This window comes from Momordica charantia (genome assembly GCF_013281855.1).
Source record: "Momordica charantia cultivar OHB3-1 chromosome 2 unlocalized genomic scaffold, Mcharantia_2.0 BLBB01000002.1, whole genome shotgun sequence".
NCBI classification, from domain to species: Eukaryota; Viridiplantae; Streptophyta; class Magnoliopsida; order Cucurbitales; family Cucurbitaceae; genus Momordica; species Momordica charantia.
In genome coordinates this window covers 12407343-12458139 of record NW_028275160.1, presented here as the reverse complement: position 1 = coordinate 12458139, position 50797 = coordinate 12407343, and the positions used below count along the sequence as shown (strand labels likewise).

The following is a 50797-nucleotide window of genomic DNA, read 5'->3' as shown; positions in this document are numbered from 1 at the left end:
CCCAAGGCCTCAACTACTACTCAACGTATTGGTCCTTGGCCTCCAAGCAACTCCTAACCTATCACACTATGTTAGTCCTCAAAGTCTAACTCCTCGAATCGTATCGACCCTTGCCATTTATCCATGTGACACCCGAGAGGAGGGGTACATGAATGAACCGATACCACATCCGAATGAGAGGGATCCTGAGATTATTGAAGAATGGTCAATAAAGGGTTAAAAAGAATTGATAGTCACTACCTATACCAACAAGGTGCACCTTCCTTTTCGGTGGCTCAATCGTAAGAACTCCAAAGTTAAGCGTGCTTGGCTCTGCCAGAGTTTAAGAAGACCGCTGAATATGTCAACCTGTAGAATGCTGCCATGGAGTATGGTGTTTCATTGTCACTTCGATAGCTTTCTAATGAATATCCTGGGTGGATTATTCATTCCTGTAGGAGCGCTTCAGGGCTGAATGTGATGCTCCTGATGATATGAATGATGACAATAATGAGTAGAAGTGACGTCTGTTATGTCGATTCCATGTTCCCTTAGATCTAGTTACGTTTGATGCCTTGGATTTCATCTTTTTTCCTTATCACTGTTCCACTGTCGAGATTAACTTTCCAGTTTATTAACTTTATGTTGAAACCTTAAATTGAGTCTCCCTAGCACTACTATCTGGTTTCATCTACCGTTAGTTTTTATTGGCCTTGGGCTCTAACCTTAGCTAGGTTGGTTTGCTCGCCTTCAACACTCATAGGTTTATAACTCATTCCTCATCGAGGTTTTATACCCGTGAGTTTCGTTGCCTAGCTTGGCTTATTGGCCTTGCTTTATGTTTTATCCTTGCTGGGCTCATTTGCTGGCCATTCGATTTTCCTGATCTCACCGAGTGGCTCTCAGCTCGTTGGCCTGCTCATGGTTTGGCCCGGTTCGAGTTTCTTGCCCAGCTTCTATTTTGATTGTATCACCTAAGCCCCCTACTTGAGGAGTTTATATTTAGAATAAAAATAAGTGCTCAAGTAAAAAGGATAATCAACAAAAAGTACTATGACCTAATAGAAAAGGAAACAAAACAAATATTTCTCGGGAATGTAAAACCTACCCTATCCTAACGCAAATATGCAATCATCATAAGGTAAATAGTAAAAACAACCTATCATATCAAACATGCGATAACAAGATATAGGCCTATCTAAAGTAGAACACAAAACACAAAAATTTAATGTTGTCCTCAGGCGTGGGTTTTATCAGTTTCCCTAATTGCCTCTCAATGAAGTATAATAACATTCTTGTGATACTCGTTGCTCCCCCTTGACTTCATCTATTCCTCTTGGTGTCGGAAATTTTATAACTTGATGATATGTGGAGGGTATTGCCTTCTGAGAAATTTAGTGAGACTAGCTCTTTCCTCAGCCCCCAAATTTGTTCCAATATTGATTTGTCGCTCTTTGAACGTTAGAGGGATCGATTGTAATTCTTCGACAGGCTTTCCTCTCTATCTGAGGTGGGTGACTCCATGCGATGAAAAGGGCTCGGGTCGGCCTTTTCATTGTTATCAACTGAGTCGTTATTTGTCGGGAGCACAACACTAGTTGCATGATCTAATCTCACGGCATGAGACGTTATCATCGCTTTGGCGGTTAAGTGGTCGCCCATTAGAGATGTAGGCCTATTGGCGTGACTTCCCACTTCACAACCAAGGCCTTCTCGCTCACTCTCGATGATTTGATTAAGGCTCTGGGCATATTGTTCTTTTTGCCCTAAGACTTGCGGTTTCGTCTCATTTGGAATTTCTTCGGTAAGACCTGCTCTCGGTTCGTCCTTCTCTTCAGATGGGTGGGCTTTTCTCTTCTAGGATCTGTCCTAGAACTTGTTGCCTCGTTTGTTCTGAGTCCTGCCTAAAAACTTATTGATTCGCTTTACTTTAGAAAGTTGTGGTCTGCCTCCAGAAACCATGTCAATTTGTTTCTCTTGAGATCACCTCAGATTACAACAGTTCTCGATCAATTCGTTGTCAATCGTCTGGACTTCTAGATCTTAGTCGTCCCAACGAACAACGCCAATTGTTTATGCAGGAATTTAACCTCCTGGGATTCTGCCAAATTTGCACCAATCTTCTAGAATAAAGGGATCAACGAGACCTGCAAAACAGAATAAATAGATCAACTAAGACCAGTGTGGCTCTAGCCAGATGGACTCCGATGCTTAAGTTAAGATCGGAGTAGTTGAGTATAAAGTGTAGGGTATTGTGAGCATACCTCTAGGGTTTGGTCTCTTATCTTATTTATAGGGATTTATCTCGATATCTTTGTGGAGATCTTCTTTACTGGGCTTGCCCCACTCTTGGTCGATCAAGGTGTCGAATCTGTGGCCCATTTGGGTTGGGCTATGTAAAATGGCCGGAGAGAACTGATAGGAGTTCTCGGCCCATAGCCGAGAATTGCTTGGCACTGAGCAGGGGTCGGAGTCGAGCCCTGGTAGGCCGGCTTATCTAGGTCTCTCGTCCTCTGCTCGGTCGACTCGTGTAGTTGGGCCTTTTTATATTCGGTCCAAGTTCGTCTTCTTATCCTTTTGCCGAGTCTCATTTATTTAGCCCATAATAAAATCCTTTTCAAATGTTAAAATAATCTTCAATAATTATTTCAAAGTTGTTGAATCGAATATAAAAATAAAAATGAACTCAATTGTGAACTTGGTGCTCGTAATGAAAACATCATTTTATATGTTTGCATACAAAGCTCCCAGTACACAAAGAGTGCTATGGTAATAACCTCGACCTACATGTGAGCTCCATGAAGAAAGCTCACATAAGCCTAAAGGATGCGCTATCACAATAAAGCTTACCCCAACCTAATATAACACTACAAGAATTTATGGCTTTCTTAATTGTATTTTTGCTGATGCAGAACAATCGTTGGTCAAAGTAATGTACCCCAACGGACAAGAAATTTGGTAGAAATAAGACCATTCTTGATGGTTTCTAAACAAAGTTTGGTGATGTCTTATTTCTCCTAACATTGTGTAGAAAACGTCAACTGAAATCTTCCCGACGGTTTTTGAAAATCTCTGGCAATGTATTATTTAAAATGTGTTTATAATAAAACCTCTCTCGATGGTTTTTAAAAAAGGGTCGGGAGAGCTTACCTTAGCCCAACGATTGTCCAATAGAGTAAGGAGAATTGGACTTAGCTCGACCATTTTCGAAACTATCTGGAGAGAGTTCATGTACGCCTAAAGGACGAGGTATCATGAGAGATCTCACCTCAGGACGCTTAGAGTTACATATGACCTTGAGTCAAACCTGAAGGAAAGCCATCACACTAGAACTTCCGAGCCGACTTCGTTCCAACTCAACTCGGAAGTGGGGCCACTGTTAGGTGATAGAAAATGATGTGATATGTGGACTAATAAGAAGATTTAACCAGAAGTTGAGTTATGAAGCCTCAGATCCATTCTCCGAGAGCAATACCTTCACCTTAAAAGATAGGTCGTCGACAGAATACCTCGGCCTTAAAAGATAGCTAAGCCACGAAGTATCTCGACCTTAATTTATTGCTCAGCCAAACATGAGCTATATCACAAGATCACTCAACTGTCTTTCCAACAACGTGTCGTGATTTACGGTACCATCGTAACTGCTACTCAATCGCCGTTGGAAGCTCGACCTCTATAAATATATAGTCCCACCACATTTTCCAGGTACGCAAAACTATATTCTCACACTAAGTATGTATCAAACCTAGTCTAACTTGAGTGTCGAAGTTTTTTACTCTCCGAGTATAGGTTCCCTCTTCGTCAGCCTCATCCAAGATCGAGCTTCGTGGAGTAGGTCATTTTTTTGATCCAACATACCATTAGTTGTGGAAAACCACTAATACTCTAATAAATAAAAAAGGTGATATTGACTAAAGTAATGTTTTCATATAAAATATTAGTCCATTAGATAAATAAGTTGGTATCATATAGTGGTTATCACATTAGTCTCACACTAAAGCTTAATTCCGACACTAGTTGAAACGATGCCCAAAACTGAGGAGGCATTGAATGGTCAATTTCATATTTGAATGGAAAGCTAATTATAGTGGGCTGCCAATTTATTTAAAGGAAATGACCAATTAAGGTTATAGAGGCCACGACGATACGTGAAGAACCTGAGATTAGTGAAAGATGTACCTACAAGAGAACTAATTGTGGAATCGAACTACCTAAAAGTAATTCGAATCCTTAACAGACACATTTTAGCCATACAGAAGTATTGTTGTTTAAGGATAAATCCAGCTTTTGGCACGAGGAACTTGTGCTAGTGTGTCTCTTTCATTCACACTGCAAGAGGCAAAAAGGTGAAGTTGCTAATATCTTCTCGTTTTCATAAAATATTGAAGAAATTAGCTTTTTTTTTTTTCATTTTTCCTTTGTTGTAGTGTAACATGTGAGTTTGTGGATTCAAATATTTGATATTTTGATCGATAATATATACCTTAAGAAGTTGATTAATGTTCAAGTTGGTTAAAGACATAAATTAGAGGTAGAATAAGCTACACAGAAGAAAATAAAAATTAAATTAGAAATTGGAGTTCTTCTACGTAATCAACTATTTAGGGTAAGAAACAAAACATATAACCTAAACTTCACGTTGACTTGTTTTGTTCCCTTCGCCGCCATTTTCTTTGCAACCAAACAAAAGATAGAGGGATTAGAAAAATACAGACGTTCTTCTTCCATGTGATATCCTTACTTCTCTCGCTTTTGTTAACAACATAATTTTTTACTAATTACTATACGCTATAAACATTTATGGATGGTAAGTTCTGGAGAGGTCCATGTGTCCCTCAAAATGAGGTATCATTATGGAACAAATGCGCTTGCAATCACAAGATTCGACACCGATGTGTGTGCAACCAAAAAGACTCAAAGTAGGAGTGAACACCTTATAAATTTAGTGACATGTTTTTTACTTACTTGGCGGTGGTGGAGGTCCTCCACTTTTATAGGCATTCACCGTCGACCAGGAAGGACGGTGATCGAGGGCTTAGAGGCATCCTCTATCTATACGGGGTTCTGACAGGTAGGGGTAGACATCTCTGATGCGTGATGGTGGAATTGCGACCTGCCAGTCTGTCCCCCTTGACAGGCCGCAGCCTGCAGGCTACAGTGCGTGCCCGTACTGTTCTTGCAAGGCAACACCCATTGGAGTTCTTGCGTACATTTCCAACCACCTATGGTCACTCGTCCAACTGTCTCCCTCTCGCTCTCGACACATCACCTGCTAAGATTCTTCCCTTAACAGTTAACCATCTTTTGGATTTGGTTGGACTCAACCGAGTATATCGGATCTGAAAGCATTGGCACACGTGGGCGTGCAAGTACGTCGAGTTGGGGGCACATGCTTGGGCAATCTTATTTTTATCTCTAGTGGGACCCATGCATCAGGTTGGAAACATCATGGAGACCGTTCGGTCGTATCATCACATTGATTTGGGGATTCGTGCCCTCAATCATTTCACTGGCAATCACGGCTTTCTGACGTTAAATCGAGCGATGGCTAGTGGCGGTTATGATTTTTCGTAGCCGGTGGGATTTAGAGTGACTCTTGGGAGGGTTTAAATCTTAGCTCTAGGCTCATGGACTTCTGTTTTCCACCCTCCTTTGCTCTCTCTCGTTCCCTCTGAGTATTCCTTTATTTACTGTTGCGATTCCCACAACCGACGTGAATGCAAGCGCAAGTGTACACTATATTCGTCAATTGTAGTAAAAAAAGGTCGAAATTCACATGGACAATCTGTTAAACTTTAAGTATGTGCTTAAGAATACAAAAAATGCAAAAGAAAATAATATCAAGTGTTGTATCGCTAACTCCAAACAAAGTTAAAATATAATTGCAAAAACGACTTCAAGAGAGAGACAATGCATAAACAGATGTTGAAGCAAAAAAATGCTTTAGCACAACAAGCGAAAAAGGGGAAACAAATTTAGGGTTAAGATGGGGAAGATCCCTACATGCTTTCAATTACTAACTGACGATGCTCTAGCATAAAAATATTGCTGATGCTCAAATCGACATGGTTCCCTTCAGAGACACCTAGAAAAGAATATCTACAACTTCCGTTGCTAAATACTCATGCATGTAGAACAATTTCTAAGCATTGTTAGGGGACCTTATTCCTAACCATCCACAAATCTACTAGAAAATAGTAGTCTAACCACAAAGAGAGCAAAAAACGCTACCAATATATCCTTCCGAGTCATACAAGAGCAAGCAAATTGATAACTGTGGCCAGAAAATATCAGTAAGATGGAAATATAATCACAACTCTATTTATTAGCAAAGTAAATCACACTAGAGGTCCCTGTCGCAAACTACAACACATAATATCCCGCAAAAATTAGGTTTAGTTCATGAAGGAGTGGAGAAATACAATGGGTAGATAAAAAAGGGAACCAATTTTGTGAAAGAATATTGTTATGCCCAGAGAGACCGCCAGCCAAATGCGAAAACTGGCAGCTCCAGTGTCTATCGTCAACTCTCTCCGAAATAGGGGGTCCTGCTTGCTTGCCTTCAGCATCAGATAAGAAATAATTCCTTTCTTGGGATTTGTTCTATTGGTTAGGACAACCTTTACCTTTTATATCGAACCTCAATTTTAGGACAACAAATTATTTCTGTACGGGTGCAGTTAAAATTCCCTCATAGGGAAGTTACTGCCCTGCGACCACTCGATGTCGCATAATATTTCTCTAGCCTCGCATGCTCTGGCACAAGGACTCTCCTGCAATTTTCCTTTGATTCAGCTACACTTCAACCACTCCATTTCTTCAGCTCCATCTCCTGCATAGTTTAACCAAAACAGGGGAAATAAGCAGAACTTGTACAATTTCATCAAAAGAGAGAATACTCTACATCCCATGAACATGCACCAAACTAGGACACAGACAACCCTTATAGACTGCTTCTTCTAGGACTTTAAAAGAGAGTAGTTCAAATTTTGCTCTCATTCTAGGGAAGGCTATTTTGTTTTTGCTTCAGCTTTTCTCTACTTTCTTTTGCACAAACCCGCATCACCCAGGGACTCATTTGAAGCTCTCTTTCACTTGCCTAAAATCTCTAGCTCTTTTATTACTAGCTTGGGCTTCTTCAACTATAGGCTACTTGCCCTTCGTAATCCATGCATATTTTTTCTTTGTGTTTGCTTCTTTCTTTTTATTATTATTTTTTTAAGGCTGAATTATAGGATTAGAAAGATTGATAGTTATATAGTAGACAAACTGTAAGCCGACAAACTGAGGCAAGTCGACAAACTGTAAGCCCTATAGAATTCACAAAATACTATAGAAAAGTACTAATCACAAATGAGGCAAGTCGACAAACTATAAGCCCTACCGGGTCAATATAGAAGCTAGCATACAGAACAAAGCGGCCAACAATGTTCAATAGGATATATGAAAAATAAACAACTCCATTAAAAAACGAATATCGCAGCTAGAGGTTTAGTTTCATATCAGTTACAACATATGAATCTCCTCCGAAAGGGGATCTAGCTCATGGTTAAAGAAGAAAATACAATGGGTAAAAGAAGAAGACAACTCATCTTAAGGAAATAGCAGAAAAGCCAAAGAAAAAGAAGATGATAGCTTGATACAGCAGTGGAATATCCCTTCTGTCGTCAGCTTTCTGCCCCCGAAAATGGAGAGAATCCTCATCCTTGTTGTTTCAGCTCTAAAAAACGTGCTTCTATTGGGATCTATGTCTGGCGGCTAGGGTTAAATGTCCCTTTTATATTGGGTCTGTTATTAGGGCACCCAGCTGAAATTTGTACTGACACGGTAAATCCGGTGTCTGGGTTGTTACTGCGCAATGAATCTATGCTCCAACTCTACTTCGGTCCAACTTTTATCTATTCTGTCTTGAAAATGCCTTCCTCACTCTTCTTTGGATTAGCACTCTCTTTATGTTTAGTCTTCTTCCTCTAAACCTATTCATTTACACCAGAAATAAGAGCATTTAGTGCAATTTTTACCTTAAGCACTCAAAACTTAGGACTTTTAGCTCGGATTCCATTTTCTAACCTTTTCTAGGCTAATTACGAGCTAAAACTGACACACTTTGACATTTCTTTGCATAAAACCACCCAAATAAACACTAGAATAACTCTCTTATGCGAATAACAAATGCTAAAGTTCTCAATTCCTTAATTATCATAATAGACATGAGGTACTAACGAGACAAACCCGAATGGTTAACTAATAAAGATCCAACATGCTTTTCATGAATGATAAAATTAGCTAAGCGCAACCTTTAAGCAACGAGAAAAACAAGGTACTCAGAATTGTGTGATTAATAAGATTACAAAAGGGCCAAAAATAAAGTCAAACCAACTACACAGTCAATAAGTTCAACATGCTTGAAACTAGTTTAACATTTACTTTGTAAGAGCAAAAACTGTAATCACTAACTCCAGCTATCATTGTCTACCAAAACACAACAAGGAACCACAACACCCCTAAACTTAAAGCATGGATTGTTTCCAATGTATGAAAATGCATAAAGGACAACCAAATAATCAAATAAAAATAGGATAGGGGATACTAAGACTTCACGGGGTGGCACGACTTTAAAAAACCAATAACTCTAATGACATCTTCTTTTTTTTCTTTTCTTTTTTTTTTCACCTTGCTCTCTTTCCTACTTTCAAAAAGTAAAGTAAGAATTGTTGGGACTTTCTCTACCTTTAAAAAGATTAGAGATTAGTGCAAGCACACACGGTCACAAGTAATACTCGAAAGTAATCCAAGGTTGAATTCTCAAGGACTTGTTGCTTTTCAAAATTAAGTAATGTCGTGAAATGGTTTGAATATGCAATTGTGATTTAGGAAAGAAAATGTGATGAAATAATGTTGTTTGGGCTTTTAACTAACAAGTAATTTAATAAAACTCAACATCTTTGCTTCTTACCTTAGTTTTGATACAAAACATGGAAAACACACTTTATTGGGAAAATGTACCAGGGGCAATTATAGCTTTTCTTGTAAAACTGAGTTCTACTCTTTCACTACCGCTTTTGTTTGCTGCAGAGGCTAGGGTAACCTACAATCATATGTCTATGTGTGATTACAATCCTAGGGAATATTTATCAACTCATTTGTTTTATGGGTCAGAAGGCCTATGTCTAAGACCATATTTTATACGCTTATGTCTAAGTCACGTCCTATATTGGTTTCCTATTAATTTACCTAACTCACCCTTCTCAGGGTTGGACTTTAGTGTATAAATCAAGTTCCCACTGGCCAAATGAAAAAAAGACGTAAAGAGAGGTTTTTACAAACCAACCTAAAAAAGTGTCAGGCGTAATTATGGGCAAATCCCAAACGTGTTGAAAATCAAATAATTTTGACTAAGGCATTTCACAAAAAGGTTGATAACTAATTTAGAACATTTTTAAAGGAAAGAAAATGCACGAAAACATAAAAAGGAAGTATTTTTCATTGAATTTAAACGAATAAACGAGTCGTACAATGAGTTCTAGCTTGACCCTCTTCTCTCTTGAGCGTGAGGGGAGAGTAAACTCGCTAAAGAATTTAAAAAGAACAAAATAAATGCACAACAAAAGGTAGAACTTAAATTAAAAGCAATACGGTAAGCAAAAGTATGAAAATACAAGGACATAACAACTAAAACTTGAAACTAAAACCTAAAAACGAGTTCTACAACAAAAGAGAAAGTAAATGAAGCTGAAAACAAGCTTAGAAGAGATGATTTACTGCTGGAGGGATGGCTTTCTTATATAGGCCCTTGTAGTTGTTGAACTTCCCACCTTTTTAGGTGGAAATGAATTGAGATACACCTAACCACTCCATTTGAATTAGACTCACGGTTATAACTTTGATTCAAACATATAGGAAATATCCTTCTTGCCCTTCATTAATCAAAATGCACGTTTTGCCAATTTGGACTCCAAAATTGGCGCCAGGCGCAATTCCTGCAAAACAGAATACTGTTATTTTCTTCCAACTTTGACCGCATTTTTCTCATATTTTTCCTAAAGTACCATGTTTGACTTTTATGCAGAAATGTTCTATGCATGTTCTACTTTAAGAATATGTGATAGTTTTTTGTAAATAATGATTGGAAAGGGGTCAAAATCGTAGTCAAACAGGCTTACCGACACATATTTCTGTAGTAAAAGGTCAACCATAACAAGAATGAAATAAAACTAAAAAATTAAAATTAAAATAAAAGAAAACATAAATAAAAGCTACAAAAGAAACATTTGGGTTTCCTCCCAATAGCGCTTGATTTATAGTCCTTAGCCTGACTTTTCTTCTCCTTTTCATGGTGGTTTAAAGCAGTCGTATGATGCATATAACGTCGAAGAAGATGGTGATGATGGTGATCTCGCCCCTATGATGCAAGAGCAACTCGTGGGGTTATAATAACGGTCGAGATCTTTGAAGACTTTAAAATGACTGACTCGTTTTGAACTCGTAGTTTCAGCTCTCCCAACTTTATATCAATCTTCGTTAAGAAGTTGCTAATAACTTTTGTTTTCAAAATGACAGAATTATTTAACAAATTTTTTTTAGAAAACATTTTATTTTAGAAAAGAAAAAAAATACTTCCTGCTTTAAGTTAATTAACCATGTCAAGGTTCTTGCTCTGTACAGGAAAAACAAACAAAAATCAATGAGTTATTTTTTTGAATTAAAATAAACTTCAAAACTAAAAATAAAATAATTCACAAAAGAGTGCCCCTCCAATCAAGCTCATTCGACTTCTCTTCTTCTACTGCCATGTCGCAGTTTCTCTTCTTCAAATCACAATATGCTTGAAGGTCCAGCTCGATAGGGAGGTAACTTACTTTTATGCATTTGTTTTTTAAAATTAGAATTTTGGTTGTTGCTTCTGCATAAAATTCTTCATCTGAACCTACCTCATCTTCTCCTATTTCTTCCTCCACTTTATCCTTGAAATGTGTGGTCAGCTCTCCCTTCTTTATATCTTGATTTGTATCTAAAGAATGTCGAGGGAAAGGAAAAAGTGGTCCAAGATTGAGAGGTGATGGGTTTAGGTCCTTTGCAACCTTATGCTTAATTACCTCTACTGGTTGCTCTTGTTCAACTTCCTTATAATTTCCTACCTCGTTCATCACATTAGAGGATGGTGGGTCATCATTGTCCACTAGAAGCTCTACTTCGTCATGTTCGAGCTTGCTCCATACGCTCATTGCCTCACTTTGTTGTTCCCCTTTTTGCTTTGGGGTTCCCACGTCATTAGGACAAGCTGTTGGTGGACTATTCCTCAGCTCAGCAGCTAATTGATCTATTCGGATCTGCAGGTTGCGTACTGCTGCATCATTTCGCGGCATAAAATCTATCATGTTGTTGCGTACTGTTGCCTTATTTCTCGCCATAAGATCTATCATCATCTCTTCAAGGCAAGACATTACCATTGTATTTGCTTTAGATCCCATGGTTGATCGTACTCCTGCTGAGATTGTATCGGAAATTCTTGTGGGAATGCATGCTCATATGGATAGCTACTTTCATCATATGGATAGCTACTTTCAAGTTGTTGCTCTCCCCACAAGAAATTCGAATGATCCCTCCAATCTTGGTGGTAGGAATTTGAATAAGGAGTGAACTTTTGTTGAATCCTTGGTGGATCTGGATAATAAAGAGATGTAGGATTAGATGGACAATATTCAAATGAATGACAATTATCACCACAATATGAACAAAAAAATTGATTAACAGGAACTATGAACGAGCTACTTCCCATTGGTAGAAAAATTGAGGATCCATTTCAATCACTTCTGCTAGCTATTGGCTCAATACGAGTAACCTCTCCTACTTTTCATTTCCTTCTCTTTTTCAGTTTTTTTTAAGTCTCTGTTCACGCTTTAACCTCTTGCAAGTTTTTTTTCTCGATCTTAGGATCGTATGGTAGCAAGTGCGGATTTGTGCTCATGCACTAATGCTCACTTTGAGGTTAGATAGGAGGATATTTTCAGAACAGAAACGGGAGTGATTGCACACAAAAACAATTCACAAAGAATAAATTAATATAAAAATAAAGTCCCCGGCAATGGCGCCAAAAACTTGTTGCGCCTCTGCTTAATAGCTAGAGGATAAGTGCAAGTGCACTCTGTTACAAGTAATAATATGGAAATATTCCAAGTTCATCTCCACAGGGACTAGTTGTCTTTTAAAATTGATTTTTGTAAACTGCTTGAATGAGCAATCAAGTTTGGGAATAAAAATTGGTGGAATTGTTGGGAACACGAATTAGAAACACAGAAATTAAAAGACCAACCACCTTACTAAGATTTAGTTCTAAAAGATAAATTACACCTATCAAATGTGCCCGTAATTAAACTAAATTTATGCAAACTGGTTCAACTCCTATTCCATATCGCTTTTGGTTTGTTTAGAAGCTTAGGCTAGTGTTTACATATGTCTATGCAACTCTAGAATTCTAAATAAATCAAGTTCCAACTTACGTTTAACGGGTAAGAGAGCCTATATCTAGGATCTTGTTTTAGTTCTTATTTCTAAGTAACTTCCCGTTTTACCTTGATGAGATCCGTTTGACTCTAACCTTTTTAGAATTAAATTCAAACTAATGTGATTTAAACAAGTTGCCAACAAGAAAATCAACTGGATAAATTAGATCAATCAAGATAAGCAAAAGAGAGCGTAATACGCCATGCTCACTGATAGATGTAATTTAAATAGATGAACTAAACTTGTAGGAGGGTTGAAGAAACAATTTACCTACTCATGGAATTGAAAGAAATTAAAACACAAGAGAATATAACAAAAGAAAGCATTTTAATTAGAATTGGAAAGAAAGTACAAAATGGAACAAATTGAATTGCAATAAAATAAACAAGAGTAATTGTAGAAAAATAATTGGAAACAAAACTTAAATAAAAACTACAAAACTAAAGTAGAAAGGAAAACAAAAGTATGGAAAAATGAGATGTGTAGAATTGATGCTTGGAGGCTCCTTTTATAGGACATGGAAGTAACAAGGATTTGAGAAATTCAAGGGAAGTTGACAACCACTTGTTGTAAAGATGTTAGGAGTAAAACCGAATCTTGGACCAATAATTTGGTCAAAAGTTGTTATTCCCGTTTTGACAATCTAGACATCGAATGTGGTTGAAGCATTGTGAAGCTGGAACTTTCAAAGCAATTTGGCTGGTGCATTCCTCTAGTAAGCTGGAAATTTTGGGCATGCGATGTGCCTGACGCATTGTGATCATAAATCTTCACTTTTCCTTACAAAATAAGCATATTTACACAAATTAGCCTTCATTTACCTATAACTGAATTCCAAAGTCCCTAATCACAAATTATGCAAATTTTCCCTAAATTACATGCATGAACATACTTTTTTCATCCCAAATAACAGTCAACTAAGCATGTGAACCTACCCTTTTTAGCCTTAAATCAAGTCTTATCAGGTAATTTATTAATCTATCAGCGAGCTGCAATGAAACTGTGGTCGGCTTCACCTATCCAAGTCCCAACATTTTGAAAACAGATAAAGGCATTAAGTTAATATTGGCTCCTAAGTCACATAAAGCATTTGCAAAGACAACATCACCAATTGAACAAGGAATAGAAAAACTCCATGGATCTTTCAGTTTGGGCGGAAGTTCCTCCGTAGTATGGCACTACACTCCTCTGTGAGCGGGATCAGTTCATAATCCTCCAACTTTCTTTTCTTCTTCAAGATGTCCTTCATGAATTTCATATACTTGGCATTGGTGTGAGGACATATACAAAAGGAATGTTAATATGTAGTTTCTTAAAAATGTCAATAGACTTACTGAACTGATTATCCTTTTTGTTTTTCTAGAAGCGTTGAGGAAATGGAATGGCTAACGAACTGGCTAAATGTGGTGTCGTAATGTCCTCAACTATCTTAATGGATGATTTTGGTATAATCTCTGTTTGTTGAACTTCTTTTGTAGGCTTTTTATTTTGTTCTGGTTCAACCAACTCCTTACCACTCCACAAGGTAATTGCCTTACAGTGTTGCACTGGATTGACTTCTGTTGTCCTCGGCAAATTACCTGGAAGCCTATCACCATCATGTTGGCAAGCTGACCAACTTGTACCTTTAAATTACGAATAGAGGCTCTTGAGTTTGAAAGTTGGTCTTTGTTTCGACCATGAACTGAGTTGAATTGTTTGCCAACTGTATCATTGCCTCTTCAAGGTTAGATTTCTTCTATGGTTGTTGAAGTCCGAGTGGTGGAGTAGGAATCTACCTCTGATGTTGCCTCCATGAGAAGTTAGGATGATTGTGCCAACCTAGATTATAGGTGTTGGAATAGGGGTTATTTGGCTAGCGATTAAAATTCCCAAGAAACTGAACTTGCTCATGTTGAACTTGCATAAATGAGTTCTCCACTTGACAATCTTCACTACGATGGTTACCATGACAATACTCACAAAATAATGTGGTGTTTGAATAGTATTTACCGCAGACTGACTTGATTGAAGTTGCTTGGTAAGCGAAGCAACCTGCACGGTCAATGCAGCAATAGCATCCACCTCATTTACTCCCATCGGCCTTTTCTGAGCTGACCTCTCACTATGCCACTGGTAGTTGAATGTCATTTCCTCCAACAAATCATATGCTCCACTTTCAGTTTTACCCATGAAAGCCCCTCCAGATACTGCATCAATTGTAGTTCTTATTCCATCATCAAACCTATTATAAAAATTCTGCACTTGCATCTATTTAGGAAATCCATGATGGGGGCACTTTCTTAGGAGCTCCTTGTATCTTTCCCATGCTTCATACAACGTCTCTCCTTCAAATTGAGCAAAATTGTTAATCTCAACTCGAATCTTAGTCGACTTGGTAGGTGGAAAGAACTTGGCAAGGATTTCCTGAGCCAAATCATTCTATGTCTGAATTGAATCTGTAGGCAGAGACTTCAACCATTGCTTAGCTTGATGCTTAAGAGAGAACGGAAAAAGTCTTTGTTCGATAACATCATCTGTCACTCCATTATATTTGAATGTGTCATAAATCTCCAAAACATTAGTGATGTGAGCATTATAATCTTCACTGGTTAATCCACAAAATTGTACTAAAGTCTGGATCATCTGAAGTGTGGCCGCCTTGATCTCAAAATTGTTCGCTTGAATTGCAGGTCGTTCGCTTCCTCACAACTATGAGAAAATTGGTGCAAGTATACACCAAATAATCTGTTGTAGTATAAAAACAAGGTCGTTTCCACAGGAATTATAGATTAAAAACGGAACTGGTAATATTAAATCACCCAAAGAGAAAAAGGAAATAATAAATGTTCTATTGAATAAGTTTCTATAACTAAATGGAATTAAACAAACAGTGAGAACCCGACTGAGAGAGTTCTCAACACACCCAAAAGCATCCGATAAGGAAAGTTGAGAAATATGTGGGAAAAACGATTGATAAGTAAATCGGGGAGGGGGATTCCCACTTCCTGCTCATTTATTCGAAAGAAAACCACCGCTCAACAATTCTAACTCTTGTTGCCCAAATCCTCACGGCTCTTTCCCAAGATACCTTAGATATATTTTAGCCTGATTCCCACCGTAGCTAAAACATGGAGGACAAATAATTTATAGGCACTGTATGGTAAACCCCACCCTTAGGTATCCACCCTCCTATTTCAACGAAAACTAATACAGTTAAAGGAAGCTAAGCTACTCAAGAAGGACTCTTCCGAGCCTCAAGCAAGATAACACGCTAATCAGGTAGGCCACACAAGCTTAATGAGATGAAAAAATTATGCGCACTTACGTTAAATAGTCATTGAAGTTGAACAAGACAAACAACGAATAAAACAGCAAGTGTTAAGATAATTCCCTCCCCGAAGGTGAAGGTTAGTTCATAATAAAATGGCAAAAGAAAATAACAAAGAGTGAAGACGAGATCATTGTCAAAGGTGATTATAGAGAATAAGAAGCTTCCTCGGGTGTACAGTGTAACCCAAAAGCACGACAGGTATCCTTCAGCTCCTTCTTCGATAAAATTCCTCTCTGTGAACGAGAGAATGTTTTCCTCAAATTGATGCTAACTCCAAAAGGGTTGAGAATCTCTCTTTTTGTCCATTGGGGCCTCATTTCCTTAAATACAGGGCCCTTTAAAATTAGGGCACCCCTTGGATGTTGTACGGACACGGTAACATTTCTAGCTCAAAGAGTTATTGTGCTATTATACGCTTTGGAGCATCCAGACAAGCTGCAGGCTGCTGACTAGTGCTTCTTTTCCATACTTATCATATCTTTCGTGAACTAGGCAGCACACCTCTCATTCTTATCTGAATTCAGCTACCTCTGCAAAAATTATCAACTATTTAGCATTTAATCATAAAAATCAAAGAGATTTAGAAATTGCAAGAGTTTAGGACCCACTCGATATATTCTCCCTTTTTCTTACGTTTATTGCTAGGGACCCTCACATTTTCGCTCAATAAATGCCTCAAATAGCCTGTTAAACACTCTCTATCTGAGAGTTATCACACCCCGAAACTTGCATCTAATGAACACACATCGTGCATCAAGTACTGCTTTCTGCTTTCACACCTACTGCCAATATTCGCTATAGCATAAGAACACCTACAAGAGAGTAGTTAAATCCTTGCTTCAGCTCTAGCAAAGGCTTTTTCCTATGACTCTAGCATCATCCAGCTTTCCTTTTCAAAAATTTCAACTCACTTAGGGATATGCTTCTCAACTCCCTTTCACTCGCTTACACCACTACCCTTTTATTACCATTCTAGCTTTTCAACTGTGGGCTACTAGCCTTTCCTAGCCCTACAGCCTCTTAAATAAATTATTTATTAATTTTTATTAATTTTTTTATTTTTTGAATTGGCTGAATTACAAAACTAGAAAGATTCACAGTTATACAATGCAAGTTTATCCTATCAAAACACAGGAAGCGCGTACACCCCCAAACTTAGATGTAGCATTGTCCGTAATGCGACTAACAGCAAGATATATGATGCTCCCACATACCTCCAAACTTAGATCTAAGAAAAATAGAGTTATAGAAGGGGAATTTTTCGCAAGTCAGGTGTAGATTGTGTAAAGGGACATCAAAAAGGGTGTGAAATAGAAGGATTGACTCTGTGGTGATACTAAGGTAGTGATTCGCATGAATAGGTAAGTTATTGAAGCCTCTCAACTAAAAGGTCTCTGTTTTGGAATTATACTCACAGGATGCTGTTGGGGCATTCGTATTGGAACCTAAGCTAGGGCAGAACAAAAGTTGTTGCTACCCGCAAGCGGATGCGCTAGCACAAAACTATAATCAAGACTAAGCATCTACTGGCAGTATTTTTACTTAAGAAAGCAGGGCAAGAACAAGATGCACAGACAGCATATGCAAGAACAATCACATTTCAATTCACTTAAGCACTCAAAATATAATTTGGGGAGAGCAACATGATGACAACAAATGCTCCTAGCAAAAACAAAAACAAAAGAAAATAGATGACTGCATACTATACAGTAAAAGCAAAAGCACATAAAATGACAGAAATTAAATTTGCGAGAAAGTAAATGCAGAATTGAAAAGATTGATTGGATGTTGATTGGTTGGGTTTCCGGTTCCAGAGAGATGAAGATGAAGAGAGGGGCTCCACAGGCTATATTGAATTGCTTTTGCTCTCTTCTTCTTCAGAGCCACTATCCTCTTGGGCCTCCGCCTCTTCCAAACTGGAGGTGTGCTCCAGCAGATCTTCCATTGTGCAGCGCTAAGCAGAAGAGCCTACAACATCCAACTTGGCTAGACAATCCATAAGGCTTTTGAGTTTAGCATCACGAGCCGTGATTGCTCGGCTAATGTCGCCACCATAGACTTTAGCTTTGCCAACTCTTCGAAATTCTCGCCAGATGGGCTATCATTTCATTGATGGCCCCAATTGGTATAGCGTTGCACCGTACGTTGTCATTAGCCATGAGGCGATCCAGGAGTGTCTTGTCCATAATTCGCTTTTCTGTTAGCGCTTCCTTATTACTGACCACTGGGGCTACGCTTTTCATACACATCTTAGATATGAGGTTGGGGAAGAACAGTCAGCCCAACTTTTTCGAGGCGCACTGGGCGATTTTGTAGTGGATGAGCTAGTCGACGTCAATGATGACACCCTCCATTAAACACGCGAGGAGCAGACCCTCGCCTTAGTCACTGAAGAGTCATGTGTTGTAAGCATGATTCTACACTTGAGGAAATAAAGCCAGACAATGGCTTCTGGCTTCAAGAAGTTGGTGGGGAGAGAACTGGCTCTTTGTGGGGCAATACTTCAGGAAGCTCCAGGGTGGGCCACAATGGAAAGCACGTGAGCCAGCTGAGCCTTATGAGATAGTTGAGCCTCAGTGGGCTACTCCAGCATTTTGTTGAATTTCGCCTCCGAATTAGAACAAAGGTGGAGAGTCTTATTGATCTCTTCAGGGCTCCAATCAACCTCTACTTCTTGCACTCTTGTTTTTCCAATGCTATCGAAGCGAAGGTTCGCATAAAATTCCTTCACGAGATGTGGAATCAAAGGTCCAGAGGGAGCGCAAAAGTAGTCTCACTTGTTCCTGGTAATAACTTGATGGACAAAAGGGGGCATGGGCTCTAACTAGAAAGTCTTGTTTTCGCAAACGATCATGAGCCTCCACTGCAGGTTGTGTACTGAATCTTTTGAAGGCGGTATCCTAGGGAACAACTACATTGGCTCTTTTGCACCCCAGTGGAAGCTGTTGATTGCTTACCTACATTGAAGAGACAGAATGATGCTGCTTCCTCTCAGATGAGGAAGCGGTCTTTACCGTGTTACCTTCGCTGGGGCCTTTGGACACAGAAGAGGACGGGGCAGCAGCGGGCTTCGGAGGCTTTGCAGCAACTGCGGGTTTTTGTCTTTTTAGAGGACAGGAATTCAGAGGTGGACTCATATAGCTGCTTGGTAGTTCTAGTGCGGGAGGCTGGGCCAGAGGAGGATAGATTTTTTGTGGTTCTCGGTGATGTTACTTGAATAAGCGAAGGCATGGGAACAGTTGCTGGGCGAGAGAGATTGGTGGGGGTAGTGAGTGGTGGGGCTTCGGTAGGGTTTATAGTGGTGGGGCTTCGGTAGGGTTTATAGTGGTGAGGCCTTTAGTCTCTTCCTCTTCTGACTGCGCGAAAACAGCTGCTCTGCCTCCGAAACAGAGGTTAAGCGCGAAGCAGCTGCGGATGGCGGCTTATCAGGCGATGTTGCTTGCGTTTCGGTGACTTCTGCCGCCATCGACTGGTTGCCTGCGTCGTCAAGATCCTCCGACGAGCGTTCTGACAAGGGCAACTCCACTAACTTCTTGCGGTTGCCTTTTGCTTGTAACGGGGCATGTTTTCTTTCTCGGGTGAGCTAGGGTTTTCGAAGGATGGATGGCGATGGCATTTTAAGACAGAGGAGCTAGGGTTTTTGGTGGGACGGTTTCGGCGAAGGTGGAAGATGAAGGGGGAAGGTGATCGTGGGTTGGTTGGTTGGGGCGGTGGGATTTAAATAGAGACTTTAAAAGTCACCCCTCCCACGGTTTTCCTTTCATAAATTTTCAAATTTAAACCTACCTCCAAAACCAAAAATATGATTTACCGACGTTTCTAAAATAGAAAGAATTTACCTCGTGCCCGCTAGCTACCTTATCATCATTACTGCTCCTTCTCTCTCTGCTTTACATTTAATTATTTACCAGCCATCTAACCACTTGCCATTAGAATCAAATCAAGCTTTAAGTAATTAAGATTTTCCTAGAAAATGAAACATAAATTAAAATTAAAATTTTCGGAGTGAAAAAGAAAAATATGGGAGCGTCTTAAAGTGTGGCAATTAAAGAATAGCTCCTTTATTTTATTTTATTTTATTTTATTTTTAAGGCGACATCTCTTTATGCAGGGGAAAGCTGGTGTGCTCCAGCATCTCGTGCCACATACTCTCCCCAGTAATGCTTTAATTGTTGTCCGTTTACAGTGAATTCTCTATCCAATTGTAATTCCTTAACCGTTATAGCTCCATGGGTAGAAACTTTTACTATTTTAAAGGGTCTCGACCACTTAGACTTTAGCTTCCTATAGCTTCCCAGGAAATAGCTTGAGCCTTGAATTGTAAAGGAGAACTTGCTGCCCCACTTTGAATTTCCTGGGGTGTATGCGAGCATCATGCCATTTTATTGTTTTTTGCAAATAGTCAACAGAAAAATCAAATACCCTATCATTTTCTAACAAACAACACAAAGGTTTAGCAAGTTTAGAAACATCCTTTATAAACCGTCGGTAGAACCCTGCATGGTCGAGAAAACTTCGGATTCCCTTTACATTAGCTGGCAGTGGCAACTGCTCAATGACGTTGATAACGTCTCAACGCTATGATGCCCAACGTTGATTTTCCAGAAATATGAAGAACAGTGTTGATTTTCCATAAATATGAAAAATAGCGTTGAGACGCTGCGCTCAGCCTTAGGTCTGGCTCATCTTCTTCGAAAAACTACTGATTTCTTCACCAAATCTGCCACCACGAACAAAATTCAAGCGACACAGACTTACAAACTCAACATTTAATAACAAATGCCTAAAAAACGGTCACTTACAAACATCGAATCAATGGGAAAACAATCTAAAGTGCCAAAATTCGAAACCATCCAACCCGCAAACCCACATTCAGAAAATGCAGAAAATACCCACCAAACTGTGTGAATTTTGACCCAAAAAATTCATAACTGAAACCCCGCTCTCACCAATTGATGGGACGTTAATCCCACAGTGGAAGTGAAGATCGTGTTCTTGAATTTAAGGGAAAAAAATGACAGCACAGTAAAAATGAAACAGAGAAATGTAACCTCCCCACGTCGTTGTAACCTCCGCACTCCCCTGCAATTAAGTAGGGGAGCATTTAATATTAATTATATTAATATTAATAATAATTAACATATACATATATATATTACCAAAATAGAATCATATTCTAAAGCATTTTTCTCGTCTAACCTATAGTTGTAATGTAAATTTTATGTACATTATTTTTAACCTTTGGTTTATATGAATCCTATTCATAATTAATTTTTATTTGAATCTCATTCAAAAAATTTATCTTATAATATATAGTTTTAATTTAGAATTAACTATATATTATAATGTATCAACATACATATATAAAATCTCTTGAGCAATTTGAACATTTCAAATTCTTCCGAGAAACTTGATCCTTATTTTACCCGTTGTGAGCTAGAAAGAGGACTTAATGGACCTACAAATCAAAAGCTTCAACGATACGAGATTAATCGGTCAAACTCATTAACCAAATTAATCAACATTTGTTAACTACGGGTCACTCCACTGCAGAATTATTTTCATTTCCCATGTGTTTGAATCAAAGTATAACCGTGACTCCAAGTCCAAGAGGGTTTGTTAGGTGAATCTCAACCCATTTCCACCTAAAATGGTGGGGAGTTCAACCAACCCATGGTGCTATATAAGGAGGTCATCCCTCCACTTGCAAATCATCCCTTCCAAGCTTGTTTTCAGCTTCATTTACATTCTCTCTTCGTTGTAGAACTTGTTCTTTGTCTTAGATTCAAGTTTTAATTGTTATTTGCTTGTAGTTTCGTACTTTATTGCTTTTAACTCAAGTTCTATCATTTGTTCTTCGTTTATTCTGTTATTCTTAAATTCTTTAGCGAGTTTACACTCCAGTCACACTCGAGAGAGAAGAGGGTCAAGCTAGAACTCATTGTACGGCTCGTTTATTCGTTTAAATTCAATGAAAAATACTTCCTTTATGTCTTTGTGTATTTTCTTTCCTTTAAAAATGTTCTAAATTAGTTATCAACCTCTTTGTGGAATGCCTTAGTCAAAATGATCTGATTTTCAACACGCTCAGGATTTGCCCAGAATTGCGCCTGGCACTTTTTTGGGTTGGTTTCTAAAAACTTATCTTTACGTCTTTTTTCTATTTGGCCAGTGGGAACTTGATTTATACAATAAGTACAACCCTGAGAATGGTGAGTTAGGTAAAATATTAGGAAACCAATATGGGATGTGACTTAGAAATAAGTGCATAAACTATGGTCCTAGACATAAGTCCTCTGACCCATAAAGCGAATGAGTTTATAAATATTCCCTAGGATTGTAATCACATTTAGACATATGATTGAAGGTTACCCTAACCTCTATAGCAACCAAAAGCGAAAGTGAAAGAGTAGAACTCAGTTTCCCAAGAAATTCTAGGATTGCACCTAGTGCATTTTCCCAACAAAGTGTGTTTTCCACGTTTTGCATCAAAACTAAGGTAGGAAACAAAGAGGTTGAGTTTTCTTAAATTGCTTGATAGTTAAAACCCTAAACAACAACATTCATCACATTTTTCTTCCTAAATCACAATTGCATATTTGAACCATTTCACGACATTCCTTGGTTTTGAAAAGCAACAAGTCCCTGATTGGATACTTCCAAGTATTACTTGTGACCGTGTGCACTTGCATGAGTCTCTAATCTTTTTAAAGGTAGAGAAAGTCCCAACAGCCAGTGAGAGGGTGGGGCCCCTTGTTCAAGTCATGGAGTCAGTATGAAGGGAACACTCATCTACTTTTCTAATATTGGGAAGGAGTGAATTCCATCTTGTGTAAATATGTTTCCAACTCCCTACTCGGTATCATCCCCAAAATGGTAGGAATGTTGAGTCGAATACTTGGGTCACTCTCACCCATACAGATCAAAGGATGATCCCTCACGAGCAAGAGTCCATAACTCACTCAGGATTGATAATGAGTCGTCTGGTCATCCTATGAAATAGCAATCTATTAGCCAACAGTGTTACATCTAAAGATTGACTATTTCTCATTTCGATCTTATACAAACTCATTGTATAGGATACCCCCAAGCGGGTCGTATCCATAGTGTTGCCAGGATAAGGTATCCAGCTTTATCCATGTACTATAGACCCTTTAGGTTATTCTCGGGACATTATCCACATGTATATCGAGGGTATATCAAATATATACCCAGTATATATAATGTCTTGGTAACATGATAATAACCTTGGATGTTTAGTTTATTTGATTTGGACAATGCAATGTTATAAATTCATCAACAATTTGATTGAATAAGAAACCATAACTTCATTGAATACAAATTTGTTTTTACATAATTACAAACTACGAGTTTAGGGCAACACACCCAACATGCTTGCATTTGAAGATTTTTTATTATGTCCTTTAAATTTTCTAATACTCTGTAGGTGTGAATATTAAATTAGATTCCTTCATGTGAAGTAACTTAAATTGTGGTTCACCATGCTACATGAATTTTCGTGATACTATTTGAAAAGTGCTATAAATATAAACTAAAAATTTAATTGAAAAAAAAAAGATATGAAAACTTTTCTAAAGCTCTTTTGCAAAGCTAAGGAAAATTTGTTATAACATTTTATAGGTGCTATTAAAGGTTAATAATAGCATAATCATGCAAGTTTTAATAGCATTTAGTATAACTATATTAAAACGCTATAAAAAGTCAGCTATTTTTCATAACATCGGCTACCATGGCGTATGGAAAAATGCTATGCAATCTTTATAATAGCGTTTATTAGATGGTATGTATAACGCTATGGAATGTCTATCATAGCATTAAATTTAAGCTATAAAAGGTTTTTCATAGCATTGTTTTAAAGCTATAAAAAGTATATTATAGCCCTTTTGACAACGCTATGGAAATATTTTATGACATTAAAATTTTTCCATCAAAAGCAAACTTTCTATAATATTTGGCATACATTAAAAAAATGCAGAAAATCTTGGACTTTCCATAACATCGCCTACCACCACGTCTCGAAAACGCTATGCAAAGTATACGATAGCGTTTTTTTACGCTATCGTATGTGATATTTGTTGTAGTGCTTCTTTGTCAACAAGTACTTCAGAGCGACATGATTTGTGTAGACTACAACCTTCGTTCGTGCCTACTAAATATGCTCTGAGTTTCTCAAAGGCAGATACTACAGCTATCAACTTTTTCTCTGTTGTTGTGTAATTTATTTGTGCCTCAATAAGAGTTTTGCTACCATAGTAAATCGAATGCAGCACTTTCCCTTTCCTTTGAGTTAAGACAGCTCCCACAACATAATCACTTGCATCACACATTAACTCAAAGGGTTAAGTCCGATCAGGCGCTGTAATGGTAGAAGTGTTGGATCGATATGGCAACCCTAGAGGGGGTAAATAGAGAGTTTAATTAACAAATTGTTAACGTTTAACAAATGTGCCCAGTTTAAACAAAAAAAAATACACTTTTTGAAATATGCAATTTTGACAAAGTAAGATAAAATAAATTTTAAGTTAAATAAGAGAAATTTATAGCAAACAATGAAATTCTAAAATTAATTGAAAAAATAAACAAGAGAGTGGGTTAAAAGAAATTTTACGCCGGGAATTTTTATAATGGTTCGGCACAACTGTATTACTACACTTCCAAAGCACCTCTTAGGTTGTAAATTGAAATTTAGACGATCTTCTCCATAGTGAGGATAACACCGTTACAATGAGTAGGAAATTTGAAACACACACTTACAAACTCTCAAGTAGAATGAAATTAAAAGTTGAGCTTACAAACAATTCAACCATCACAATAATAAAATTTCTCCTACAAATAAGATGAAAGAAACATTGACAACTTGGATCAAGTTTGATTTTGAACTATTGGATCTTAATTATTAAAAATTAAGGGTTGAGATTATTTTGAAGATGTATTTTCAATTTTTTTTTCATGAGCGCATTTAACGCGACGTGACCCTTTTCCTTTTCTTTTTTCTCTTTTATTTTCTTCAAAGTTACAATGCTAACTTTTTTTTATTTTGATTTTGTTTTTTTTAAATCCTTTTCTTTTCTTTTCTTTTTCTATTTTTTCCTAAATAAAACAGTGGACCACTTGTTAGCATACTCATCGTGCGCGTCATCTTCTAAGGTATTTTTCTTTTCTTATTTCGATCGTAACTTCTATGTTTAAGCTCCGATTTAAATGATCCAATAGTCGTTGAAATCGTTGTAACGAGCTCTACGCTGTGGACACTTTAAAACACTAAAAATGTCAATAAATATAATTAAGTTTGTCATCAAAGTATTAATTAATTAATTAAAATTAATCAATTTGAGATTAAGGGCCAAAAAGCTGACAAGAAGCATGAGTCAAAGCATAATTTAGTGTATCAAAGGCCTACAAGCATTTAGATGTAAAGTTAAAATCCTTATTAGTTTAAAGTAAAGAGCAAAGACGTTTAGAAATTTTAGAGAAATCCTTGATGAATCGTTTATAAAAACCAGCATGCCCCAGGAAACTTCGGATGCCTTTGACATTTACTGGTGGGGCAATTTCTCAATTGCCTTAATTTTTGCTTTATCAACCTCGTTTTGCTTTATCAACCTCGATGCTCTTCTAGAAGACTCGATGCCCCAGCACGATATCCTCATGTACCATGAAATGACATTTCTCCCAATTTAAGACCAAATTTGTATCTTCGCATCTTTGCAAGACTTTTTGCAGGTTCCTTAAACATTCAATGAATGATTATCCAAACATAGAGAAGTCGTCCACGAACACTTCAATCACTGATTCTACCAGATCCGAAAATGTTGCCATCATACATCGCTAGAATGTTTCTGGAGCATTAGAAAGCCCAAACGGTATCCTCCGGAAGACAAATGTTCCGTAAGGACAGGCGAACGTTGTTTTCTGTTGATCCTGTGGCGCTATTATGATTTGATTGTACCCACTGTAATCATCTAATAAGCAGTAATATTCTTGCCTAACAAGCCTATCCAACATCTGATCAATGAATGGGAGGGGAAAATTGTCCTCCTTGGTTGCTTTACTGAGCTTTCTGTAATCTATACAGATCATCCATCCTATTATAGTCCTTGTAGGAAGCTGCTCATCTTGGCGTTTTCAATAATAGTCATGCCTCATTTCTTAGGCACATATTCAACAGGACTTATCCATTATCTAACTGATATGGGGTAACTAATTCCAGCCTCTAACCATTTAATAATCTCTTTCTTCACAACCTCTTTCGTGACAGCGTTTACTCTTCCTTGTGGCTCTATTGAATTTCTGCTAGCCTCCTCTAATATAATATTGTGCATACAAAAGTTGGGGCTTATTCCTTTGATGTCAGTAATAGTTCAACCAATAGCCCTTTGGTGTTCCCTCAACACATTCAGTAATCTCTCTTTTTTTTATTCGGGGTAAATCAGCATCTATTATAATGGGCAAAGTCTCAGAGGAACCTAAGTATGCATACTTTAAATGTTGTGGCAGTGCCTTAAGTGGCAGCACTGGTGGTTCCTCTAGGGATGGCTTTAGCTGCTTATACTCTTGTGCTGCCATCTCCAAAGATTCATATGCTCATTTTAGTGACCGCTCGCTACTGAGTGTACTGCTCATTTTAGTGTACTACCCTGGTTTTCATCTGTCTCAACACCGTGTGGTCCAACATCTTTACTGCTACAATGCTACTGCATAACTTCCAATCTCAAATCCTCCATAAGGGCTTCATCCAGGATCCTCAGTACAGAACATTCTTAAGCTTCAGTAGGGTACTTCATGGAATCGTATACCGAAAATTTCACTTCCTGATCCTTGTTGCATATCCACAACTCACGTGAAAATCGATGAAAGTGTACACCTAAATGCACAGCTATAGTATTAAACAAGGTTGTTTCCACAGGGATTGAAGCTTTACTTCAATTTAGTGAAACATAATACTAAAATATAAATAAAAACAATTTGATTAAGGTAATAGGAATGTTGTACTTTAACATGGTGAAAACAGTAAATGAGCAAGAGTAAAGATATATATTATGCTTTTTTGTTGCAACATCTGGAATAGAAAACAAACATAAATGCGTATATTAAGTGATATAAAGGTAAATCGAGGGGGATTCATCCTACTACAAACAGTTTATAGGCACGATAGGGTGAGCCTCATTTTTGAGTACTCACCATCCTACTACAATAGAGAGGAACCTAACACAAATAGAAGCAAACATGCATCACAAAGATTTTCCCAAGAATCAAATGAGCTAGCAAACTAATAGTGTTGGCCAAAGAGAATCATTATGTTGAAAGAATAATAACATTTCTATTAAATCAACATTAAAAGCTACCAAAACATAGTCAGACGAAAAGCTACAGCGAGTTCATCCCTCCCGAATGTGGGGTGTAGTTCATGCTAAAAGAAAACATTGGGTAGAAGAGAAATGGATTCCATCGAGAAAAAGAGCATTAGAAATTGTGGAAAATCCCCCAGCTCTACAGTGATGCAATGGTCAACTTCCCTTTTCAACTCTTTCTTTGATGAAATGGATAAGGAATGTTCTCTGAAATTGATGTCCTAAAATGATTCTCTGTTATGGCTCCCTTTTTTGTGGATGGGCATTATTTTATTTTTATATCGGGCCCTTAAATTTAGGGCAACACTTGGATGTTGTAGGGACGCAGTGAAAACTGAGACAATAAGTTACTGTGCAGTCACATGTGATATAGCATTCGGCAGGTTCCAGCCGACTCCCGCATATAATCTGTTTCATCTAGGTTCCAGAATCGTCATAGCAGTCTTTGCAGAACTCAGTTTAACCATCCCAAATTCTGCAATTCCTGTCCAAAATATTAGAAATTATGCTCAACTTCATTCAAATTAAGGAAATTTAGAATTCTAACCAACTCAGACTCCTAACTCATAGATTATGTTCTTTTCTTGCTATTTTTACAAGGAACCTCACGTTTAGACACCAATATTACCCAAATTATGCCACAAAACACTCTCTTATGGAGAGTTATCGATCCTGCACCCGTATTGTCACTTCACCCTTAGTACATCCACTAACACCCTTCCAATTGCTAGAAATGGTATTCCCAAGATGATAGGGACTTCTTTATCTGCATTATAATCAAGGACAATAATGCGAGCGAGGAATATAAATTTATGTATTTGTACCAGCACATCTTCAATTTTTCCTTCAGGCTGAGTAATGGATCAGTTCGCTAGCTATAGTGTAATCGTCGTGGGCCTTGCTTCACCCATTCCCAACTTTCTGTAGATGGATAGAGGCATGAGGTTAATACTTGCTCCCAGATCACATACTGCTTGCCCTATCTTCTACCCTCCAATAGACATCGTATGGTAAAGCTTCCTAGATCCTTCATCTTTTCTGGGATTTTGCTTGTTAGGATTATGCTACACTCTTTTGTTAGTGCTACAGTTTCAAATTCCCCTAGCTTTCTCTTCTTAGTGAGTATATCCCTAAAAAATCTCACATAACTAGGCATTTGCTCCAATACTTCCACAAATGTAATGTTGATGTACAATCGCTTTAATAAATCCAAGAACTTTCTAAATTGAACATCTTGGTTCTTTTTCTGCAGTCTCTTAGGATATGGTGGAGCAGATCTATACTCGGTTGGGACCTTTTCGTACTCTGTCTACTTCTGCTTCCTGGTTGCCCATGAATGCGATGCTCCAGCATTGATTACCATAGCATCTGTTAGACTAACATCTTCAACTGTGTTATTATGTGGTTCCAGTGGTTGCACAATGTTGTTCACTACCTTATTGAGTCCTGGATCCTTTGAACCTGGCATAGGAGCTGATCTTCCATCAACCTCACATTCTCCTTCTATTCTTGGTCACTTCTTTTATCCTGATTAAACTTGACATTACTCCTTAAATCATTTGAATGTGCAAGGGGCAATGTCTTTCCACTCTTCAAGGTGAGGGCCTTACATTGCTTCTTATCGTCAATCTTTAGGATCTCTGTATCACTTGTCAATGCTCCATGCAGTTTACTTTTCAAATTTGTGGCTAGCTATTCCATTTGAACTTCAAGATTGTGTAAAGATGCAACCTGACTTTGCAGTAATGTGGCTTGGCTCACATCATTCTTTGATATATAAGCCTTGATTAAGCTTGCTAGGGAATTAGATGTTCCTTCTGTCTGTCGTTGAGCCATCGGCTGACCTTGATTTGCAAAACCAGGTTGATAATTTCCTTTTAGTTGATATACTAAGGCATTTGAAGCTCGAACATTGCTCCCACATTGGTTTCAACAGCAACTAAAATTTGGATAGTTTATCCATCCTGGGTTGAATGTGTTGAAGTAAGGATTATTTCAGTTGTTCTGTGAAGTCCCCAAGTAATATATTGATGCTGGATTTCCAGGACACTCATTTAAATGATGCTCTCCTTCGCAATACAAGTAAGAAACTCCTTGAACGTTGCTCACAATTTACTTTGGCAGCACATGTTCCAACTGTAGTTTGCTGTGACATGCTCTTCATTACTAAGTCCGTAAAGTTCTCAATCTTGGAGTTTATTGCTGAGAATGCATTATCATCATGTATTCCCTTGGTTCCTTTTCCTTAAATAGCTCGTGGGTCAGACCATTGGTGGTTGTTGAACAATATCCGTTCCAAAAGATCAAATTCTTTAGCATAAGGTTTGGCCAACACCGCCCCATTAGCAGACGCATCAATGACTAACCTTGTAGCATCATTTAATCCATTATAGTAAGTCTCAATCTGGATGCACCTTGGAATTTCGTGATGTGGGCACTTCTATATCAGTCTCTTGAATCTCTCCCACTTGCTGACAGACTCTCTAGCAAATTGTTGGAAATTATTGATTTCACTTCTAAACTTTGCATTCTTGCTGGGTGGGAATTATCTCATTAGAAACTTTTTTGCCAAATCCTTCCAACTTGTGGTTAACTCTAATGGTAGGGAGTCCAGCCATGTCCGTGCTTCATCTCTAAGCGAATAAGGAAACAACTTTCATCACAACAGCTCTTTAGTTACTCCTTCAACTTTGAATGAGTCAGACATCCCCATGAAGAATCTCAAATGAAGGTGTGTGTCCTCAGATGCATGATCGTGGAATTGGCCACTGTTTACCGCATCTAAAACATCACTGTCTTCAGCTCAAATCTGGTCGTTTCAATTCCAGGCTCTGTGATAACTGGATTAAAATAATAGAATGTTGGAGACGCATATGCTCTTATCTCTCTATCTGTATCATCTACTAATAGTACATCATTGAGTCGGGGTGGTGTTGCTTTTGGGACAGCAGACACAGGGTTCCCATCTACTATTTCCTCTACTCTCACCAATCTATGGATTCTGTGGTGGGTTCATGTTTGCTGCAACTTGGTTCCTTCTCTATTTGTTTCTTCCCCGATGAAAGGTCTGCTCTATTTAGTGATCAATTATATACTTCAAGCTTTCAAAGACGATCATGAACTTGCAACAAAATCAAGAACACAAAAGAGAGAAAATTATTTAAGCACTGTATTCTTAATCACTAGCGCTTAAAATAAAACCACAAAGTCCCCGGCAAGAGTGCCAAAAGCTTGTTGCGGGTCCACAACCTAGGTGAATGCAAGTGCAAATGTACACTATTCTCATCGATTGTAGTATAAACAAGGTTGAAATCCACAGGGACAATGTGTTAAATATAAAGTTTGTGCTTAAGAATACTAACAATGCAAAATAAAATATTATTCAATGGTGTGTTGCTATATCTAAACAAAGTTAACATAAATTTGCATAAAACGACTCCAAGAAAAAAAAACACTGCCTAACAAATGCTATGGCAAAGAAAAGCTTGAGCAGAACTAGTGAAATAGGGGAAATAGAAACTAGATTAAGATGGGGGAGATCCCTTCAAGCTTTCCCTCACTCACACACAATGCTCTAGCATAAAATAAATGTTGATGCTCAAATTGACGTGGTTCCCCTTTGAGACACCCAGAAATGTACATTTACAACTTTTGTTGCTAAATAGCCAAGCATAAAGAGTAGTTTCTACGCATGGTTAGGGGACCTTATTCTTAAGCATCCACAAATCTACTAGAAAAGAGTAGCTAACAACAAAGAGAACCAATCACGCTACCTATATACTTTTTCGTGTCATACAAGAGCAAGCAAACTAATAAAAGTGACCAACAAAATCAATAAGATGGAGATATAATGATAGTTCTATTTATCGTCAAAGGAAATCATACTAGAGGTCTCTGTTCGCAAACTACAGCACAGGATCTCCTCTGAAAAATGGGGAGCGGAGAAATTCAATGGGTAAATAAAAGAGGTAACCCATTTCGTTAAAGAACACTGTTAAGCCGAAAGAGACCGCCAACTAAATGCGAAAATCGGCAGGTATGAAGCACCCTCGACATAGGGATGAGGTTTCCTAGGAAGAATGAGAACATAAAAAATCTTCCCGAATAGCATATAGCCTTTTATCTTAAAATGTCCAAGTTTGTCGTCTCCCCCTTAATCCTTTTGCCCAAGAGGTTTTAGTCGAGGTAAATTTAGAATCGACCAAACTAGCTCACAATGACTATCCTAGTGAGCTGCTGGATGCTGTGGTGGAGGGGTTGGTGTTGGCACGATTCAGAGTATTTGACCCTTTGACCAGTTTTTGTCCATCTTATTGTGTGAAACCTTGCCCAATATCCCAAGTCGGTTTTATCTTACTGCCTGGCAAAATTGGAGTAACCTGGTTTTGTGTCCTTCCTCCATTAAGCACTAGAAGTAGGATTGGTTTTCCGTGTATAGGGATTGGATGACCAAAGACTATGAGGGTTAACTATGCTACCGCATTCCCCATTGCTTCGGTAATTTAGGTATTCTCCCCTTTCTTTTGGCTTATTTTCACTCTTTCATTTATGACCGAAACCTCTTTCGCAGTTCTTCCCAAGCCTGTACCGTAGAGGAATGAACTCACCTTGGAATACTTCCAGAATTCCAATGATTTGCATATACCTTGGTTGTGTTTGGATATTTCTGTGGAAGGGGAAATTATTCAGGGTCTTTAATTTCCCAACATCATGTACCCCTCCTCTCTAGTCGGGCGTCACAGTTCTTAACCAGTGGTATATTATATAAGGTTATATACCTTATTCGTGTTATTATTTATTTTCATACGAAGTTATATGCGACTTGCTAAAAAGGCTAAAAGGTATAAACTCGACAATAGACAAAGAAATCGGTGCAAAAATAGTTCGATATTTATAACCCCCAACAAAAACAAAAATTTACTTTCCAAATTGAGTACCGGAATACTACATCAAAATAGCAAAAAAAAAGGGAGGGATATTATCAGTGGTGGCCCCAGCGCCACCGCTTCTCCATTGTCAGTCGCCTTTCCAGAAAGGCGATCTTCCTTTCCCTCGCACGCCACTCTTCCTCCATGGCGTGTTTCTCTTCCTCCCAGATTTCTTTATCCTCCTTCGATGATTGGCATTCAAACTCAAACTTCAAGGCCTTCATAGTTGCTTTCTGAAGCTCACTCTCGAGGTTAGTGACTTCCCTCTCAAGTTTGGCGATTTTCCTTTCGGCCCTCCGCAGTTCAAAGCGTGAGGGAGGCGCAACGTATCGGGGTCGTCGACTGGAGGAAGACTTCTCAGCAACCGGGGTGAGAACCGGGGGGTTTGAAGGAACAAATGATGGAGAAGATGAAGAAGAAGAAGAATCTCTCGAATGATCGGAAGAAATCTCCATGAAAGAAACGAGAGGATCGTTCACCTCCTCAGACATTTTCTCTAAACGATGAAAAGAGGAAGTGAAGGTTGAATGAAAAAGTTAAGAGAGGCAAAAACATTTAAATAGACTAATTTTGGGTTATCAAAGCGTCGGTTGGAAATAAATGGTGGCATAAAAATTCGAAGAAAAGGTACTGGACAGGTGTTAAAAACGACTGAACATGCGTTAAATCAAAATGATGAGAGAGAGAAATAAATCAGATTGTAAATTTGATTTGATTTGAAGGGAAAAGCACCGTCATTTATGGGTGGTTACATTTCAAATATACGGTAAAAATCTACAAAATTGTGGATTACATAAGGTCGGAATTGATAAGGTCGGCATACTCAGCCACTTCATTAGCCTCCCTAATTGCCGAATCGGTAGGCGCAAGATCGATTCCTTCGACTTCGACCTGAGATTGGAGCTCGTCCTCTCTCGCCATAGAATGAGCGTGCTCTATAGTAGCTTGATCAAGTTCGGCAGTTTAATCCATTGACTTTTTCATGGCGCGCTCTCAATCCTAATCAAACATGGGGACTAACTGGTTGGAATCGACTTCCTTAGCGAAGCTTTTCAACCATTGAACCGCATAATTGAGACCACTATATTCTAAGTCCCTCTCAAATTCCTTAAAATATGGAAATTGAGACATTACTTCGTAAGGAAGGTCGAAGTCACCCAGTTGAGCTTCGTCGTTGGCAAGTCTAGATTCAGCATCCGCCAACTTGGATACTGACTCTACAACCATCTTCTCAGATTCACGAAATTTGGACTCAATTTCGGCCAGACTTGATTCAGATTGTCCGAGCTTAGATCTAGCCTCGCCTAGTTCAGATTCAATTTGTCCGAACTTAGTTTTGACTTCACCCAGACTTGAGACCTTTTGTCAGTCTCAAGTCTCAAAAGGTTGTCCGATGAGGTCTTCAGTTCAGCAAGGTCGTTCTCCAATTGTTCATTTAAAGATTTGACCCTAGCAACCTCAACTTTCATCTCAGAAATTTCAGACAGTAGACAGAGATTTTCTTCTTCCAACTTAGTTTTTTTGACTTTGTATTTATTATTTTCGATGATGCATTTCTCCGACGCCACGAGCACTGCAAGAGTCTCTCGCTTCAGAGTCTTAAATTCCTCTTTCTCCTTAACCAATATCTTCTACTCCTTCTTGAGCTCTTCTAAAAGTGAGTTGTACTCTACTAATTGAGCAAAGCATGCTTCAGCTTTTTTGATAGCCTCAGCCAGTTTGATTATGTTCTTTCTCCTGATGCTATCACGTTGAGAAAGTTCAATTTCAATGGAAGCAATTCCGTAGCATGAAAGAGCCAAGCCCTAAAATTGGCATAAGGTTCATAAATTGAGTTCGAATAATGAATACGCAGATTGAAAAAGTGAAGATCGAAGTGCACCTTTACGATCCATGTGGCAGCTTTCATGAAAAGCTCGTTGGATGATGAGGGGTTGATACTATGAGCATGCTTGTCTAAATCTTTGGAGAAGTAGGGGTATAGCTTATCCGTGAGAGAAAAGACATCCTCCTCGCACAAGTTCGACAGAAAGGGAGGAAGATCAGGTGCAAAACAAGGAGGAGAATCAGAAACTTCGAAGGAGGTCTCCTTGGTACCTGAAGAGCCAGCAGTAGAAGTCATGTTACCTTTGTCAGCCAAGGGTGAGTGGGACTGGACCTTGTCGAGGTCTTGAAGAGATATCCCAGGACAGTCCCCTAGGGTATCAAATTCAAACTCCACCTCTCTAGGAGGCGAAAGATCGACGTCATGAATAGTAGGGGAGGAGCTTCTACACGAACATCCTGAAGTTCTCTACGCAAGGGATCTTCAGGGGTTAGAGTGGCATGGGCGACTTCATTACGCACTCTTTTCCTCCTCAGAAGTTGGGCCTCATCATCTTCACTTTAAGCGGAATGTTCAGCGGGGGCAGTTGGGTTATCTACACCAAGGCAGAAGCGTTTGCACTCCTTGTGTCGTCTCCAACAGAAGAAGCTAACTTTCTTTTGGCCATTTTCTTTAGACCGAGAGAGCTTGGTAGCTGAGGTCGCCCCTGTTTAGACTTTGGTGACCTAGCCTCAACTGTGGACTGGGGCTGTGAGGTGTCATTATCCATGTTGGCATCTTTCTAAAGCTTTTCGAGCTGTGGAGAACTTGCAGGCCTCTTACCTCTCACAACCCAACTAGTCGCTCCACCTCCAAGGGAAACTTCACAGTGGCGACTACTATTGAATCTGAAAGGTTGAGGATTCATTTCTTCTGCATTCTAGATAAAATCTTGTCAACGGATCGACTTTTCTATGACAGATCTAGTGAAATAGAGGAAGGAGAAAATTTAACCTTCGGTAAGTTTGGCAGCAAGACCGCAACGTCTCAGGTTCGTGTTGGTCAGGAGGTTGGGACTGTAACGATCCCTAGTTGACAAAACCGCACAACCAGCCAAAACCAATCTGGTTTCTTTACTCAGTTCTGGCGGAGGATCGATTAGAGCTACAAAGTCCAAAATAATGCGGTCAGTACGACGAGCATGTATACCTACGGCAAAGAAGATGGGATTTAAGAGCTTACTCAGCCTATCAAACTCCATAGGAACTTCGCACTAAGGATCCCCATCACTGGTGGTCATTAACCAATTACTCGAAACATAAAACCATCTCTATTTCCAATTCTTTATAGAGGTGGGACCATTGACTAATTTCGCAACACCAGGAAAACAGCTTAAGAAAAATCGACCAGGGGCCTTAGAAGATTTCTTTATGGTGTGGACGGCTAGCATTTTCTCAATAAATAAAATGCAGGTCCTATCCTTACATAACCTCCACCACGAATACCAAAACCTATTGAACTGCCCCAACCGTTGGGTGTTAATTGGGTAGGAGCCAAATTGACAACATTAAGGAAAAATTGGGCAAAAGGGTATAAGGGCAACCTAACCCCGTATTCGAACATTTGGGGGTAAAAAGTAACACAGCCCAATGAAGGTTTATCGATTATTTCACCTGCTATAGGAATTCTCAATTCAACATCGTTAGGAATTGAGTAGTTGTACCTAAGGATTCCTAATAACTCCTCAGGGCAGTTCGAGTGCGAGTAGTCGGAGCATTCACTGCTATTTTCAGGTGAATCGCTCCGCTTACGGCGACAAGATTTTTTACTTTTGACTGAAGGGTTTTCTTAAGGAACTTGAGAAACGAGGGCCTATGGGAACTTGCTTCAAATGACTTGGTCCTATCCATCTACTGAAAACAAATGCAGAAAGAAGAAAAGGATATTGAATCTGGGTATGAGTGTTACCTAGTACATAGTAGATGAAGAAGACGACCAACTTCTTTGACACGCAGTAATCAAAGGAGAGATTCCTTGCCCTAAACGTTCAATGTGATTGCCAAGAAATGAAAACTTAGCGAAAATGCGCACTGGTGGAGTATAAATACCCAATGAAATAAAGCACCAGTTTGGAAGAGTGGGGGAAAATAAGCTCGAGCTTTTAGCGATGCAAGGCGAATTGGTCACTACTTCAATAATTCTGAATCAAAGTCTTCGAATTTTCTTGAAGTAGGGGGCTATTGATTGACCTCTGATTTCTCTGACATGTCATCAGTAATTCAAATAAAAAGAAATATGTGTAAGGAGCACGTGTGAAGATGACACCAGTTCGGACGAATGTCGAACTGGACACTTGTTATACGGAGCTTGATTAAATGACCAGGATTTGCAATGCTTCAACTGATTTCCCCCCAACTACGCACACGGTTACCTGTTTTCACGGGTTGAAAACCGCAAATTCAAATGAGAAACTCCCCCCATACCAACGGTTACTTTTTGGTCTCCTATAAATACTCACTGTATGGGAATGAAATGGGAGGTGAAATTTATTATTTACTTGATATTTGCTTTTCTAAACACGCACTGACAAAACCTTCGGAGTGTTAACTCCTTTTTGCATGTTTTCCTATCTTGGAGTATTCTCGAAGATTCATTGTGACTATCGAAATATTTTTTGGTACGAATAGCAACAAAGATTGGTTCGTTCATGTTATTTTCAAAGATTAGTCTTCAATTCCATGCAAATTTATGATGAACTATAAAATTAGTCTTCAATTAGAGGCAAATTTATGATGACTTATTTTTGAACCAGGCATCCTCAACATTATGCCTCAAAGAGGACTTGAACCCGTGCTCTTTGCAAAAAGATTTTGAGTCTCGCGTGTCTACAATTTTACCATCAAAGTTTTATCAAAAGTGAATCATATATTCCTTTCTATGATATCAATATCGTGCCACATATGAAATATATGACGAAGGTGGAATGTAATAACCTTTCTATTGATTGGAATCGAACATCCTAACTGCCTCATTATTGCAAACCACAAGTTTCTTCATTAGGACTCTCTGGACAATGGCAAAGACGCCCACTACTCATCATCTATTGAGTGATTTTACAATTACGAATGACTTCTATGGTTTCTTAACACATAAAATAACTGTGATTTGAAATGCTTCAAATTTTATTCGATTTCATAAAATGTTTAGTTAGTTTACTTGTTTAACTTTTCTATGTCTGATATTATAATTTTTGTATTAATAATATAAGTCTATACTAGGAAACTTTATATTTTATTTTCCTTTTAAAGTTCATGAACAAACAAATTTAATTACGTTCACTATAAAATCATTCTTATTTGAAATAAGATATATCAATAATCGACAATAATTGGTTCTACTTATTCCCTCAATTAGTTGGAGGAAAAAAAAAAGAAAAATCGGAAAATAAAAGAAAATAAGGAAAATAATGTTGATGTTGAATACATTTACTTTAACAATGTAAAATAGGGTTAAATAAAAAAGTTTTCCAATATTATTTTACTTTATTGTAAAATGTAGTTTCATGTAATAAAAATATGAATAAATGAATATAGAACATGCAGCATTTTCAAAAAATTTAGTTTTCAAAACTGTTTAAATAGCTGAAAGAATTAGAAAGTATTTGTTTTTCACAGAAATAAAGTTAAATTAAATTAAAACAAGGGCAAAATTAAACATAAGAGATTTTCACTTTCTAATATATATGGTTAACTAAATATTATTAGATTATCTTAAGTTGAAACAATGACATCTAATACGCAACCAATTATATTTATACCCCTATAAAAAACATAAAAACATTACGAACCCAGCAAATTATGATCTTTTGGGAAAAAAAATTAACCCAAAATCACTCATGAACAGTCAATAGATTATTTCACCTAGCACAAATTTAATATGTATTTTGTAGTTAAAAAAAATTAATATGTATTAAGTTTGATTTGGACTATATTTTGTAAAATTTCAAATTTAATGCCATATTTAAAATTACATATTCATTTTTTATACGATTTGTCTAAATATCTCTAAATTTTAAAATAAGTCTAGATATCAATTAGTCATAAATGTAGAAGTTATAGATATACTTATCTTAGATAAGTACATTACGTGTCTATGTTGCATATTTAAGTAAAGTAATATTAGATAAGACCATATTTAAAAATAAAAAATTTAATCAAATGATATCTTATTATAATGAAATTTATCAAATATTAAATATACCCCAAAAAATAAAAGCACCTGTAACCAAATACATCCCTTTTGAGTGGATCAAAGATAAAGATAAAAATCAAACATAAAATAAAAAGATAAACTAAAAAATAATCATAAAATTTAATAATTTAAAAAGAATTTTAAATGTTTGAAAGTATAGTATTTTTCAAATCCAAAATAAAAATTTAACAATTTACGAACGCCTGAACTATTTAAATAAAAACACTATTTTTAAGAGGGCAATATCAAATTTTAAAAAGGAATGACATACAAAAATTAATTCACAAGAGCTTCGAAAGAGGGAAAAATAGAAGGAAAAAACCATCCCAACAAATCAAGAAACAGCCACTAGAACTTCCGAAAGGTTTCAAAGGTTCGCAAATAGACAAATATGACAGATCAATGGACCTTGTGGACCATGCTACCTCCTATCCTGACACCATGATACAAGCTGGGTATAACGGTGCCGAGCAGTGTCAGGGAATGGTTCCAGAATTTGCCGCAATACTCTATGGCGACCTATCAGGACATTGCTCGCAAGTTCATCGACCAGTTTCACTACTCCTAGGTCAATCGACGAATGGAGACCTATCTCATGTCCGTAAAACAAAAGTCTAACAATGACCTAAAATCTTACACGGCCTGTTTCACCATAGAATGACTGCGGGTATCGAATTGCAAAGAGAGCATGGCCCTATGGACACTCTCAAACGGAATAAGAGATAGAAGGTTCATCTGTTCCCTAAGAGAGTTCCCAGCATAGACTGTGGCCGACCTCATGGTCAGGATTCAGCGGCACATAGCTGGAGAAGAGCTACTCGAAGCGCAATCTCTAAAGCAAGAAATGCCCATAGCCATCACGGAGGGACAAAGGCAAGTCGACCGACCGAGTCGCGCTTTTGTGCAAGGAGTCAAGCTCATCTCGATCCGAGATCAAGGCAGACATACCGGCACAGTTAGAGAAATACACCCCAACGCGTATCCCAATGCACCAGATCATCGCATCGATCGATAGGACGCCAGTCGACAGCCTGCTCCAATGGCCTCAACGAATGAAGAGTGACTCAAGCAAAAAAGACTGAAGCAAATACTGTTTCACCACGACCACGGTCATGACACGACAAATTTTTGTGACCTTAAGGATCAGGTGGAATCACTGGTCCAGCGAGGATATCTGAAGGAGTTCGTAGGAGAAAGTCATGCACCCAATCGTAGGACAAAGAGGCATACCGGCCGCAGTAACCAAAACCTTCGTGGAGGGCCATCAAAAGGCTATTCTGGAAACAAGTGGAAGGTCTTGGCTAGACAAGCCTGAAACAGCTCGGCGGCTCGAGAAGTCCTAGCAGCACGGACTACCGAGCTCGAGACCCCCATAACAGTCATGGATGAAGAAGCCACCACCCAACTCCAACCTTATAACGACGGGCTAGTGATAGTTGCAGACATTGACCATGTTCCCACACACCGAGTTTTGGTGGACGAGGGGAGCACAGGAAACGTTCTTACCCTAGGGTGTTGCAAACCCTCGGGTGGGACTCAACCAAGCTCGAGATGTCCCACCCCACTGGTCGGTTTCTCAAGCGAAAAAGTCTACCCCGAGGGTAGCATTTAGCTGTCTGTAACCTTGGGGGAAGGCAAGGGAGTCGTGACCAGAGTTGAGGAGTTCGTGGTAGTGGATAGTTCCTCGGTGTACAAGGCCATCCTGGGCCAGCCATTCACAACTTTCGGGTCGTCCCCTCCACCTATCATCAAGTGATGAAGTTCCTAATCCCTGATGGGATGGATCCGTTGTCGAACAACAGCGAGCCTCCCGAGAATGTTATGCAACCGCCATGAAGGAACCCAAGTTGGTGTGTACAGTTAGCGCCGACCCCAACGAGCCTCAATCAGTCGCTCCCAAAACCTTTGCAGAAGCTGGTAACACGAATTTGTCTGTCGACCCACCGACCAACCCCTGTGACGTGCTTGTGCTAGAGTTGGTCCCGACACCAAGCTCGGATCCCCAAGCGGTGGAAGTGGCGTCCAAGACAGTCGCTTGGGAGAGAGAGAAGAGCATCCTGTCGGCCAAAGAGCTCGAATCAGTCCCTGTCTTAGGGCCTAAGAAAACCATTAACGTGGGACCAAGCTGCCAAGTGACAAGAGGGAGCGTTTGGTTAGGTTCCTCCAAAATAACGCCGACGTCTTTGCTTGGTCCCACGACGACATGCCCATAATAGATCCCACCATCACGATCCATCGACTGAACGTCAACCTCAAAGCCAAACCGATCCGGCAAAAGAAACGGGCTATGGACTTTAATTGCTGAAAGTTTTATCGAAATCATTCATCGAACTATGATTCCATCCAATATCTCAAAACCTAAAGTTAAAACAGTGAGAATTTCCACTGAACCATCGTGTCCATCAATTAAAAAATAAATTGGGTTTCATTCTAACGAATCCAGCAAGATGCGAGGGACCACGAAAACGAAAAATCCCATATTATCACAATGGGCATGTTAAAGCAATTCCAATGTTGTTCAGAATCCATGCATGACCAAAACAATCATCTAAATTCGAAATGTTGGATACGAATCCTGGCCTACCATGTGTCGTGATCGAAAAGGTGAATTGGATGAACACGCGGACAAAATGCGAAGATTGACTCCAAAGTACGCAGCTCGACAGTCAACCTACAATGCCAAGCCGATCTGAGACAAAGTCCGTAACGATGTCTCTTCCGTACCCGATACCAAAATTCATTTAAAATTTTCGATAATATAATAGCTGAAACAGTACTATGCAAATTCTTCATCTTTCAAGAACGACCTTTGACCATACGTTGTGCTTTACGGATTATTGCTCCACCCCCAATTTACCACAGATCATGAGATCGTTTGAAAACAGGAGACTCGAAATAAAACAACGAAAAATCGATTTAGAGAAACTACCGAATAAACCCAACCAACAAGTTTCGGGTGTGTACACTACAGATGAATTAAAGATAAATCCATCAACAATCTTCTCGACTTTTACAGTACAGACCAGAGAGATTTCAATACTCTTCTCGAGTTTTACCCATCCATGAGAAGATGAATAAAGAAAATGGATGAGATTGGGAGAGAAAGGGCCGGAGGAAACCCTAAATCATTTAGTACGACGACATTTTAAGAAATTTAGTGAGTGATATGAAATCTCGTGATTAATTTTTTTTTAAATAAATGAGATAAAATGAAAATAATTGGACAAAAATAGTCAATTAGGGGAGAAAAAAAACAATGACCAAAACGAATATAAACCAAGAGTGAGAGTATATTGGAACAAAAACAAGTATTCAAACTTTTATTTTTCTACTTAAAATTATTATTTTTGTTTTTTAGTTCTTGGGACAAAGTTGTTTAGATCGTAATATTTTCGACTTTTCATTTCCGGTGTGATACATATGAGAAGTACTATTTGCCCATCCAAAGTATATATTGTATTTTTTAATACAACATGTAGGGTTTGGAATTCGAAAAGTACCTTAACTAGTACTATGCTTAAGTTGGCAAGTATACATATTAATTTTTATTGTTTGTAAATTGCCTTCGTTTTTCAAATGAAGGCTGCAGCAAAAGAACAGACGTCATCTCCCCTTATCAGTGTTCATTAAAAAAAAAAAAAAAAAAAAACTAAATTTAATATAATTTTTCTTAGTACCACGTGTGGGAGAAATTCGAACTCACAATCTCTAGAAGTATATGTCAATTGTCATTGAACTATGCTTTTTTTAGCTATCAATTTTAATATTTGCTCCTGAAATTAAGCTAATCACTATACCATTAAATACCTTTGCAAAAAAGTATATCATTAAATATGAGTTAGCTCATTAGGTTTCAACAAAAATTATCTTCCTTTAAGGCCTAAAACTAAAAAAAATAAAAAATAATAAAAATAAAATTGACAACTAAGAGAAACTCAAAATTAACACTAGTGTTACTTTGTATTTTTTTTTCTCTCTCTGTCTTGGCATGAGAGCCCTCCTCTGTCCAGAACAGCTTCTTCTCAGGCATTACCTACTAATGGCCTATGGCAAAGCTTCTGGATAGTGTATCAACTTCTCAAAATCGGCATTGCTTTTTTCTCCAAATGTGCATATTGAGAGGTGGTGTTGAACGTGTTAAAGATTTTGGGACCTATCTAGGATTGCCTTCGACTTTCTCTCGATGCAAAGGGAGAAACTAAGACTGGTCCTTTCTTAAGGATAAGATTTGGAAGGTTATGCAAGGTTGGAAAAGGAGTTTCTTTCTCTTTTGGGGGCAAAGAGGTTCTCATTAAGAGAGTATGCCAGGTCATTCCTTCTTACGCCATGAGCCTATTTCATCTCCCTAAAAGGTTTTGTGATGACATTACTCGTATTTTTGCTAGGTTTTGGTGTGGGGAACCACAAATGATTGTAGGAAGATCCATTGGATGAGTCGGAAGAAAATGTGCTTTCCTAAGGAGTTAGGAGGCCTGAATTTTGGGGATCTTGAAAGTTTCAATAAAGCTTTGATTGCTAAACAAGTTTGGAGGTTTCTCCCAAATCCAAATTTATTGGCCTCTCAAGTTTTACCGGCAAAATATTTTTCAAACCCATCTATCCTTGAAGCCATAGATATTCCAAAATCTTCTTACTTGTGGAAAAGCTTGTTATGGGGTCGTGATCTTCTTACCCATGGCCTTCGGAAAAGAGTTGGTAATGGCGCCACTATTCAGATGTTTACTGATCCTTGGCATCCAAGGGAGCGATCTTTTCGGCCTATATCTTGGCTTTCAACACATTTGGATCCATTAGTCTCAAATTTTATTTATCCTCAGGGGTTTGGAACACTCAACTTCTTTCTACTGTTCTCCATCCTGAAGATGTTGAGTTGATTCAAAAAAATACATCTAAGGTCTTCTAACATTATGAGGACCGCTGGTTTTGGCATGATGACAAAAGGGGTATTTTTAGAGTCAAGAGTGCTTACAAAAATTTTATGAATCTACATATTGTCTCAGCCTAGCAGTTCTACGATGAAGGGAAATATATGGAAGACTATTTGACAACTAAACATCCTAACGAAGATCAGAATTTTCTTATGGAAGGCCAATCATGATTTTTTACCTACAATGCACAAGCACAACTAACTCAAGAAAGGTTTGGACGTCTCACCCATGTGCCCTTGCTGTCATGCCTCTATTGAGACTGAACTCCATGCTCTCTTTGATTGTAATCGAGCTCGGAATATCTGGAACCTTGCACTTCCTACTGCCGCTCTTCCTCTCCTATCGAATTTAAGCTTCTCGGATCATTGGGAAGTTTTATTACAATCCTTGAACAAGGAGGAGATCGAATTAGCAGCAATTATCTGTTGGTCGATGTGGAATGATAGAAACACCTTAAACCAACAAAAACTGATCCCAGATATACATCAGAAATGTGTTTGGATTACCTCATATTTTCACTCTGTTCAACATCCTCGAGCTCTCACGAAATGCACGGATGTTCGTTCGACCCTCTGGTTGTTTCAAGTTGAACACTGATGCCCCCTGTGGAAGCTCTCATCAGGGTACCGGCTTGGGCCTCATTATTCGCGATTCCGGTGGGCAGATAATTAAAAATCACCCTCCGCTGCTAGCTTATGAGAATCCTTGAGGGTATACGTTTGGCTCAGTCCATGGGTTTTTCACGTTTATTGGTTGAATCAGACTCTCTGGGGGTGATTGCTCTCCTTCGTGGTGATTCATTTTCGTTGGGTTCTGAGAGCGTTTGGATACACGATGTTCAGATCGCAGCTAGCTCTTTGGCTTCTTGCGAGTTTGTGCATGTTGGTAGGCATCTCAATCGGGCTGCAGATTGCTTACCAAAAATTTCAACTCGTTCTCCAGAATTGTCTGCTCATTCCATCTTTCGATGTCGGCGTGCAAAGCAGATTTGGCCCGCTATTTTTCCCACTTTTCAGCTGCCTTAGACCCTGGCCTTTCTGTCTCTTATGTTGCCTCTTTCAAACAAATTAAACACGGATGCTTCTTGCTGTAGCCGCCGTTTATCTACTGCTATTGGCCTACTTCTCCGGGATTCATATGGAAAAATTGTTATTCCGACCGATTTCTCTAATAGTCGAATCGGACTCCCTCTTGGCTATAAAGATTATTAATGGGAATCCTTCTTCGGTTGGAGATGAAAGCTCATGGATTCATGATATTCATACAATTTTCCAGAGCTTCCAGTCAATTTCGAGAGCTCTCAATTGTGTTGCTGATTTTCTGGCAGAGAAAGGCATTTTCTGGCGAAGAAATCGTGTTTCCTAACACATAAAATAACAATGATTTGAAATGTTTCAAATTTCATTCGATTTCGTAAAATTTTAAGTTATATTTTCTTATTTAAGTTTGCTATATGTCTTTTATTATAATTTTTTTAAAAAAAATTAAGATTATAAGTCTATACTAGGAAATTTTATAATTTATTTTCCTTTTACATTAACAAAAAAAATTACATTCGTTGTAAAATCATTTTTATTCCAAATAAGATAAATAATTTGCCAATAATGGATAGTAGGAGGTTCAAACCCGTTGTATTTTAAGATAAATAATTTAACGACATTTCACTAATTTCACATCATAAGATTTATTTATCTGTTAGTTATTATTCTTATTCTTATTTATTTTATTTTAACTTTGTAGACTGCAGGTAGGTAAAATCATTTCATAGAAAAAAAAACCAAAATATTATAAAAGCCATGACAAGTTGATTTCTTAACTTGCAATTAGTTGCAGGTAAAAGTAAAATAAAATAAGAAAAATAAAATCAATAACCACTTATCAAAGTAATGTTGATATTGGATACATTTACTTTAACAATGTAATATATGGGAAAATAAAAAAAGTTGTTAGAATCCATGTAAATAAATTAAATTTACCCAACCCATCAGCTTAAGTTTTTGGGTTGAGTGGTGGTTTATTCATTCTTAAGATGATATCAGAGCATGTTTTTTTGTTTTAAAACAGTTAGAAAATTGAAACCATAGATGATAATAGTGTGGATGAGAATGAAGATTCTCGCCCTAATTCTCAAGCTCGTGAAAATTTTTAGTCCTCGTCTCCACCTCTTTCTTCCGTCTGAGAGATGTTCTCGAGAAAACTTATCGATTTTGTAATTGTTTTTCACTTTTTTTAGAATTTCAAAAATAAAATAAATATATATTAATTATCGGGGATGTGGTATGATGCATTTCCTATTTTTGGGCCCAAACCGTGTGGAAATTTTTGTCCTCCGTACGATGGAGCATGAAAATACAAGTTTAAAGATGTAAATAAACTTTTGGAAAATAAATTTTAGAGAGATAAATAAAAATATTTATAAAAAAATTAGTGAAAGAAAAGTTAAAGACAAAAAGAGAAAAAATTTAAAGAAAAAAAGTAAAGTCAAAGAGGAAAATATATGTTAAAGAAAGATAGAGAAAAATTATAATGGAAAAAAATTTAGAGATAAAAATAAGATTCAAAATGTAATTTTTAAAGAAAATAAATAAATACAGACATAAATAAAAGTTCGAGCGAAAGAAATTTGAATGGGAAAATAAGATATAATATTCAGAGGAAAAATAAATTAGAAAGAGAAAAAAAATTATAAAAGACGAAATTTTATAGAGAAAAAAGCTTAAAAAATATTAATTTTTTAGAGAAAGAAATGAAATTGATCTGTTATAAAAAAATAATAAATAAAAATACATAGAGATTGAAAAGTCTCGATATAGAGAGACAAATAATAATAAATATTCAAAAATATGAAGACTTTAAAGAGTGAAAAATAAATTTTGTAGATACAAATTTAGAAATAAAAAAGTTTTAGAGTGGGAAAGAAACTTTTTAGAGATAAATATGGGAGAGAAAAAAAAAAGTTGAGTATTGAAAGAAAATATCAAATTTTGAAAAACATAAATTTGTTTTTGAAATTTTTTTTTAAATTTACATAGAATTTTAAAATGATTTTTGAAAAACAAAAATCAGGAAATTGAATCGGTAATGAAAAGACCTATTTAAAAAAATTAAAAACCAAAAACCAAAAACAAAGGTTATCAAAATGACCTCAGAGATTATATTATATAGCACAAATTTAATATTTATGGTATACTAAAAAAAATTAAAATGTATTATGTTTTATTTGGACAATGTTGTTTTTGTAAAATTTCAAATTTTATGTCATATTTAAAATTACATATTTATTTTTTGTGCTATTTGTGTAAATATCTCAAAATTTAAGCCAAATCGAACATATCTCAAGTGGTTAAGACACCAAAAGATCATGAGTTCGAACCCTCACCCCACACGTTGTACTAAAAAAAATATCTCAAAATTTAAAAATCATTCTAGAGATCATGTTTTTAACAAAATTAGTCATAAATGTAAAATTCAACCAAACAAAGTTGTAGTGATAAATACCTTACGTGTCTATGTAGTATACATTTATATAGGTAAATATCTTACATGTCTATGTTGCATATCTACATAAAGTAAATTATTACAGATTTTAAGTACAACGACCAAAGAGTAGTCTAAAAACTCTAAATAAAAAAGCACACAGTCTCGACCCAACGGTAATTATACTTTCCCATGCTATGCCTATTTTAAGAAAATCATCCTTCTTGAAAATTTCTGAAACTATCCTTTTCATGAATCCGTGCACGATCGCAGGTAACGAACAGTTTAATGAAACACCATTTTCGGTGTAGTTCCCAAGTGGTCGAGGAAATCTTGAAACCTGGGTCTTCTGCTTGTCACCACCTCCGTCCCGACCTCAGGTACAAAAGTAATTTCGGTCGAACCGACCTCTGTTCCTATATACACTGCCACCTCCGTTAAGCTCGAAGTCACCAGGTTCTCAGGAGTAATTTGAGTCTCTACATTGGGAGCTACAGCAAGAGTAAGCCACCTCCGTCCCCACAACCTCAAGGATGTCGGGATTAACCTCCATCCCCTTAAGTAGGTTGGGAGGGACTGCAGCCTCATTGGGAGCAACAGACGTGTCACCAGTGATAACCTCGTTCTCACCAGCGACCACATCCCAAGATCTTCCACTACCACCTCGGGAGCACCTGTTGTCTCAGCCTCATCATTGGGCTGGGCTGATACTTGAGACCCGTAAGGCTTGGGCCTGGGCCAAGTTTGGGCTATTACTTCTTTGGGCTGGGCTGCGTCGGCCCAACCCAAAGAAGTAATGGCCCAAACTTGGTCCAGGCCCAAGCCCTACGGGTCTCAAGTATTGTTTGGGCCGGGCTTGGGCCGGCCCAACCACTCAAACCTAGGCTCATAGTCCAATCCATGAGCCTAAGTTGATGAGCCAAAGTTGGATCGGGCTTGGATCAGCCCTTTGGATCGGCCCGTATATTAATATATTTTTAATTATTAAATTTTAAAATTTAAATAATTTCCATGTTAAGCTTTTTATTTTTAAATTCTAGAATATGTGTTTTTATATAATTTTTGGTACATTTTTTTTATTTTTATAATCTTACTAATAAATTTTATTATGTCATATTTTATAAATTTAAGTTGTTTATTTTAAAAAATTATATTTTTTATTTTTAAAAATTAAATTTATATCTTTTTACAGGAGAAATTGAAAATTTAAACACTCTAAACTGGAACTTGAGAGGATTTACGATTAAGAATTAGAATTAGAATTTGAGTAAAGAAAAAGAAAAGAAGGTTGATATTTATAAGAAAATTTTGTATTAAAAATTTTTAAAAATTACAACCTAAATATTAGATATGTTTAAAATAATTTTAAATTTTGAATTTAAGAATTTAGATTGTTTCCTCGTAATATGTTTCAAAACAATTATTTAAATGAAATATTAGGAAGTGGTAGTATGGGAGGGGAAACAAAAATCATTAACCTACCATATCTAATTTATTTTTTATAATAAATAAATAATAAAAGAATATATTAATATTATATAATATAAATATTAATAAATATTGGATCGGGCTTTTGGGCCGGCCCGACTGGCCAATCCAAATACGGCTCAAACGGGTTGGCCCACGAGCCGGCCCAAATTAAAAAATGAATATCCATATCCAATCCAATTAATATAAGGGTCTGGCCGGTCAAACGTTGACCTTGGATCGAACTTGGATCGGGCTTAGGCTGGACCTGGACCGCCCTTTAGGCCTCGGACCCGATGATGAGACTGACAGTGCTGTCTCAGAACCAACTACGGGGTCTCAACAATATCTCGGACAGAGGAGCCACCACCACCTCACCAGCAGCGGGCTCCATCTCTGCTAAAAAGCCATATAAAAGTATAAATTTAATGGCAATGGGCAGCCAATGTTGATTTCAATCAACTATGCTAAAAGAATCAATGAGTATATATCAACATAATCATTTATCTACTAATGATATAAAAGAATCAAAAAATGATGTTAAAATAATTATCTCCTAAGATTTTCGACCATCTAAAAGTAATCTCCAAAAAACTAACTCCAAGTAATATAACATCAGAATGGGAAACAAATGTTGATTTCAATCAACTATGCTAAAAGAACCAATTATCTCCTAATGATATAAAAGAATCAAAGAATGATGTTAAAATAATTACCTCCTAAGATCTTCAACCATCTAAAAGTAATCTCCAAAAAACTTCTCCAAAAAACTATCTCCAATGATAAGAGGAGTAATATAACATCAGAATGGGAAACAAATGTTGATTTCAATCAACCAGGCTCAAAATCCAAAACGACTTGCAGTAAACCCTAATTCAAGGGTTTTGTGATTGAAATCAGAGAATAGTAGAGAGATTACCAGAGGAGCCATATCATTCTGAAGATCAGGAGCCACCGTGGTCTCAGGCGGCACCTCGGTCGTCTGCGGCACCGGCACTTTGTCGTCGTTCCCACCTTCCATTGCAAGCTATCTTGAATATGGTTGCAGAGCAGAGGGGAGTCTATTTTCATTACAGACGTCAATAACCGCCTCTCTTGTCTTCTTTCATCTTTTTCTTCAAATGCCCAAACTACCCTTCTAAACAAACCAGAATCCTTAATTCAATTCATGCATGTGCAATTAAAATAGATCCTTTTAAATTTAAAGACGTAATAATAAATAAATAAGTACTCCCGCCAACTATTAATTTTTTTTCAACTCTTTTTGTTTTTATTTATTATTTTAATTGTATTTTTTTTAATACAGCTGCTACTTTTTTTATTTTATTATTGTTCATAATTATTTTATTTGATTTAAAATTGAACATATATATATATACATGGAAAATAGTACTTCTAAACTTTCAATTATGAAAATTAAACTATGTGAAGAAAATTTTTTTTATCTCTAACTTTAAATAGTAAAAATTAATGTCTTAGAACTTTCATAACCCTAAATTTTCAATTTCAAACATTGATTACACGCTTTTCCATAATATCGTACCAACAAAAATTGGGTACATTAACTTTTTTTTTTTTTTATCTTGTCTGTTGTGTCAAAGCAACCAATTGTATTCTATTGGTCTATTTTACAATTTTTATTATTAATCAAAACCATAAAATAATGGGATATATATGTTTTCGTGAGAATGTATTCTTTATGATGGATGAAATATGGAGAGAGTAAAATTGATCCCATTTTTTGAAGTTTTAGGATTTAGTTTTTATAATTAAAAGTGTTGCAATTTTCTCAATTTAAGGTTTTCATTTTTAAGTTTAGAAATCTAATTTCTCTCTTTTTCTTTTTTGGTCAATGTTTGAGGATTTAATTTTCATAATTAAAAATTAAAAAATGTCAGGTTTGTGTCATAAACCAAATCACATGGCATTATATATTTATATATATTAATTATATGTAATTGATAATTCTATATTTATAGGTATTGAGCAACGCAAAGTAGAGTCATCATTTCTGAAGCGACCAGTAACAGGGCAGACCGCCATCTTCTCTCATCTTATTATTTTTTTTGTTGTATTATTTTTTATTTATTCAAACCACCCATCTTATAATTAGAAATAAATGTCACATACTAAGTTGACGAGTATGTTTATAAATTGCCTTCGTTTTTCAAATGTGGGCCACGACAAAAGAACCGACATTGTCTTCACTTATTCCCCATTCAGTGTTCATTAGGAAGAAAACCAATTTTGAGATTTACTTTTGAAATTAAGCTGATCAGTATAACATAAAAATAAATATATATCACAATCTCATAGGTTTCAACTAAAATTATTTTCCTTTAAAGCCTCACTAATTTTATATTTTGTCTCTATTTTGTAATTCATTGAACGCATATGAAATGTGTTAGATAATAAGTCTTCAAATAAAAGTCTAACAGAAAAATAAAAAGTAAAATTTTGGTGAAAGATTAAAGGTAAAAGCTGCATATCTAACCCAAAGATTTAATTGGATGAAATTGAAAAAATTAGGTAAATATTGATTCTCTTTAACAAGTCTAATTTTATATACTTTAAAATCTTTCCAAAGATATAATTTCGGTGAGTTGAATTATCTTGATTATGTCACTAAATTTCTTAAAATATAGCCATAAATTTGTATTAAGTAGTTTTCCATTGTGTATAAATTGTCTTAAAAATTTACAAATAAGATAAAATTGCCACTTTAAAGAACATGAACTAGAATAGATAAAGTTTTGAAAATACACAACACAAAT

General features: G+C 37.3%; 1 protein-coding gene and 1 non-coding gene across 2 annotated transcripts in view; one reads left to right on the top strand and one right to left on the bottom strand.

The window, feature by feature from the left end:
• Positions 1-14743: 14743 nt before the first annotated feature.
• Positions 14744-14850, top strand: LOC148212830 (small nucleolar RNA R71). Its single transcript, XR_015789571.1, has one exon. It is a non-coding gene; the product is annotated as a small nucleolar RNA R71 (small nucleolar RNA).
• A 33277-nt stretch (positions 14851-48127) lies between these two features.
• Positions 48128-50797, bottom strand: part of LOC111023525 (uncharacterized) — a 6576-nt gene continuing 3906 nt past the window's right edge. The window contains exons 8-9 of the mRNA XM_088120589.1: positions 48943-49161; positions 48128-48419 (exon numbers count right to left, since the gene is read on the bottom strand). The gene's annotated coding sequence lies outside the window, so the exon portion shown is untranslated. The remainder of the gene's footprint in view (positions 48420-48942; positions 49162-50797) is intronic.